This window comes from Melospiza melodia, chromosome 13 (genome assembly GCF_035770615.1).
Source record: "Melospiza melodia melodia isolate bMelMel2 chromosome 13, bMelMel2.pri, whole genome shotgun sequence".
In the NCBI taxonomy this organism is placed as follows: domain Eukaryota; kingdom Metazoa; phylum Chordata; class Aves; order Passeriformes; family Passerellidae; genus Melospiza; species Melospiza melodia.
This window is the reverse complement of record NC_086206.1, coordinates 13320749-13389784: the sequence shown is the minus strand read 5'-3', so window position 1 is coordinate 13389784 and position 69036 is coordinate 13320749. Positions and strand designations below refer to the sequence as shown.

General features: G+C 40.7%; 1 protein-coding gene across 1 annotated transcript; it reads right to left on the bottom strand.

The window, feature by feature from the left end:
• Window positions 1-16811: 16811 nt before the first annotated feature.
• Window positions 16812-45232, bottom strand: MMP2 (matrix metallopeptidase 2). Its single transcript, XM_063167793.1, has 13 exons — window positions 44909-45232; window positions 41228-41454; window positions 39637-39785; window positions 37369-37497; window positions 36470-36643; window positions 32837-33010; window positions 30394-30567; window positions 28710-28865; window positions 26780-26927; window positions 23159-23295; window positions 21258-21417; window positions 18520-18629; window positions 16812-17790 (listed from the first exon to the last, which is right to left on the bottom strand). The coding sequence occupies exons 1-13, from the start codon at window positions 45050-45052 to the stop codon at window positions 17687-17689; spliced, it is 1986 nt and encodes a 661-aa protein (XP_063023863.1). The 5' UTR covers window positions 45053-45232; the 3' UTR covers window positions 16812-17686.
• Window positions 45233-69036: the final 23804 nt, after the last annotated feature.

Sequence of the window (69036 nt, the reverse complement as noted above, 5' to 3'; positions counted from 1 at the left end):
AGAACTCCTAAAAAAGTCTCCAGGGACTCCAAAAAACCCAGGTTTGACTGCATGAGGCAAAAGAATTTTAATTAGCAGCAACTGAATTGAAGTGAACTGATATGAGCAACAAAAAGAGAATTTATCCCACAATGTATTCAGAGAACATAATTGAATGTTCATTAGCTAAGAGTTATATACTGACTGTTAATGAGCAGAAATGAATATGTATTATTTCTTATTAAGCTGGAAATGTATGGAACTAATTGCATTTAAATATAGTAGCTATAAAGCTGTTTATTAACAGTCACTACTAAGAAGAGGAAAGACATAGGTGAATTTATATTCTTTACTGCAGTATCATTTTAAATATTCATTATGCTAAGTGGTATTAATATATAGTTTTTCAGGGAAATGGTTATTATGTTGTGCTAGTAGGGCTTGGTGATGCCTTCATTCGGATAGGATTTATGCTTTATTTACTTTAAATTAGGGAAGGCAGCACAAACAAACAGAAGCTCTCAGATTCCTCTAAGGCAGTATTATTGTTGCTTCTCAGGACGAGGGTCCTCTGTTACTTGTGATCAAATAACACTTGGCTTCTTGATATCATACCTTGATAATAATCTCAGGAGAGAGTTTGGGTGAGGTTTCTTTGTTGCAGATGTGCAGGAGAGAGCCATCTTGTTAGTAGGTGTGGTGCCAAGAGCAGAAGGAATTTGTATAAACACTCAGGATGTGCTGTGCATGCACCCAGGAAGGGCCCAGGGCTGCCCAGGAAGGCTGTGCTTGTGTGGGCACATCCTAGGTGAGCCTGAGAGGGAACCATGGTCACCCATGGTGGGCACCCTGTCTGGTGAGGGACAAAGTTGCAGGGTTGTTTAGGTTGAAGGGTTCCCTTTGGAGCCTTTAGTCAGTGAGGGGTGATGAAGAAGAGAAGGGTAGAAGGAAGGACTGATGTAGCTGCCCATCCTTAGGGCAGGGTGTGAAATAGAAACCCTGGTGTCCAACAGCTCCTCAGCCTTGGAGTTTTGTCTGATGAGGGGTGGTGGCTTTGCCTGAACATTTTATGGCTCCTGCCCTGGTTTCAGTGCTCTCTTGGTAAAGGAGAGGGACAGCAGACAGAGATGGAGAAGGAAAGGAGCAGTGACACCCTGAGTGGGTGCAGAGCAGCAGGGAAGAAAGGAGTGCTACAAAGAGGATGCTCTGTAAAAATAACTCAGTAGAAGTGTGATGGCTTCCCGGTGTTGAGCTAGCCTGTTTCCTCTGGAGTGCTGGACCAAGACCCCCCTGCTCCTGTCTGCAAACTTCACTGGCTCTGCAAACACATTTGGATTTACACCCACAATTAGTGTTTGCAGTTAAAAGGCCACATCTTCTGCATGGCAAAAATAGTTGTTTTCATCCTCCTGCTCCGTTTGACATTGAAGGATGTTTTGGGGCTGCAATCAGGGATTAACACATCTTTGAGCTAGTCTGTGCATTTGACATCAGTGCTTTAGGCAGTGATTTTGTGGAATTTAGATTACTGTCTTCCTGCTTACATAGAAAAATATCTTGCTAGTTCTGATTTGAATTAGAACTATTTTTAATTTTGAAATTTATCATTTTCTTATAAAATTATTATAGGTTAATAAATTAACCAGCAGACACACCTTTTTATTAACCTGAATTTCTGTTTATTAATTGTACAGATGTGTTTTTACTACAGCATTCTTTAGCAGCAGCAACAACTGCACATTCACTTTAGGAAGATGGTAACTTTTCCCTTATTCACAAGAGGGCGATAAATCCCCAGTCATCTTTGTGCAGCCTCTCGTGTGTGTTCAGTACCTCCCTGCAAAACGTCATAAAGAGCAGCTTGCTGTCAGAAAACAGATATGTACTGATAGGATCTGTATGAAATACTGTGATGCCTTTTGTTTTGGTTTATGGGGAGCTTAAGCTATGCTCTGTTTATTTCATCCCACTGCAGATCCTACTATAAGTAGAAACTAGATGTGGAAAAGTTATTTATAATATGCATCCACCACACACTGCAAATGTTTTCTTCCTGGTACACATACAGGTATTAAATTCAGACAAATGTCAAGTACATAACAAAAAAAGTGGTTTTGAGCACAGCATTCAGGAGAATTTCCCATAACCTAAGTGTTTTGTGTATATTTATTTCTTCCTCATATTGAAACTTTCTTTGGTAATGAGAACCTTCTGTTTCTTAATGTTAATATTTTTCTTGAATTAAAGTATATTTTGTTTTGAACCTTCCCTTTAAATATAATTTTATTTCATCTAAAACCAAGCCTTCTGTGGTGACAGTATCAGTATGGACAGCTGTCATGAGAACTGTAATTTCTCTATTTTTGTTGACAGTTTTGTAATCTATTAACATGCTATTATATTTCCAATATTTGTTTTTATTCGCATTCACTATCTCTTTTTAATAGTTTCTATTTCACATTGCATATTAAGAATGATTTAATGAGTCTTACATTGAATAAGGAAAAGAAAAAAAGAACAACTTGTTCAGTGTGCTGAATTTTATGTCTCTGTTGATGTTATCTGAGTTCAATCCAGCTCCTGTGTTTGAAGGAGCTGGTTTTCCTCCAGCTCTAAAGCTCCATGACCCAGCCCATGCAGTTTTTAAGCTGTCAGTATTAGAACAAATTCTTAATAATTTACGGTTAGTATGGCCTCTGAAGAATGTTTTCACTTTGTATCTTAATATGAAAAACAAATAAATGCTGAGAGTCTCTAGCAATGCATTGAAGTATTTGCTCAATGTGTTAGCACAGTGTCCAACTGAGTTTAAGGGCCTCAGCTGATGTGACTGCCTTAAATAATAAGAGAAGTGCATGACTCTTGAGGTCCCTTCTGCAGTCTCAGTGGAGTTCTGGGGCTGTCTCAGATAGCTGACACAAAACCACCTTTATATCGTCTTTCAACAGCTTCAGCTGTGTTTGGTTGCAGAGACTCAGCCTTGCCTGGCCCCTTGCCCAGCTGTTGATTGCCTCAGGCCTGCAGTACGAGGGAGCTCTTAGCAATCAGGGCTACCAACAGCTTATTTATTTTGATATTACCTTGCCTGTAACCTTCACAATTCACCTGCAGCCCTCCTGCAGTGGTGCCTGAGGGGCTGCACCAGTGCAAGGGCAGAGCTGTCCTGGAGTGCAGTGCTGGCTGTGTGCTCTGGCAGCTGGGATGCCAACAGGAGCAGGACTGGGCAGCAGCCACAGCTGGGGAGAGGTGCAGATTGCACCTCTGGGGAGAAAAATTTACCCTGGTGAAGGGAAATTAGAGTCTGCCCTGTGCCTTTCCTAATCACCAGATGAGGTCTGTGGCCTCTTCACTGTTTTTGTCAGCTCTAAAACTGGAGTGCTTTAATGGGGGTTTTACAGTCAGTAGTTCCAGATTGGAAGAACCGCTGTGAACACAAACTCCTCCACAGAGATTCTCTCAGCACAGCCAGGCATTTTGGCTATTTTAGTAAAGACCAAAATTATGTAACAAACCCATGTGACTGTGGCTGTTGGTTTACTATCAGCTTTCCTCTGGACAGCAGCAGAGTCCTGTGTGCTTCATTAATGTCTCCTGACTGCCTTGGCAGATGCAGCCCCAGCTCTGAATGTGTCTGGGGTATGAAAATCTTAATAGGCACATTCAATTGTAAACATGATCTGCCTCACTGTAATGTATAACGCATGTGTTTCCAGCCAAAGAAAACAAACTTTTCTTACCACAAAAATTCACCCTTCAAAACTCCATCCGTATGTCAGAAGGATACTTAAGTGATTTGTTTGTCATATTATTTGGAGTTTTATGTACACCACAGTAGCAGGAGAGTAAGTATGTAGATGGGCCAACTCTTTTTATACCATTTCAAGAAATAAATAGGAGTTGAGAGTGAACAAGCAAGAGTAAATGAGGCATTTCCAACTGACCCACTAAGTGTGACTCAGCTGAGGTGTCTAATGAGACTGAGAACTTGGTAACTAGAGTTAAGGGGAGAGTGGAAGGAATGCAGTAATTCTTTTTTATTTAGCAACTGGAGGAAGATTCTCCTACCTATTCCTTCTGTAGTACCTCTTAACAGATACTACAGGTATTGAGCTTTGCTCAAACCACTTTCTGCTTTTTAAAGTGCTATCACTGAAGCCATTCTAATGCTGTTAATTTGACAGGTGAGGATGCAAGATTGTAAGGACAATAGCAAAATTCAGGTGTGTAAGATCAGTTAATGCTAACATACTCTTCCCTGAGCCACACTGCATCTTCAAATACTGAAGGGGAGGATATTGGGTAATTTAAAGCAATACCAAGTATTCCTGCAGTCGGGACCCTTGAAGATCACAGCAGTGTCTCTTCTGCACAGGTACTCATAGATAAGGTTGATCTGACATAGGGACCAGCCTAGACACTTGCTGTGAAGCCCAAAGCAGTGATCTCTTATAAGCTTTGGAATACAGGTTAAAAAAAAATTCTGGAGGAAAAGGGCAGGAAGGGTGGAAACAATGAGTCTTGCAAAAAAGGGAGTGAATGCTAGGAAACAGGCTTGCTATAACTTGGCAGTTTTCAGAGATGTGCTGCTAGCTGTGCCTGAAGAATAAACATTCTGCTTCTCTGCTGACTGTAGCCAAAGTTTGTGGCCAGCAAAAAGGCAGGGGAAGCTCTGAGGAAGTGTGTGTGTCTAGCAGGACATTTCAGATGCTGATTACAGGTGCTTTTCCCAAGCTTTTCGTTCTTTATTTCAAAGAAGGTTTGAGTCTGGAAATGTGCTGTGGGATTAGAAACACTGTCTAAACTCTACCCAGCTGGCTTGGAGAAGCTTTTGGACACTGATATGTAAGGCAGGTTCAAAAAACTGAGACTGGGCCTTGAACAGTAAAACAACCTCTTTTTCTTCTGTGGAATCAGATCACAGATGTGGATGTTAACAAAGGATTATGAAGCTGTAGCTCAGTTCTCATAAAGAGAAATGGTGATTAGTTACAGAGGCTCTCTGCTTCCTTCCCAGCAGCAGAGGGGCATGGACCCAAAGGGGCTGGGTGTTGGAATTTCCCCCATGCTTCACTGGGCAAATGACAGTAACTCTGTGCTGGTTTTCCAGCCTGTAGTATGAAGTGGTTATCTTACTGGAGGGATTGAAAGGCAGAATCAGTTGTAAAATGTATTGAAACAGAAAGTGCTATCTCAGTGCAAAGTGGTTTTATCTACTGCTGCACACCCACAGGATTTACTTTTGAGGTGGAGACACATTTCTTAATGCCTGTGATGTGTACCGAGACAATTGGAAATAATAAAGCCTGGGGGTAGTGGTGTTGGAACCTTGTTCTTATTGAGGTCACTGGCAATTCCCTCACTGATTTCAGCAGGAAGAGGATCAGGCTGCTTTATCAAGAGGCCTTAGGTAAACACAAGACTTTCCAAGACTAAGGATCTGGGGTTTTTGGGAGGCTAAATTGTGCAGTGCCAGTCCCTGCCTTGGTAGTCCAATGGTATAGTGTAGACACTTTATGTCAATTAATTACTCAGGGATTTATTAACTTGAAATTTTAAGAAAACTGCTTGCTTCATTGTTGTCTGCAAACAAAACATGCAGAGTGAAGAAGGTTCACATACCCTAGGCATTTTGGCAGAAAGTGAACATAAAATGTGTTAATTGAACAGAGGACAGTAATACAAAAGGATGTGTGCCATTCAAATGGGTCATACGATCCATGAAAGAACTTAGAAATAAACACAGTGTTTCCACCACTGTTGTGGAAACTGAAAAATGACAGTAGATTGGGAGACAACAACAGAAAAAGAACCAGGAAAATCTCCACAAACACAAAATAAAAGAGGCCTTGTGGAAATTTACCCGAATGTAAATCAAGTTGAAAATGTATTGATATTTGGGAGATGCCTCTGACAGTTATGAACTTAAACAAGAAGGATGGATATTTCTCTGAAGAATTTCAGAGTGTATAGATCTGCAAACAATTTATATATCAAAGCAGTCACCAAATGGGCTGGAGAGGCAGAGCAACAAATCATTTCCAGAAACTGCCATTATCAGAATTTATAAGTAGTGGTAATCTCAGTGTTGTTACAAAAGTGAATATTAATGTCTGTATTTTAAATAAAATCTGATTTTGATTTTGTTATGGGGCCTTAGAACTCCTTGGAAATGGTCTTGGAAAATTGTGTTTAGCCATGTCAGCTGAAGTCTTTTGACATATAAATGACAGAAATCTGGAAAGTATTCTAAACTACCTGTACTGTCTTGTTAAATCACAGTGCAGTGTTTCATCTGACCATTGAAGACATGTATAGTAAGCAGAGTTAACAGACAGATGCACAGGTGACTTTCTTATTAAAAAACAGACTATTCCTTATTTATTTCTAATGTTCTACTAAAGAATTTGTGCTCCCAGATGATTTTATGCTTTTGAATTCATTTCTTGTTTTGGGAAGGAAGATCTTTTAATAATGTTTAGCATCAACCTCTCCCACCTATGCAATTTGCTGCTCTAGTAAAAGTGCTGTTCCTCTGCAAAAGCTTATAATGTGCTATATGAAATGTCAGAAATGATAAAGCAAACCCAAGAACCTCTGAAAGAAAATGTACTGCCATGAATATCTGAAATTTACCGAACCACTGCTTTTATTATACTTAAATTTTAATAAACACTTTTCTTAAAAGCTTGTGCTTCAGTAGGCAAAGAAATGTGTTTTCTATGTAAATAGCAGTGTTTGACTTTTTAAAAAAACTGTATTCTGCTGCAGTAATAAATCCTACAAGCAATCTAAGGCACAGTTTAGTCCATGAGATATGGAATAAAATCTCTGAAACCTGTCTCTATGCTTGTTGGGTTGCCAGTTGTGGCCGTAGGGCAAGAATGCCTTAGAGAACTGATTTTCTCAATGTTCTCATGTACGTTCAAGTTTTGAAAATAAGAAAGAAGGGAGGAAGCCAAAACCCATGAAAGGGTGCTAATAAGCTCATTTTGCCTCTTTGTTGTTTTATGCCTTGCCCCAGATTCTATAGCTTCACTCTCAAACAAAATGGTATGGCACAGGATTTATTTCTGAGTGCTTATCACTTCTCAGTAGAAAGCATTTACGTTTTCCATAAGAATGCTTTCTATTCATAACTCCCTTTATAGCATTTTTCATCCCCTCACTTCACCCTGAGGTATCACTTAGAACACTGCTCAGAGGTTGGCAGGGTTAGTGTCAATGTTAATGCATTAAAGTTGGCTGCTGGAGGTGGTGATGCTTTGCTGGAGGTTGTGTTTCAGAGCTGCTGTCCCTCGTGTCAAAGGACTTCCTTTCCTAAGTGCCAGGCCAGCACTTCCTTCCATCTCAAGTCTTCCTCAGTAACTCTACCAACTCTCCCAGTTACCACTTTTAGTCTCCCAAGATATCAGGCTTAAAGTCTTACAAGTTTAAATATGTATTTGTGACTGTTTTTACAAATGTGTGCGAATACAACTGATTTTCCTGAGTAGTTCTTTCAGCAGGTCTCCTTTGCATCTCTTCAGGGCTAAGTCAGCAACCAAGCAGGAAGCAAGTGAAAAGGGTAGATTGTAACAGGGCCAGTCTGTGACTCCATCCTATGCAGAAATATCCCTTGAGTATTTTCAGAATGAAAGGCAGTCTCTCCAGTTTTATATTCTGCTTGTGCTTTTTACTGCTCTTCTCCACATATCATTGGAGAGCTTTTGTGTAGTTTTTCAGGCAAGACAACCATTGACTGTCATGCAGAGCTTTCTCTTTCTCTTTTTTCCAAAGATCACAGTAAGGGACTTGTACAACAACAGTAATGCTACCTGTATTACAGTAAGTGATGTGGTGGTTGTTTAGCTTTGCATGGACTAGCAGAAGGCTGGAATTGCAGCATTCTAAAATCTGTTTATGGTTTATTTGGTGAGGTTGCATTGGTTCTCAAGCTGGTTTAGATCTGTTTTTGTGTGGCTAAAACTTATAATGCTTATCCATGAAAGAAAAGTTGCTTGCTTTAACACAGACCTAGGGCACATCTCCCATGGAGATAATGTCATGGAAGAATGGAAACATTGGAGAGTTCTTTGGGGTTTAATGATGGAAGAATGGAAACATTGGAGAGTTTTTTGGGGGTTTTTTTGAGATTTCTTCCTGTTCTCTGTCCCAAAGTAAATGTTCTGCCTTTGCATGAGTAAGCTGAATTGGATGTTAAGACCTCTGAATATCCTTGGATAACTTAAACAGGCTGTCATTACGTGATTGAGCACAAAGTTTGTGGCTGAGTTAAGAAGTATCTGAGAAGAGAATAAATGTGTTTAAGGAGCTTTGAGATAAAAGGCCAGGGATTTTAGCAAGCACATTCATGGCATTGTGGAAATTGAACTACTTAAGAGGACAGGCATTTAATGTGGTAAATTTTCTGTTGTTTATAGCCCTTAAATCAAGGGTAAAAGTGACTGATCAATGTAATAATCAGTGGTTGAATTTGAGGGGACAATTAAGGAGATCAGGTTAAATGATGACAATGTTCCTTCAAACATAAAAGCTACAAAAGCACTACTGAGCATATGCACAATCAGAATTTTATGTACCACATTTATGTTGAAATGAGCATCTGCTGTTCTAAAGTGCTCTGAGTGGGGAGGAGGGGCCTTCACTTTAACCCTTCCTTCCCCAAACTCAGCATGAATGCTGAGCTGTTTTAAAGTGCCTTGCAAATAGGAAGAAAAGACCATTCCTCCTTTATCCACAATGCAGTGCTGTTGTGTTTAACTCCAGGTAAATGTGTTGCTTTTTAAAATAATGGTAATAATATAATCGTCTTGCATTTTGGTAAACTGAAAGTGTTTTTATGAATAGCCACCAGTGATACAGATAAAACCTGTCCACACTCATCCCATCAGGGAAATGGAGAGGTCTTGCCAACATAGATTAGATTGTGATGGATATTAGACAGTAAGTGAGAATGGATTAATCTATATAAATGTGAAGTATTTAGTAGTATTCTTGAACTCCAGGTAATGAAATGCCATCGAGGCACAGTTAAATTTCTGTTTATTGACAGACATCTGCTGCAGTAAAGAGCCTGCCAGGAGCATGGTCTATGTTTTGAATTGATTTTATATCCTGATAACTCTCCATAGTTGTGTGAAACATGCCCAGGTGCTGGAATGGAATTCAGTAGTTCTGTCTCTAGTAATAATTTATCTGTTACCTTCCTTATGATTATTCCTCTTCTGGTGATCCCTCCCCTTCCCCCCTGTAAATAACAGCAGAAGGAAGACCTCTAATGACAAGTTTGTTCATCTCAGAGTTTTGAGCTGCTTGCATATTTATTTTATACTGTCAATACTTTGTTAGCATTTCCATGATGTCTGAAATTTTGCTGTTAGCCTAAGGGCAGTAGCCGCTGTAACAGCTGTCTGGTCAAGAGGAATCATTTTTGTATTCAAAATGTAGCTTTGTGTTGCTGCCCCTCCAACAGTGAGTGCTGAGAGATGTTCAGGTGGGATGGCACAGGGGAGGTGAGGCCAGTGCAGCATCCCAAGGGTGAAACAGAGCCATAATCTCTGTGCAGATGAACCACATGGCGACTTAGCTGCTCATTTGCCACTTCCCTTGCTCTTTTGCTGTGGCCATTCTCACGTTTTGGATTATCCTGTGGAGTTACTGCCTGGTAGCTCTGTATTTGCACTGTCAATGTGAGACTAGGTGGCACTGCCCATCTTCCTTGGTTTCTCTCCCAAAGTTGTGTGTTTAAGGGTATGAGTGTGCAGCAGTCATCTCTCCTAATTAGCAAGGTTTCCCACTCTATCTCCTGTGTTCTCAAGCACACCAAGATATTTCAGGCTATACTTTAGTTTTATCCATAGAGGCAAGATCTGCATAATTTCCCATTCTCTGAGTTGACATACTAGTCACATGCCAAGATCTAAAAAGAATTACTTTTTAAAGAAAATTTTAGAGTTAAATAAACAGTTTCAGGTGTTGAATTATACCAGAGAATTGCACCAAGGTGACTTGTTAAAATTACATTCAGGTGGTATCAGTTTAAAGAACAAAGACATTAACAAGTCTGGAAAAAATATAGATAATGGGTTGGAATACCCATAGTGTGTGGTGGAGATAGTGCTGAGATGTGGCCAGAGGTCTACTGGCAGCACACTGTGCTGCTCTAAAGACAATATTTGCTCTGCAGACTGGCAGGAGTTGCTGTGGGGGACTTACCTCCTACAGAGAGGAAATTCCTTGAACCTGGCCCAGCCATTTCCCAGCCTGTCCTGGCTGAAGGCTGTGCGGCTTTGGATGGCTTTCCTCATTTGGCTTGAAGGGATGGTGGCTAAAATGAAGGGCCTGAGGGACATGAGGAAGGAGAGACAGACTCAGGGAAAACCTTCCCCTAAATGAGTATATGGAGTATATGAGTGTATATGGGAGTTGTGGAACGGGATTCAACAGTTCTCCCTCTCTTTATAGAACTGATTCCCTAAAAGAATTTTCACACTTATTCCTAACTAAATGTGCTTTTCTTTTGATGTTTAAGCACTCGTTATCTTTTTAAATAGCTTGGTACTACCCCAAAATAACTGACCCTTCAAGCCTCCTGCTCGGTAGCGTCTTACAACGAAGACTCTGAGGGATGCAGCTATTCTGTGTGCTGCCTTTGGTGCAGGGGCTGTTGTGGGGCCGTGCTGGAGGAGGAGTGGAGGTCGATGCTCCAGCAGCCCTGCCCCATGCCCTGCTGGAGGAGGAGCAGTATCAGCGCTCCAGCAGCCCTGTCCCGGTGCTGCGCTGGAGGATGAGCAGTGTCGGTGCTATAACAGCCCTGTCCCGGTGCTGTGCTGGAGGATGAGCAGGTATCGATGCCCCAGCAGCCCCGTCCCGGTGCCCTGCCGGAGGATGAGCAGTGTCAGTGCTATAACAGCCCTGTCCCGGTGCCGTGCTGGAGGATGAGCAGGTATTGATGCCCCAGCAGCCCTGTCCCTATGCCCTGCTGGAGGACGAGCAGTATCGATGCCCCAGCAGCCCCGTCCCGGTGCCCTGCTGGAGGATGAGCAGTATCGATGCCCCAGAGGACGAGCAGTATCGATGCCCCAGCAGCTCTGTCCCTGTGCCCTGCTGGAGGATGAGCAGTATCGATGCCCCAGAGGATGAGCAGGTATCGATGCCCCAGCAGCCCCGTCCCGGTGCCCTGCTGGAGGATGAGCAGTGTCAGTGCTATAACAGCCCTGTCCCGGTGCTGTGCTGGAGGACGAGCAGTATCGATGCCCCAGCAGCCCCGTCCCTGTGCCCTGCTGGAGGATGAGCAGTATCGATGCCCCAGAGGATGAGCAGGTATCGATGCCCCAGCAGCCCCGTCCCTGTGCCCTGCTGGAGGATGAGCAGTATCGATGCCCCAGAGGATGAGCAGGTATCGATGCCCCAGCAGCCCCGTCCCTATGCCCTGCCGGAGGATGAGCAGTATCGATGCCCCAGCAGCCCCGTCCCGGTGCCGGCGCTGCGCGGTCCGGGTGCGGTCCGGCCGCGCTCCCGCAGGGGCCGCTCCGAGCCCGGAGAGCCGAACGCGCCCGCAGCGGGAATTTCAACACAGCTCCCCTTCCCACATGTTTGAGACAGCTCCTCTGCTGGCTCTGGAAGGAAAATCAAACTGGAAGCAATGCTGTGTCAACTGCAATAACTCTCCCTCCGTTTGCTTTAAAGCTGTCAATTATTGTAAGCCACTTCTTGGCTCTGCAGAGGCTTTTATCCCCTTGAACTCCAGGAATTGTTCTAGTTTACATCCACATTTCATAAATGTCCTTCTGAATTAGCCCACTTTGGGCTAATGAGGATGCAGCTTATTCCGAACTTAGGAGAAAGTAAGGCTCATGAACTTTGGTTGTATTTTTTTCCACCATAATTTTTGCAGAGCCTCCTTTTGCCTTTTCACAGTGTGCGTGTGGTGTCTACAGCAGCCTAGCTCATGTCACAGTTATTCAGATCATACTCCATTACTTACATTCCTAAGAACTTTAGCATTGGCAAACAATCTTACATAGAAATACAATACTGTGCATGTAAATGGGAGAATGGATGAAAGTCCTACAAATGAGGGGTTTGGAAACCCCTTTGACAACATTAGAAACAACAGAAAAAGGATTTTCAGTGTAGGTCTTCCTACTTCATTTTTTGAGCTGCTGATGAATAGAATTGTGAGTGGCCTTGAAAAGTACATTTACTCAATGGAAAAGCATGAAAATGCTAGAATTTAATGAGCCTTGCCATGTCTTCAGCTAGTGAGAAATGAGTCCCTCTCTTCTGAGGCCTGGGTTCAACAGTCAATGCATTGACCACAGAGAGGAGGCAGAGCCCTTGTCTTCCTTCTGCACGCAGGACTTGCCTCTCTGGTGAAGTCCTGTGCCTTGGTTTGCCTTGTTCCCCCTGCTGAGGCACTGAACTCTGCTGTGGGGGTTCCACTGGGTCAGGCAGCTGGAAAGGAGAGCAGTGGAGAGTGGCCGTGGCCAGAATTGTTTAGGTGCAGCCACAGCAGAAATAATCTCTCCATGGCTGAAGTGACTGTGTGATGTGGCACTGGGTGGGAGACCTGGGCTTGAATTTCCCAATTCCTTGGCTTGTGGTGATTAGGAACTTTATGAAGTGGAGCTGCTGGGTCTGCATCATTGCCTGGCACCCAACTGCAGAGTGTGAAGCTGCTTTCAGGCTTCAGCCCTTTTGGCAGCAGTATGGTGCTGTAAGAAGCATAGGCAAGGAGAATATAGCTGTGAAGCAGTCCAAGGTGGAAACAGTGGTAAGAGACATGGAAAATGAGCCCACTTGGATAGCTTAATATTGTGAATTCCTGCCTTTTAGAAAGTGGAGACCACCTCCACCTAATTCCAGAGACAGACTGCCAAACTCCAGGCTAATCTAAATTAAAACAATTATCCTCTTACAATTTTAGTTTATTTTGGCAATGTTAACAAATTCTTAACAGCAAAGCAAGTCACTCATTTGTGAGTAATTCTGAGAAGTCCCAGAGGAGAGGACTGGGCAGTAAAAGACAGCTGAAAGTTCAACAGATTCTGTTTCACCCTCTGGCTTATTGTGTAGAGAATCTGTGGCAGGGTTTGCAAGGAAAACACAGACCTGTATTGTCATGAGGCCTTTTATTGTATCCCTCTTTCAGGCTGGCTTGTTGGTTGTCTGGAAGATTCTGAGCATGAATATGGTGAATCTGGCTGAAGCTGAACTTTAGAAGCCTCCTGGGAGTTTGGGGGTTTGCAAAATTAGGTGGAAGAATGATCCAGTGATGATATAAGAAGGCAGTGTGGATGCAGCCTTCCCAGTGCTACTTAGGCTGATAAACTTGCCAGTGCTGGTGTGGCCTCTCATGCAGCTATTCCAGAAAGTGTTTGAGCAATAAAACAAATTATTATCTTGGATTTCTTGGCTGTTATCTCCAGTAGTGCTACCAGGGAAGGTCACCTGTGCAGGCTGAACACTTTTACTTTATCTTCCTCTGTTGTTCTTTGCTCAGACTCTGATTTATTTTCTGGAGAAGGGAAAAGCTGGTGTTGTGTGCTGAGCAGGTTTAGGTCAATTAGCCTTCACACAGTTGGACTAGATAATTGTCATTGGTCTCTTCAAACCAAATATTCTATTCTAATACCTATAGGAAATAAAATATTCTAATATAGCCATGAGCTATTTCTTTGTGTGTGCATATGTATTTATGCATGCAGCCATATATTTAATATGTAATTTAGAAAAAGCTATTATAAATACTTCTTAAATTATAGAAATTAATTTAATGGCCTAAGGCAGTTTAAGACTAGAAGAGACTATTTGTTCACTCAATCCATTCCCTTCTTGGTCCAGGCCAGGAATTTGTTTTCCCAAAAACCATGAGAAATAATATGTCTGATGAAGAATATTCTCTGAAAAGGCAAGGAGTCTTGATCTGAAAACATAGCTGTTGGCTTGGTTGTGGTTTTGAGGTTTTTTTCTGATTTTGTTTTTGTTCTTACTACAGTTTCCTACCTGGAAACACCTAATACTTCTGATTGTTTTACATAACCAGTCTGGAACAAGTGTTTCTCTTTGCATGTACCAATCTCTGTGACTCCACAGAGCTCAATGCCTGCTTGTTTGCTGATTTCAGCTCTTCCAAAAGCAGAAGCATGTTCATTCACTTAGTCTTTGCTGCTAAAAACATTCATGTCTGAATTTATGAATAGAAATAATGTGTCCAAAATGGACCTAAAGGGCCTTCTTCCTCCTGATTTTAAGAACAGCACAGTTACAGTCAATTCCCAAAATTTATGGGTAACTGCTGCTTTGTAAAATCAAGACAGAGTAGCAGGAAGAAACTGTATTTTTAGCAAATACAAAGTGTTAGTGAGACACAAAGTGTTAAGCATGATTCAGAGTTCAGGCTGCTCTGTCTGTTGAGTGTTTAAGCTGTGGCATTTCATTATAGCCTTGGCTGCTTTTCATGTATTGTGATGGAGCAGTTGCTAAACCACTGCCCTTTGCCCTGCTGGACTGGAGCTGCCCTGCTGGGGGCCTGCAGCCCATCCTGCTCAGAACTGGGAGAGATTTCCTTCAGCCCAAGGAGCAGGAGTGCCTGAACTCTCCCCGTGTTGCAACAAGCTTTGCTGCAGCGTGTGTGCAACCCTACCCTGACACCAAAAAGTCCTAAGTGAACCCAACTTCAGTTCAACTAAACTCTAGAAGTAGAACAAGTTCAATAAATGTTTGTGCTGGATTTTGTATGGCTTTGAGGTAAACATTTATACTTTTTCCCTTTGCTTATTTTTGAAGAAGGTAGGTAAAAACTCTTGGTTCTGTTCTGGAAATGTCTTGGGAGAATTGTGTTGAGGGCAGGAAAGGCAAGGGCGGTGTCCTCCTTGACAAGGGCACAGTCTCAAAGTGCACAAGAGAGGTGAAAAAAGAGGCTTGAGAAGGATAATCTGGTTCAGCCAAGGGTCTAGGGATTGTCAAGAAAGTCCGTAGTGTTGGGACAGACCTGGAGTTAAAGAGGGAAGCAAATGAGTGGGATGGGTTTGCATGGGACATGTTGGGTACAGGCTGAGCTGCAGTGCTTCTCAGGTAAGGACTTTCCATTTCCTGGTTAACTCATTACCAACAGGAAAGGAGAGGGAGCTTTCAGAAGTGGCTCTCAATAAGTGGAATTAGACCCAAAGACCTTTTCAGGACACGTTTTGAGACTTAGTGTTTCCCAGGTCAGATGTGAAAGGCTAATGAGAAGGTCAGTGTACTCCCCCAGCTTGTCTGGCGTACGTAAGTGATAACCTGGCAAATGTTACAGCTGATGAACAGAAACAGATGTGTTTAGAAATGACCTGTGTTAATCTTAAAGTCATCAGTCTGAAACTGAACCCAAAGAAGTGTGCATTGGGTTAAGGATAGAAAATTTATTTCTGGTTTTCTGCCAGTGATTTAGTCACTGGAGAATGGGTTTACACAGGCAGGAACAAAAGGAGACGCTGAGCAGAACTCCTTACACCCACCAGATGTGCAGAGTTTTGTAGGATTATGGTGCTATTACTACAGAACATAAGATGGTAGATTTGCCAATATTGCAAAACATGCAGGAGTTGTAGACGAAAAGGAAACTATTTCAGTAATCAGTAGAAATGTGATTTAGCAAGTTCAGAGCTGGAAGGCCCATTGCAAATGTTCTACTATATCTGTGTTTGAAACTCCTTCCATATTAAGTACAGATGCTAGGGTAGGCATGTTGGGGCAGTATTGACATAAGAACATAAAAATCTTCAGGGAATGGCTATTGAGGATTCTTAAAACAGCTTAAATTATTGCAGTGCTCAAAAGGAATGCCTGGCAGTCATTAAAGCTAGAGAATATTTTCAGCACTAGTGCAGGAAGATGTTTATGATCAGGACAGATCATACATCCCTGAAATAGATCTGAGAGGGTTGCCAGGTGTTTGTAAAAACTGAAACATTAACATTTTGCAATTAGAGCCACTGTTGTTTTGTGTTTTCTTTTGTTGGCTCCGGTGCAAGACTAATTGTGAAGGTGATTAATGATTTCTAATGAGAATGAGTATTCTGAGGAGGAGATAAGGCATCTTTTCTTTTGGCATAAGTAAAAATAGTGCTGGCTCATCCAGGTGAGGATTGTCTATAGTAATTGACAGCATCCTAAATTGAAGTTATATCTAGATGAGTGCAATTAAAAGATGATTTGGCAAATGCCATTTTTAGAAAAAGTATCTTTTCAGAATATCATAGTAAAAGAAACTCTGCTTAGAGCAGGAAAGCTCCGAGTGTAAACAAACATGAAGTTGTAGAGGACATGAGAAGAAACCAGATTATGGGCTCAGGTATTAGTTACTGGTCAGTTCTGTGGATCATGGATTTAGAGATGTTTTTAGAAGGACCTAGGTTGACCCCTTGCCTGATGCATAGAGGATTATGAAGTGTTTCATGTGCATGGAGCAGGATAAGATCTTTGGCCAGATGGTGTCTGATCTCATGGGCAGGATAAGGGTTTACATCCCTGTTTCTCAAGCTTCCATCCCTATAGGATACATACACCCTCTCTTCCTGCCTGGGCTGTGATGGAGTGTGGAGGACAGACAGGAGCAGAAACTGTTCAGGGAGGGCAGCAGGATGTGCACAGACATGGGGCCGTATCATCTCTTTAATTAAATTGCTGCAGTTGCACCTTGGAACCAACAGAGAAAATAACCTGGGTTTCTAAATAACCCCCCTGTGTGCTTATGTACTGGGGTAATGTTTTTACCTTTGACAGGTAATGCACTGAAACATGCTACTGGATTTATAATTTCAAGTGATACAAGGAAGCCTGGCCATGAGTAGTGTTGACAGTGTAATTTGATTTTATTGGTATTGTTGGCACTTCATGTGTGGGACATTCTTTTCTGGTTTATTTTTTAATGAGAAACATTCTATCAGATTGTGAAAAGAACAAAGCCTAATTGAACAACTCCCCCAATATTATAAAGAACAGAAAAATAAAACACGTTAAACAATACTTGACTTTTATGTATAACTCATTGTCTTCAAAAATCTGAATTGTTTCCATCCATATAAACAAGTTATATAGTAGTAACAAAGTGCATGAAGCAAATTGCTAAATTTAACTAAGGTATTAAAATAAAAAGTACTTTAAAACAATACTTTAACACAGTTTTTTGCCATGATTCTATCATGCATCAACACAAAGCAGATCCTGAGGCAACCTGTGCCTTTCTGTATTATTATGTAAATAAATGGAAGTAATGATCAAACTTGTAAGAGGGTGAAAAACATCAAGACAAACCATCCATTTATAACAGAGCTGTATTTAAAAAAAAATAAAAATCAAAGTGCACTGCTGGTACATCTCATTTGAGCCTATCTGGTATGTGAATAACAGAGGGGCATGATCCAGTCTCCAAAGGTTCCAAGGCTTTGTTTAAGCACCAAGGCAATAAAGAATGATGGCTGTTCTGTTCATAGCACTATGACTCGCATGACAACAGAAAAATTGTACCAGAATATATAGTAAACATCTTTTGTATACTGAGGAAGCAAATACTCTTAAATTATCTGATGTGTACAGTACTGGTACTTAGTGTCTTGGTGCCAGTACCAGACTGGTCCAGTAATTAACATTCAGATCTATTTCTAATTACAGATAAGGCATATAACAAAAAAGTAAATATTTGGTTATTGATATCTCATATGGTTCAGCAACCCAACCAGTCAGAGCTTATCTTGCCAATTTTAACAATCTTCAAACTCTTGTCTTCCATTTGTAGATAGTACTGATCTTTGAAAAAGTAGGTATATCCTGTTAAAATAAATAAATAAACATGCTCAGATTATGGAGCACATAATTCTTGATGAAAGATGTTTTGTCTTTGTGATTTCATGAAGCTTAATGAATTGAATGACTTATTTCCCAAAATATTAATATGTATTTGTATTATTAAAAAGATATATTTTTAAAATACATTGAAATTCCCATCCTGTGTAAGAGAGCTCTTGCTAAATGGAGCCTTATTAAGGTCACTGCTTTGTGAGCCAGAGTTTTCTGGGATGAAATGTTTGCTGGCAAAATAGATGTTGAAAATGTGACTGAGTCAGGACTCATGTGACACCAGCGTTGCTCTCAGACTTTAGTGCATATCTGTGCAAAATTTAAGGCCCCTTAAAACCACGGGCCAGGATCTCAGCTGGAGTGCACAGGAAATTAAGAAAAATTGCAACATAGAACCCATTCATGCCTGTGATTGGGGAGATTATCATCCTTGAGTTCTGGCTGTGCTAGGGCAGGATGGTGCTGAAATGGTGCTGGGAGTGTGTGGAGGAACCTGGGGAGTGTCAAGGAGCTGGGAAATGTCCAAGCCACAAGGACTGGCTCGGTCATGCACCCTGGTGTCAGGACATCCTGTGCATCAGGCCTTGGGTGGCTCCATTTGGCTCCTGATCATGGACCACAAGGAATTAGTCTCCAGTAAGTTTTTCAGCAAAAAAATAAGAGAGTTTGTTAGTGATTTAAATCAGAATTACAGCTTACCACTGTCCCCAAGGCCCAGGACAGCATCGAGGTTATCTGGAACACCATTCCAAGAGTCAGCAATGAATTTAGGGGATGCAAGCTCCATTTTCTTCTTTTCTTCATTGTACCTGAAGGAAATTACATGTCTACATTACAAATCTGCATTTAATGTTAAATTGTAATATAATTTTTCAGGGTGTCTTCAGCAAATGTGACTATACAAAACAAATAGAAGTATAATAACTGAGATTGTAACATGGTTTGTATTTCATTATAATTATTACTGATTCCTTTAAAACCCTGTGAAATTTTACATCTTTCCTTCAAAAATGTAATTCTGAATTGAAATTACACTTCCTAAGGAAAGTTCCTTCCAGAAACATAATTTGGATGGGAATCAGTGCTGAACAGGAGGTGTGGAGGTGTCCTGAGCACAGTGATGTGCAAAATAGTCTGAACCAGGCTTCAAGTACAGCATGTGAGGCCTCAATGACCCCACAGGAGCTCCAGCACCTCTTCAGGAGCAGGAGACTTCAGAGAGGTTGTCTTTGACAGTACTGGAGGGAGAAAGCCATTTATGTTCCCAATTTCTATTTATCCATGTCCATAAGTATCTCAGATTACTTTTCCCTCATTGCTCTGTGGAACTACTTGGAATATATCCAAAGTTACACCAGTACTAATAAGCACTAGCTTGGTCAAAATCAATTTAAACAATTAATTTAAATTCCTTATGATTTTTTTCTGGGCTATTTAAAGGAAAATCTAATACCTTGCTGGGTAGCTTTAAAATTTCAGCTGTGGAATCTGAGCCAGCTCCTTTTCCCCTCCCTCACAAAACTTTGCTCTGCTCAACAGTCTTGTTATAATAACACTAAAATAGCTTGTGGCTGGAATGAAGGAGAGAGAAGGCTTCCAAAAATCCCATTTAAAGTAAGTGTGATAATGACACAGGAAGGACTATGGTATGTAAGTATTTTGATTCCACTGACAGAGTCCTTGTATAAAATGTAACAGCCACATACTTAAGGGTTGTAGAGTCTCTTCAACAGAGATGCATTTTTTGTTCTGAAATGTTTTTCAACTGCTTGCTTTCTTCTTTACACAGATAGAAATCACTTAATCCTATTTTGTTTCCTTAACAATAAATTATGCATTCTGCAGTGACTGCACTTGATAAGGTGCTTTGATAGAAATACTGTCTGTGATTGGAGTGATGAATTACTTGGAGGCCCTGCAGTACAGTTAATCAAAACAATAGTTGGTACAGAGGAAACCAGCAGCTTTTTAACTCATAGTTTGTAGGTTTTAGTAGCAGTCTGAAGTGCTGCAAATGGCTGTATTAGAACTACTTGTGTTTAAATGGTCTCTACAATATGACAATAAAAATTTAATAACATTCTTTAAGTTTTTACTGTTTTTTTTTTAAAGCTAATGGAGAAGAGCACTGTCCTTAAAGTAATGGAAAATTATGATCAAGTGGCAATTGTATGGAAAGAGTATTTTATTTACTTACAGGAATCCACAGCCATTAGGACAAAATAAAGTCATTCAGTTTAATCATAACATGAAGTTATTGTTCACATAAAATGGACTCAATTATAATGAGACGTCCTTTGATATCTTATATAGAACATCTATCAGAATGAACCCTTAAAGACTGCAGAATCTTTTAGATTTCTGGTGGTTATTTCTGATATTTAACTTTCCTCTAAATTGTCAGTTAATGAATGGGTCCACTTTCAGCCTATTGTGTAATGTCTGCATTCCTGAAGTGCAGTCCTGTTCCTGGGACAGGCCTCTGACAGTGACTGCAGGAGTCAGGGCCTCTCTTTTGTTCTGATGCCATCTTGACAGCACAGAGGTAACTCATGAAGATTCTCCTCTGCTTTTTAAGATGGTCTTTTGTGCCAGATCTTCCTGGCAGTTATGGTAATGAAATTCTATTAAATACAATCATACAATTAGTAGGCTCTGAAAAAAATAATTAAAAAAAGTAATTTTTAAGGACATTTTTTATTAATCTAAGATGATAAGAGCATGGTAGCAGGTCACCTGAGTTTCACCGGAAACATGAAAAGGATTGAGAGATTGTCCAAATGAATTGAAGCTAAGATTTTTCTCAAAGTACTTACAGATACACTTGTGGCTTGTTCAGATTTCCTCAGTGCCCACTATATAAGTAGAGCAAAGGTGTAAGTGATGGTGCATCAGCTGCTGAAAGGATTTACAATCATCCCCAGCAGGTTTTGGTAGTCACACTGCTGTTTCCTTTAAATCTGGTGCCTCTAAACCTGATGGCTCAGTGAAAGAATTGCTTAGACAATCTGGTCAGTCTTTGGATTCAAGTGACTGGAGCTCAGTGTATTTTTAAGGAATTACTTGTAGAGTTTTCTCCCAGCATTTGTGAGCTGACAGTACGGACAAAATGCCCCTCTGAAGAGCCAGGGACTGATGTGGGGCAGTTGCTGGTACATGGGGGCACAGGGATGAGTTGTTAGTGGTGGCAGCCTGACAGACACTCCCAGATACCCTCTTCCATTGCTGTTTTTGAGGCTGTTATTTTCTCAAATACCTGCCAGTTCCCTGTTGCTGTACTGAAGCATTTCCTGCTGTCAGCACCGCCCTGGCAGCCCTTGTTCTGCACTCCCACGGGATGTGCCCTGTGTTTGGTCCCCCCTCTGGAAGCTCAGGGTGCATTCAGCCCTGGAGACAGCTCAGCTCACAGCATCCCACCACCACTCAATGCAGCTTACTTCCAGTATCTGTCTCCAGCAAAAATGTATGTCCTCTTGTTCCTGCCCCAGTTAAAGGCTGCATCCACACGCTGCACATCAGGGGGCAGCCCCAGGCTGCTGAGCTTCTTTGGATAGCCCCTGTCCAGGTTGCTGGCTGAATAAACCCAGTACTCATTTCCTAAGAAGGGGAGAAAAAACTATTTATTACTCAGTAACAAAAGGGTATTTCTTCCTTTTTGCTTAGCCATATGACTTTTTATTATGCTAGCTGTACCATTAGACTTTCAAGTATTTTACCATTTATGATTACATTCCAAGTGTACTGTGGTTACCACTGCTTTTGCTACTGAAGTGCTCCTTGCCTCAGAAAAACACATCCCCTCATTTCTCTTGCTTCCCCCCTTCTTAGCTGGTGCACCTTTGAGAGAGACACTGCCTTGGTACGTTGGAGTTATATGCTAAAACAAGTAGTTTATACAGGAAAATTTTTGTATGATGAAAATTGAAACCAGGCAGGGTCACCTGGTGTTCAAATACAGCAGCTCATTGTCACCCTTTATTTGTTTTGTTGGCCAGTTTTACTGAGTGATTAACAGGAAGTTTTTGCTCAGAGTTCATGTTGTCCTTTGTCACAAAACATTATCTCATGTCTCTCCAGATATGTACTAGTGGGCTATGTAGTAGTGTTCCATATTCTTTACATGGAATTATATAATTTCCTTAATAAATAGCCTCACTGGATTGTCTGAAAGCCATGGAAAGATTTATTCATGAAAGGACATTTTTTTTTTTGATCTTGTTGTAGTGGGAAAGTAAGTAAGTAAAGTATTAATGTGAGAAAAATGTAGCATTTGAGATTCTTGGAAGTTATTGATTCACTATTCAGGAGCAAAGGGTGGGACTAACTAGTATTAGAATTAAGGACTATAAGTATTTTAAGACAGTTGGGTTATTTTCAAACCAATCTTTGTTTTTAGATAGTTCTTATTTATTTTTTTAAACAAGCAGGTTAGCTGTGTTTTCCTGGAATTTATAAAGAAAAGGAGAGGTATAGATGTGACAGGATTATATATAATATATTGTAATATTTGAAGTGTTTTGGTTTGCCTGACTAATTTTAGGGTTTTTTCTCCCATCCATGTAAACTGAAGCAAATGGCCTCTGAGCCATGTGGAATAGATTATCATTACTTTTTTCTCTCCTGTACAGAAAATGTACAGCAGCTTTTGCCATATGGTTTTTACATGACTGGAGATGTTTAGTCATGTTTTTAGTAGATACTGGAGCCTAGGTTTTGCTGGCTCAGTTCTTCATGTTGAAAACAGTCTCACAGCTCTGCTCATTTGGCCACTTCAGCTGAACCTTATGGGACAGACAGAGCAGAGCTTCCTGTCCTCCTCCTCTCCCATGGAGGCAGCTTGCCTGGATCCTCTGCCTGATGAGCCACCAAGGAAGATGCTTGGAAGCCAGAGTGGAAGTCAATCCTTGGCAAAAGACAAGGAGAAGCATGAGGAGAAAAAAAAATGTAGTCTTCTCAAGCAACATGAGCTGAGATAATAGCTTAAAATGGAAGGAAACAAGAAAGAGCAGGGACTGAGGAAAGAGAGTTTCCACTGTTGTTGTTGCTTTGCATTTTAAATAATTATTATTTTTGGTTTTGCTTATTGTTGAATGTCTCTTTTTAAGTGCTTATAGTTCTCCTTTTGTTGTACTGGAGGCTGAATGCTCTTTTGAGTCTTTCAGATCCAGCTTTTGTCCTAAAATCCTCCACTTGTGAATAGGGAGATCTGTCACCCTACCTGTCAGCTCTGCTGGCTCTTAGGCTGTTCCCTGTCCCAGGTACATTATGTAAATGAATACTTATATTTTGAAACTTAAACCCCATACCTGTAAAAAAATACAGCCTTTAAAACCAATACCTGAGAAAAACACAGACTTCTCGTCCTGAGGGGCCTCATAGACAGCATCGATTTTCTCTGGCAGATCAGGCCAGAATGTAGCAACAAGAAGAGGACCTGTGGGTTTTCCTCGGGGGTTTATAGTCCTCCACATGAATCTGAGCAGAACAGAAAATTGTACAAGATTTACAATGAACTAATTCAGCAGCACATCTGTTTCTCATCGCTCCTGGCACAGCCACGTGAGCACGCACATACACACACATGCGCACACTCGGAACACTTCTCTCCGCTGACTAAAAAGCAAACTCATTTATTTGGAGTTTATGCTGCTAGAGGAGCTGCACCAAAAGCTGCATGCTGGAGTGCAGGTGAAATTGCTGTGCCGATTGCTCCTGTTGCTTTTTTGCATCGGGGCAAAATTTATCCTATGCTTTGAGTACACAAATGAAGTACTTTGAGCATACAAATAAACTCATTTATGCTGTATTTAAACTGATAGAGCCCTCCTGGTGCTGTGGATGGAGGAGATGGATGAACATTTAACAAAAGCAGAGTTTTGCATTCCATGAACTCTCTTGCAATTACTACTGTAGGGACTAAAAGTTCAAATTTAATAGCAGTATATCATAGTGCTTGGAAGTGAGTTTGGCTGTAAAAGAAACTGCTAGCACTAAAAGCATTCATTAGAGAAATGCAAAGGGTAATTTATTGGCTATTTTATGTATAAGGAGAATGATAATTTGATTTAAGCTTTAAAAAGTTCTAATTATCTTTAAATGGCAAAGCTTTGTGCTGAGGGCTTTTGGTATTTGAAATGGCACTGCTATTTCGTCCTCCATAGAACAAAGAACTTTTTTCCCCAACAGAACAAAAGTTGTGACTTGGTCATAAAATGAAAAATCAGCAGGCTGGTGGAATTGCTCTTGCACCAAGCTGTAGTTGTTAAATTCTGAGGTCAAACTGCTTTTACCATTAATATGTTTCTGAAGCTCAAGGTGCTGCTGGCATTTTAATTTTTTGCAGAGTATAAATGGTTATTACCCATTCCTGCCTAGAATAATTATACCTTTGAGAAGCCCAGGACATTAAACTGCATTTTTTGGTCTAAAATTTGGAGGAGCAGTCCTAAATTAATTTAACAAATTGCTGTATTTTTATCAATAATGAAGATAGTAATATGTCACCCTATCCATGTTTTGTATACATAGATGTATTTTTAACATGTACAAAAACATCTCTGAGCTTGACTCTTGATTTTCATTTACAAAAAAGAGGCAAAGAATAAGCCATCTGTTTAATTACTCCTCTTGAAAGTGTTAAACCACATGTGGCATGCTGTAATAGGTAATAGTGTTCATTTCATGCATCTCTTTTTAGACAGAAAAGAAGATCCAATGTAATATGGAATGGACATTCATATAGAAAATCTTTATAACACAGCATTCATAAAAGTAGTTCCTTTAAAAATCCAAGTTACAGAACTCTCAGTCACTTTGGTTCTGATTTATGGCTGAACCAGCTCCAGTAATTGCTATCTGCATGAAATTCAAACTTTCCAGGGCCAACAGAGACTTAACACCAGGTTTTTAATAAACCACATATTTCAAGGGACTTGTTAAATTGGTGAGGTTTTCTTTTGGAAAGGGAAACTTTGTCAAAGATGAATTTTATTTTGTTTTTGAATTGGGTAGAAGGTATTTCTATTTCTACACATCTTACTGAGGAAATGTTGACATTAATTATTTGGCTTTCTCACTCCAGTTTGAACACAATAATATGTTTTAACTCATCCATAATAAATCTTAATATTTATAGACAGATTTAGTAATTTCGTTACAGCAGGTATTTTACATCATATTTTAACATCACCTATATTTGAAATTATGATGATGATAATTTTTATATGCAGTTATTGAAAGTGGGTCTTTTTTAGTGTCCTGATAAATTTCAAAGTGTGAACTTTTGTTCACTCTCACTCACCATCTTTGGAAATGCTGTTTTTGGGCATTCTGTGCCCAATAGAAAAGCTCAGCTGTTCTCTATGCCTAACAGCCATAATTCCTGTAATTCCCATTTCCTGGATATTTCCTTTCCTTGATTTGAGGTGGGGAGGGAAAATACTTTATTTTTGGAAAGAATTAATCATATTTGACCTCTTTTTTGCTATTTACTCACTTTGCCATATGACAGTTGGATTCTATGGTAATTTTCATGAATCATAAAAGTCACACGACACATGAGACACAGTTGTTTCTTGAATTCCACAAGTGAGTCACAATGCTGTTTGCCTGATACTTGGAAAGCTGCAAGACTGACAGGCAAAGCCATTCCAGAGTAAAACAATTCAACAGTTGTCTGCTTTTGCTGCATGCTGGATGAAGGCTGAGCCAGTCTGAACAGATTGTTTTGGTATTTGCATCGTTCTTAGACCAACTGTATCTAAATGCAAAATACTTCTATTTTGTTGGGATTATATGGAATATTGGATCACACTGCTGGTTTAGGGATAGATTTTACACTGTTCCTGTGTGTGACTGCTGGTTTGTAAGGTGGAGGTCTGGCTGAAAACCCGGGGCCATGAGTGAGCAGAGGAGGAGCAGGAGCTGGGAATGCTGTGGAACTTGGTGGGGTTTTACTGCTGTGAGAATGTTTTTCCTTTGGAGGCTCTGAGCTCAGGTGAATACTTCAGCACTGTGATGACTAAATTAGCAAAAGTGGGCACTGTTTTTGGCCAGCTTTGTATGGGGTGTGGGGCTTTGTGTGAGGCTGATCTGTCAGTACTACGGGGCCATTTGGTGGCCAAGGAAAGAGTGTCCCTTGCCAGTAGGGATCACTGGAGTCATTGCCTGCTGCTGACAGGGCCAGGAGAAAGAATACAAAAGGTATCAGGGTGATACCCACAGACCAGATTGAAGCTCCTTACAAGCAGAAGGTTTAAATTCCATTTCTGTATTGCTAAAACACAAAGCCTGTGATAAAGATTAAGTCCAACTTCAAACCTAAAGCACCATTATGCTGGATATCATATAGATTGGATCTAGAAGGAAATACATGGAATCATGGTATTTACCCATAAAAAATCAACTAAATAACTCTGGTTTTTTTGTTACTAACAGCTGGTGAGTAGACCATGCAGCATAGTAATAAATGCTTCATTTATCTAGCTGAAAAAGGAGCTAAAGAAAGGAGCTTTAGTGTCTCTCACAATGGTGCTGCCAAGTCCCACACTCCTTAGGAGATGCTGTTCATTGCTGAGCAGTTGGGTAACACAGGCCCTGGCAAAGGCAGGGGGAGCTGCAGCTGAGCTGCCACCTCATTTCATGAGGAATGTCCCTGCTTTTGCATTCAAAATGCCTTTGGTGCCTTCTGTCTTGGAGGCTTTGCACACATGTAGCCCATCCCAGTCACCAGTGTCCTTGATGTGTTACAGCAGCCATGAGTCACATAATGCTGTTATTTAATGACTGAATTAAACCATTTCCATTTCCCTTAGGAGCTGATCAGGATACTTTCCCACCTCTGAACACACAAAACAAAGGGTGGATTTTGTGCCTGATAACAAATGTCTAGATTTTGGTGAATAGGTCTCACAGATTCCTTCACTTAAAATTCTCTTGATAAGCAATTTATCTCACTTACCTATCTTTGAAGAAAAATATTTCTCCTCTAATTTGTGCGACTCCATCAAACACAATTTCATGCTTGCAGAGCTCTGGAGTGACAGGTCCCAGGGTTGGCTGTGGGCCTGGTCCTGGTCCTGGTCCTGGCCCCACATCAGGTGACACCTCTGTGATGGTGAACAGAGACATTCTGTCACATGGAAATGAAGGGCTGCACAGGTTACATGGAGAACAAAAGCTGCCATGGTTTCTAAAAGGGTAATCATTTGGAGAGAGTTCTTGAAGGAGGAAAAACTGATAATAAAATCTCTTCAGAAGAAGGGCGGTGGTTGAGCAGAGCTGAGGAAGCCTTGACTTCCACTCCTGCCTTTATCCTCTTTGTGGCCTCATTTGAGATATGGTGCCTGTCTGTGTCTGTCTGGGCTGAGCTGCCTGGTTAACCTGAGAGATGACTACAAGTGATTACACTGGGTTCAGAAGTGAACATTACAATTTTTATTTTGCTGGCTTCTAAAAAGAAGATAAAGATTTCAAAGTCCTTGCACTCAGAATTATGTGCAGCTCTGCTGAGAAAGAGGTCAAAGTGGATTTATCTTTTTTAAAGAAGTGCCAATATTTGGCAAGTTACAAAGCTGCATTTTGAGCCATTTGTATGATCTTTCTGCCCTCATCAAGAATCAAAATGTGCTTTTCAGAGCATGCATTTTGCCATCTGGTTTATTTTATTTGGTATTATTATTTGGCTTGAGGCATTTCCCTCTTCTTCTCAGACATTGCGTTAATTTACTGTATGAGAAAAAAAATTGAGTGTAGTTGATTTGTGATGATAACAAAGCAAGATAAGTTTTTTTGAATACTTTTTTACTGTATACATACTGTATACATAGGAGCCCTGGAGTCATGTTCATGGAAAGCTGTTTGTAAAGGGTTATATGCGTTAAAAAGAAGGATAGTTTCATCTTGGATCTTGAAGCATGCTTTAAGACACCTGGGTTAAGTTCTGAACTCTTATCAAAAGTACACAGTATGGGCTCAGAAAACTCACTTAATCTTGACCATGTCTCAATTCCCATTCTTAATTAAAGCAGCTAAGAACAAAGAATAATGAAGATTCAAATCGGATTTTTATCTCATGTGATAATATTTTTGGCATATTCTTATTAAAATTTCTGAAGTGGGAAATACTGTAGAATATAGTCACAGTTAAAAAGATCTCTCAGTAGAAAAGTGAAAAGCACAGAAAGAGAAATGGAATATGGCAATGACTGATAAATTGACTGTAGTGTACTGGTGCCTCTGCAAGGTAGAAAATGTATCCTTGGAAGGAATCTCAATCATGATACCACTTCTGCATTTTACTGTCTGTGGAGAAAACAACAAATGCTAAAGATGTAGCTACATAAAAATACTTAAATTCACTTTTTCTTTAGGAATCTGCCTAATGCATTTTCACTGAAGTTCCAGCTCCCACACACTTTCTGCAAATGTTATTGTGATGGTATAGCTTGAATTGTGGGAAGGCAATGTGAGCTGTTTCCAAGCTGGGACACAGGAAACAATGTCCTTCCCCTCTTGCAGAGGGTCATAATCTGGGAAGCTCAGAGTGTTTCAGAAAGTGACATCCAAACCCACCCACATCAGGTATTTCAAGCTAGAGACAAACACGGCATTTCAGTGTCCCAGTAAAGGCACTAGAAATTCTCATCTAAAATTTTGTTTATGGGGTGCTTTGATGCTCCTTTCCATTCAGTAAATTTAGTGATCCGTCATCCTTAAGGTTTGAGGTAGGAGGCCTGGTAATGTGAATAAAGCAGAGGGAAAGGAGCAGAGGATATTTCTGGCATTGGTGGGATTGTGCCATTTGTAATTTACTGCAAAGTCTGAGTCCCAGATTTCAGCCTGTGCTGGCTGATTTTCTGATGAGTTCTGCTGATGGGAGAGGACCTTACCATACAGCTCCTGGATCCCTTTGATGTCATCCTGAGAGAGCCTGAAGTTCTTGGTGTAGGTGTAGATGGGGGCCATGAGAGCCCCTGGGTCCTCGGAGTGCTCTAATCCCATTGCATGGCCAAACTCATGGGCAGCAACCAAGAAGAGACTGTACCCTGAATAACACATGAACACAGTGTTAGCTGCTTGCATTTAAATATGATTGCACCACAGAATAAATAATAAAAAAGGTTATTCGCAATAAATAATAATGACTAATATTTACAGCCTCCCATGGGGAGCATCACACCTATGGCAAATAATGACATTTCAGTGGAGAAATTTTAAAACTTTCCTTTGTGGGTGATCTTTGCTGCTCTCTCCCATGCAGGTGACTCTGAGCACAGCCTTAATACTTGTGTGAGAAAAGGAAGTGTAGGAAATAACACTGGACATCCCTTTTAGGTACAGAAGAACTGTACTTGCAATCTAGATATAAAATCTTCCTTTTCACCATGAAGTGCTTTGTAGGTGATAACCAGGTCTGTAAATATGTGCCTCTGAATCAGTACTGGTGTACCAAATATTGTTAGGTTAGGAATAACATTTTATCATAGAATGACATTTTATCAATTATGCCTGAACAGTCTCTAGAATTTGTCAGGTTTATCTCTTCCTAGAATAACCTCCTAAATCTAGCATTTATTTGTAAATATGTAAAAAGTCTTTTGCACTTTTTAAATTATGGCAAATATTAATCAAAGTAATTTTAAGTAGCAATATTCACCAAATAAACTTTATACTGTCTCACTTTTTGAACATGTTTTTCATCCTTCCCAATATCACTCACGAATGTATTAATTTTTTACATTTAGTGTTTGTTCCTAATTTGTACCAGTGTATAATTTACTGCATACTAGTGAAATACTATAGTACTTGTGGCTTTTAGCCTCAGAAGGAAAAACTGGTGGGGAGAAAAACATCTATTTATTTATTAATTTATTTAATATTTTTGCATTTTGGAGGGATCCCCCATCACTATAGCTTTAGGAAATCTGAATATTTCAGATGAGCTCTGGGTGTGACTCTCTAGCTGTCGTCTCACGCTTCAGTACAGGGACTTTGCTGAGATTTCAGCAAAATGCTGGAGTGATGAGTGTGACATCGTGGCAGAGGTGCTGCCGTGGGTGTGGGCACTGCCTGCTGGAAAAGAAATGAAATTTAGCAAAATATTTAATTATAGTGAGTTGTGCGTGAACTGGTTTGTTAAAAAGTAGTTTTGTAGCCGTTGAAAGTGTGTTGGGTTTTGTGTGTAACCTAGCAGGTAGTCTTAGGGATTTAATAAATAATTAAACTAGTGCAAGAAAATAAGAATGCTAACCTGTCTGGAGGCAGCATACAATGCTCTTAGAATAAGATAAGCAGAGGATTAATGATCTTGTTTGTGAACCAAGGAATGTATCACAAGGGGTCTGTGACCAGGCAAGGGGAACGGGGAAACTGTTTCTTGGAGACTTTGTTGTGAATCGCATGTATAAGAGGGAAGCACCCATACGTGAATTCGGGGGCTCGGGTTTTAGGGACGCGAGTCCCCCAAGCTCCCCGGGCCCTTAATAAAGCACCCACAAAACTTATCCGAGTTTTGTGTCATTTATCAATCGGGCCACATGCCCAGCGAGCCCCGTGTGTGACAGGAGGTGTCACCTTGGTCGGGACAGAAGCCCCACTTGCGGTCGTCGTCGTAGCTGCTGGTGGACGCGCACCAGAGCTTGCCGTCGCTGCGCCCCGCGCTCGTGCACGACTCGTACTTGTTCCCGAGGAAGATGAAGGGGAACACACAGGGAGCTCCCTCGGAATTCCCACCAACTGTGGACATGGCTGTGCAAAATGACAGGAGAACGCAGTGAGAAGGGGGTTCCCTTTTGCATCTTCTTAAATGCGCTAAAGCGGGAAGGAAGCAGAAATAGCGCGGTCCTTCTAGGAATGTGAAGAGTAAGGTTAGAAGCATTATTTGAAAGTTGCCTGACAGAATTAAAAAGGAAAAAATCCACACATTGCCATTGTGATGGACTTGCAAATAGTTTTGGTGGGGGTGAGAGGGAGCCCTGGAGTCATGTTCACAGCTCTGGGAAAACAGTAGTTTAACTTATCCATTTTACTAAGACTATCTGTGGAGAAAACAACAAATGCTGAAGATGTAGCTACATAAAAATACTTGAATTCACTTTTTTTTTTAGGAGACTGCCTAATACATTTGCACTGAAGTTTCAGCTCCCACACACTTTCTGCAAATGTTATCGTGATGGTACAGCTTGAATTGTGGGATAACTTTTTATTTTTTTTGTAGATTTGTGAAGTTGGTAGATAATTTTCTGCTTTATCTTTTTTGGAAGGTGATTGCCCAGGAAGTATCTTTTAATGCTCATTCCTGGAGTTATTTTAAAGTGGCTGAAAGTGTTTAGGTGAAAGGTAGGGTTAGTGTCAGAAAGGTTAAAGAGCTGTTGAATATCCATCTGGCTGGTGGGTGTCCCACTGAAGAAAAAGCTTTATATATCCTAATAAATAGAATATTTAATTAGAATATAAGATATTATATTATATTATATTATATTATATTATATTATATTATATTATATTATATTATATTATATTATATTATATTATATTATATTATATTATATTATATTATATTATATTATATTATATTATATATATTAATATATAATTTATATTAACTATAATATAAATATAATGTTTAATATAATATAATAAACAGTAGGATACTGTTGAAAATCATGTGATTTGAAACATTTTTTAAAGAAAAGGATATATTAAATGGGGATAACTTTTTTTAACCATTATGTTTGCAAAAACTTGAGAAATTTTCCTGGGTTCTCATCTATGTACTATATGGTAGTAATATATAAGAAATAATACTTGAATGTGCAGGTACAAGTATTTCTAGAGGGAAGAGGATGTAAATGCATTTAAAATAACAGTTTAAAGTAGGTATCATCAACAGAATATGAAAAGAATATAAAACTAATTTAAATTCATTTCCACTGCTACCTGGAAATTACAGCTCCTTTCCAATTATGGTCTGTCTTCTGGGAAGGTACATGACAGCAATACAGAGGCAAAGCTGGTTGTGTCCCTAATTATTTATTAGTGTTTATTTCTAATTCATTATTATTTATTAATATCCTTTTATGCTGAAATAAAAAAGGTTAAACTAAGTGTATTTCCTACTTCCAGTGATAGCTACTGTGTTACCTAGGACTTTGACTATATTGATTCTAGATATACTGCTTCTTTTGTCTGTTGAATGATCCTTTAGAATTTTCCTAACCTTGTAGCAAGTTATAATTAATTTGATCCTTTCTTTTCTTTTCTTTTTTAACATCTGAAATGTAAAATGGAAGGGTTACAGCTGGTTATCAAAAGTAACAGAAAGACGAATACCAGTAAGGCCATTTTCAAGAGACCTCCAAAAATCAAAAAGCAGGATGCGTGTAGGTTTGAATGTAGCTTCCCATTGGCTCTGTTAAAAAACAGATTTTAGAGCTGCCATGGTTCACTTAATCTCTATACTTATGGCTATAGTGTCACAAAATGAACACTTGCCAAGCTATTCAACACTATAAATTAATTTTTGTTCCTTTATATAGTAAAACTCAAGTTAGGAAGTATGAAAAAGGGTGAAGAAAGCTGAAATTTCTTTTCATGGCTAAAACATTTCACTTGGCTTCTTTGAATTGATGAAAAGATCTATTAACACAAGCTTAACTTACTAAACAGGATTCCTTTTTTACAAATGTACATTGTGAGTATTAAGCAAAAATATTAATCAAACTTTCTTCTGTCTCATGAGACTTCCCTTCCAGCGCCATTAACAAATTGTAATCTGATTGTTATTACCCTGCAGTGGTAGCCAGGCATTTGTAGGTTCATTGCCATTTGTGTTCCTGAAAAACCTGTGCTGTGACACACCAGCAGATTGTTCCTGTTCCAGTTACATCCTTGGCCACCTCTGCTGAAATGGTGTTTAACTCATCAGCTTTTGTGTGCTCTGGGGGAAGAGTGCCCAAGGATACTCGTTAAAACAATGCCCAGTTAGTCTGTGTTATGCAAGCAACGTTCCTCATACCAGTCTCTGGGCAGAATCCGTATTTCTTATCCCTGTCGTAGTCCTCAGTGGTCCCACACCATCGGTACCCGTCTGTCCTGCCCTCTGTCGTGCACTGCTCGTAGGACTGGCCTTGGAACTTGAAGGGAAACTTGCATGGCTGCCCATCACCATTGCCACCCATTGTAAAAAGTGCTGCAGGGAGAAGAGAGAGGAAAATGTCAATGCACAAAGCTCAGTATCAGCAAGGAATCCCAGTGTGCCTGTGGGAATGTGCCCAGACAATGGACACCCATCAGATGTGATGCACTTCACACTCAGAACCTCTGTTTTACACCAGCAATGAAATGCCTTGGCTGGAGACAGCAGGGCTGTTGCAGCCTCACAAGTGTACAGAAGGGAATGGCTGATTGATCTTAGCACAAACTCATAACACAAACTTGATGTTCCTTCTTAAAACAGCATTTAGAAACAGGGTTCTGAGCAAGTAATTCATGTTCCTGAGCTCTGTGCTGATTCACTTGCCTTCTGTCAGAGATGTTAGCTGGAATGGCAGATTTGGGAAGAGTTTCTCAAAATGCTGGTGTACAGTAAAATTGAATATTAACCTGTAGCTTCTATCTCTATATTTGCTTTTCATTTCTGAGAATTTCTGCTCAGCCACTCAATAGTGAAGCAGGAGACGACAAGTATGACTGGTCCAAGAAAGCTGAACACTGGAGGCTTCTCCTGTCCTTTGCTTGGCCAGTGTTCCTGAAGGTTTTGTATTGGTCTTCTGGGGGAGGAGAGGGGATGAAGAGTGTTTATTGTCAGTCCATGTGCACAAACAAGGCCCCATGGCTCAACCCTGAGAAGCAGAAACCTTTCTCATGGATGAGAGATTAAAATGGTTCATATTAAAATGACTTGAGTTCTGGGGTTGGATTTAGGATTTTACTAAACTTTCTGGAATATCTAGAGGAAGACAAATACAATCTCACATGCTGGTATTTAAAAAATGTGTGTTCAATTTGATTTCTATGAAAATGCAGATGGCTTGGAGTATCAGACATCTTGTGAATGTGACTGTGTCTTCTCCTGGCTGCTCTATCAGTGGGAATCCTCTGTGTTAGGACAATGTGCTGTGCCATGTGCTGGTGAGAGGAGACTGTGAAGGCAACAAACTGCTCTAGATCTTGCCCTGAACAGAGATTAAAAGTCCTTCATGCACTCATATGCTAATTCCCCATGAGTTTTAAGCAGAGCACCGCATGATTTGCCCTTTTTGAGGTGTCCAAGGGCATCTTTCCCCCTCTCTCTCATCCAATTTAAAGCTGCAGCTAAAACCCAAACATGTATGGGGGAAGCTTGGCAGGTTAATTTGAACTTTGCTGCTGTTTTTGATGACTCAACAGCCACTGCAGCCTCAGTGTTTCTGTAGAGTCTGAGGGGTTTGCCTTTGCTTAGTCTGATGCATCAGTGGGAAGAGGCGTTGTTTATGTGTGTGCTTCTTTAGAGTAGCACCAAATAACTCCCCCAGACATCTTCTGGCTTAAGGGTGATTGGGAAAGGGCTCTGACAGAGGGGTGGTCCATTTTGCTTTTTACACTTAAACCAGTAATTGGCCACAGCATCAGGGACATGAAGCAGTAGGTTATAGAAGTTCCAGTCCCACTAATGGGAGGACTTGGGGCTTTGCAGGCCTGGCTCACACACTTCTGCTCTGCCTACAGAGTGATTCTGTCCTTCTCCATCCTGGGCATGGATGGGGTCCTGTCTGCAACACACACTGTGCCTCCCCAAAAGAGCAAGCTGCAAATGTTGGTTTTTGTCTCAGATGCTGTACTAATATAGGAAAGGTGCATTTACTAGGACTGTGGCTATTGTGATGGGAGAAGGACTTTATATATTTTTTTAAGTAATGACAGAATTGGAGAGCAAAGTTAAACTGAGTTGTTTAGATGACTCATTTACCATGAACTGCTTCCAGCTCTAGGTCTGGCAAACTCTGCATTTTAATAGCCTTTTTTATATTGGTTTACATGTGGCTAAGTTGCAAAAACCATATGGAAAGCCAGTCTCAGTTTGCATGCAGCCTTTCTGAGTCACAGAATGCAGTTTTTAATTTTGCTTGAGGCTCCATCATGTTATGGTAGCAACAACGGTTTATTAAGTTTTCAGTCCCCCCCTCCTTACTATAAAATTGCTTTAATGTAAATGGAAGTTGGAGACTGGGGCAGTTTCCCCAGAACAAAGGGGCAATTTACTTGTAAGGGGCCTTGTTCTGCATCATGGTAAGCTCAGAATTTAAAAACTGAAGATACACTGACGTGAGAGCAGATTCAGACTGGGCAATACTGATATGTGAACTTCACTTTTAGCTCTTCCTAGAAAAATCAACCAGTTGTGATGTGAGGAAACCTCAGGCTGGAAAGCTGCTAAAACCCAGTGGCACAGATCCAGGGTGGAGGTGGCTGCAGCTCCAGGAGGGCTCTGTAGGAACTGGGGGGAGTGTGAGGCAGCTACAGGCAGTGACCAGATTGTTAGACCTTGGAGGACCAAAGTCAGGAGCCTAAACTGCCTCTAGTGTCAGTGGAAATAATTGATATCGAGATCCCTTGATCCCATGTGGCAAAGGAGAAGATTTGTGTAATAGGTAGATAAATTTCTGCTTTACCTTTTGCTTTGACAATCTATATTTCAATCAGTTTACAAATTGGGGTACAGATCTGGGATTGACTTTAGAACAGCCTGGTGCAGCACCATAGCAGTGAAGATGTTTCCATATATGCACTGTGGCTCTATGATGAGAAGAACTGAAACCAACTTCAGTGAGTTAAGCATGAGAGAAACAAAGGCCAACAACCAGGAATGCTGCCCCCAACACAGAGTGTCTGATGTAAATCCTCCCCTATCTGAATGTATTAGCTGGGGTTTAGCAAATGGTGCCTTGGAATAATGAGTGAACAATGCCACTCTGCATTTAATAGGAAACATCTGTGCATAACTGTTCATGGGTCTTGCAGAACAATTACATCAGAAACAAAAGGCTGAAACCCTTCTGTTCCATTTCAGAAACCTTGACACTGGCATTTCCAGGAACTTCACTTTCAGAACCAGCTCTCTCTGACAGGGCTTCACTGCTTACATTTTCAGCCTTACATAACTTTAGGATGTTACAAAGGTGTATCAGTCAGGGTATGTGGATTTCCATTTCTCCAGCTGCCTATAATCTGGGTTTCCTTCTGACTGTATCTGAGTGCTTGCAGTATTTTAAAGAAATAAGCCAAATTTTTATCTTTTCTGGCTGAAAGAAAAAATAAAAATTTGTGTACTTTAAAAATTTTAAAAGTTATGGCTACATGACAACATTATGCATTTTGTCTAATCTGCAAATTAATGTTTCCAATTATGAAATAAAATTCTTGTGAAAGAGAGTTCTATTCAAATTCCAAAAAAGTAGAAATAAAATACAGTCCATGAAAATTTCTAAAACATTAGAAGTTTTCATGGACTTACAATAATTTTGTACAGATACTGGTATATTATGATTTCTGAAAGACGTGAATTGTTTATCTGAAAGGGAAGGAATTTGGAAAAGCACAAGAAGTGGATGAGCAAAGAAGAAGGGAACAGTCTTCAAGGAAAAAACCAGTAGAATCATTGTCTACTCACACTCATGGGGACAAAATCCATATTTCCCATCTGTATCGAAGTCTTGGGTTGTGGAGCACCAGAGGAATCCATCGCTGCGTCCTGCATCTGTGCAGCTGTTGTACTCCTTGCCATTGAACCAGAAGGGAAACTTGCAATATTCACCATCTGCATTTCCATACTTCACTCTGACCACTGAGAGGAGAACAAATGCAGTGGTGAAATTAGCCACCCACTAATACAAAAAATACAGTTTCTGGGCATCTTCTTTTCCTGGAAGGTACTGATATAGAAATGCAGTCTGAATTTCCACTTTGAAATTCAATATGCTGCTGGTCTCTCTATTGGCAAGATGATCATAGCTGAAATATAAACTGGTAATTTTAAAATAATTCCATGGATATTACTCATGGTGAAGTGTTAGAATCAGCCCAGAAAAACATATATGTTGTTACTATGGCAAGGCAAAGTTAAAAAGGTGCTGTTAATACATTTAGTAATTTAGTTTCTTAAGTAATATGGTCTAAAATGTTCAGTATAGTTTCAAAGGTTCCAGGCAGCAGCTGAACATGAGCTGAACATGCCTTGTGCCTCATAAACCCCTTTGGTATTTCCAATGGGCCTTGCATGACATTTGCTGTAGCAGGGGCGACAGGGTGGAAACACAGACACACCCAGACCCTGGGGTTTATTTCAGTTTGTCACATGGAGACTTATGAATACAGTATTGGTGCTGGAATATATTCTAATGCATAGATAAGTCACTTATCCATAGCATTTTTTAATGGCAGAATTTTAAAATTATGTAAATGAATTTTCACCTTCTCATATTTACTGACCATCAATAAAAGCAGTTTATGCAGCATTAAAACAGAGCAGCCAGCAGGCCATATGTTCTGAAACATGAAAAAGTCTGGTACCTTGTCCCTCCCCAAGAGTCCACAGCTCATCATCATCAAAATGGGAGTCTCCTCCAATTCCTGGTCCTGGTGCAAAGGCATGAGCCAGGAGACCATCCTTGCCATCAAAGGGATAGCCATCACCATGTTCTGCAGGAGTGAGCAGACAAAAAAGAGCAGTTTCTAATGACCTCAGGCAGAGTCTCTACATGAATGATGATTATCATGTGTACTTTCCCATCCAAGACGCAGCAGAATACTTTAGTGAGTGAATTTGCTGGTTTGGGTTGTGCTACCAAGACTGATCCAGAGGAGAAGCAGCCAGTTCTTACAAAGAACATGAAGTGTCAGCACTGCAGTTGTCACAGGATGGTGTTTTATATCTCCTAAGTGTGGTGGAAAGAAATCAAAAATTGTGAAGGACAGTGAAGTATTGTACCTGAGACGTATGACTGCACACACAGTGCTGTTTCTTGTTGGAGGCTGATAGGGAGTTGTAACTTTAATATTGTGTATGAGGGATATTTCCAGGTAGTTCCTGCCACTCTCCAACACAGAGATTGGAAAGAAAAGGCAGGTTTCACTTTTCAGGCTGCTCTTTTCTGCTGCAGCTGGGATTGCTGTGCCCTCTCCTCTGTGCAGGGTACTCAGTGCCCCAGCAGGGAGGCACAGCTGGCTGTCTCAGCAGTGAGCTCTGCACACCAGCTTGCTCCTGCTGCTCTGAGCCCTGAAGGAGCCTGTTCCTCCTTCCCTCCAAGCCCTGCAGGACTCAGCAGCTCACAGGGCAGCAGCAGGTTAAGCAGCTCTGCTGTTATTACACTGTGGGCTTTTCTTGGAAGTTCACCGCTTGTGGGAAAGGAGGCTGGCACGGGCATAGCCCTGGTATTCATAGCTCTCCCACCACACTGACCTGTGCATCAAAGCTGGCTGCCAGCATCTCCACTTGCATCATTTCTGGTCTTTTGGTCTGATGTCTTGGCATTTACAGAAGCCCTCAATACACAGGCCTGATTCTCTCCTCTGTTGCACTGATTTCAGGCTGGTGTCACTCCTAATACAAGCTCAGTTAATTCCCTTCAGGAGACCAGTGTGTCAGTTGTGAAGGACAAGATTTTGACCTATATTAGGTGCCGCCCCTCCCATTTATTTCAAAGTAGATCCTTTACTTAAGAGAAGGGTTAAAAGTGAAGAAACCTCATGGATGTCTCAGCCCCTGTGAATCTGACCTGCAGTACAGTGATAGCAACGACTGAGTGTGGAAGGAGCTCTTTGCCCACAGTTTCTTAGCTGGCTATAGCCAAGTACTAAAACCAGCAGAAACACTTCTGCTTTTGTAGACTTTTTTTATTTTTATTTTTTTTTTGCAAACCAAGCCAGTCTGGATGAGGATCTGAAGTCCTGAGTGTACAGAATCTCTGCAGCTTTTGAGGTCAACTCATCAGTAACTAAAGCAAAGAAAACCAGCTTGAAATGAAACCTTTTACAAAGAGTTCAGTTATTCTTTGAACTAAGTCTACCTCCCAAGAAATTGGCTGCAGAAGTATCTTCATTAGTATTAAAAATTCTGTGACTATCCAGAAGAAGTTAAATGTCTCATGTTTACACTGAAAAGCCATAAAAATTCTTTCAGGGGGAACCAAGATTAATTGAGAAGACATGCACAATGAAAATTAATCAAGTCACCCATCATCAGCTGTACTCAAACCATAGTTCAGCTTATGATATTTTAAATTCTTCAAGATCAAAGAATGCATTGCAAGCTTGCATTCTGCCATGATAAGAGAATGGGAACCAGCTATAGATTCAAAATTTGAAGTCAAAAATCAGTTTTTAAGCTCTAGTATATTAGAACCCTCACCACTATCACTGGAAAACAGATATACAGAGCTATAAATAACAGATATACAGAACTATAAATAAATGGTATGATGGCATTCCATTCTCTTCTGTGGCAGGAAGCCAGCTCACACCATCTGAAGAGCTGTACCAATATGTCTCAGTTCTATTTCTGATTTGTAAATTTAAAAATAAAATGTTGCCCCTAGCAATTCTCTTTTGGAAAGATAAATACAGTGTAAGAATATTGTATAAATACTTCTCTCTCTCTCTCTAATGTATAAGAAAAAGTCTTAGTGGAATGAGATCTTAACTTGTATGAGCCAAGTGTGAACTAGGACAAGGCTTTCCAGAAAGGCTCATGGGTGCTACTTATTGAGGGTGGATCATTCTAAACTGAGGATTAATGACAGGAACAAAACCCAAAACATAAGTAAAAATAGAAAAATGTACCCCATCGACCAAAATTAATCATAATGTCTGCTTCTCCATCGTGTATCCGGTTAAATCTCAGCGGTGTGACATCACTCCAGACTTGAAAGGCTCGGGCAAAGGCATCATCCACTGTCTCAGGGTCCAAATCCGGGGTGTAGCCTATAATCCTTAGAGGTAAAAGCAAAGTTAAGTAACACACAAACATCCTCCCTGGATTAGCTGTTCACTCCCAGCACACTGAGGAGGCTCAGCAGTGAAACCAGCTGAGAGGTAACACTGAGACCTAAACACCTCCCTTTGATTCAGAGATGAGTTTAGATGTGGCACTTACTGGTTATTTTCTTTTGGAATTGACTCAGCATAAAATTATAAACCCAGAGGCTGTAAAGCCTGGATGGCAGTGGGCCTTGCACAAAATATTCTGGGTTTTGCATCAGCACTGAGACCAGAAAGGGAGCTCAGTAACATTCTGAAGGTTTCAAGTGTGAATTGTTTTGCTCTTTAATAAGAAAGAAAAGCAGCCCTTCTCCCTCACCTTTGTTGCTCTCCATATATTGTTTAATCCCTGTGGAATGCTAATCCTTTATCTGTATATGGGGTACATGGAAATAAAATACATGGGGAAATAGGAGGAAAAAGCATGTAAGACAAAGCTGTAGGCCTGACCTGAGAAAGGGACAAACTCTGAAGTGTGTTACTTTCTTCTTCTTCATATGTTTTAATTGGACTTCTATTTTAACTGGACTTCTAATATAAGTGCCTTAGATTACAACCTGTTATATTCCATGTAAAGACAAGTTTCCAATTCTATGCAGCACAGACAATGTGCATAGTGAGAGAAACTACTTTGTGCCTAAGGAGGATGAGGAAGATTCAGAAGAAACACATCAAGTAGGGGCTGTGAGAGCTGCCACAGGTTTTTTCAGTTGTTATTAGGTTAGTTGCAGCCCAAGGGGTGCTTTGAGTCCAACCTCGTGAGGGAACAGCAGACTAAGTCAGGTAACTACAACAAATCTGCTGGTTTTTCCCATTGGTGGTAAATGTTTGTTCATGGGCCACCTAAGGGAATGAGTTTTTTACCACCATGAGGGCTGTATTGGTCCCTAACTCATCAGAAGAAGATGAAATTAGAACATGTCAAACATATTGCAATAGGCTTGTTGAAACTCATGTTTGTATGTGTCTGAAATACAATTGTTTGATTTTTAGATTTATTTAATCATCTCCTTTTTAGGACTGGAAAATGAAGAGAGTTTGGCCTCTGCAATCAATGAGTACTTTGCTCATCCTGGAGCAGATGGGCAGGTGAGATGCTCCTGCTCCAGCCCCCTTGGGATGCTCTCTGCAGAGCAAAGAGTAAACCCAAAATCTCTTCAGTTCCAACCAGAACCAGAAAGTTCATGTTAATATGATTCTTCCTGATATATTACAATTTGAAATGACAGAGGTATTTGTTAGAGCCTTTGGTAATTATCCAAACACCAGGGGGTTCTAACTCAAGGACTCTTGTCTAGCCCTCTAAACAGTTACTGCATTTCTATGTGCCTTCCTTATTTCTTGGAAGTGCTATGGGTATGAGTGATCAGACCCCACCCTTACCAGTCTGTACCTGTATGTTATATGATTCTTTTCCCATTTTGGCTTTCTTGCAAAGAAGTTGTAATTGGCTACATCAGGGTTACCACAGCGGGGTTTCTTCATTGTCTCAATAGTATTTTGATCCAGATCTCCTGTTTCAGGCAGCCCAAAAAATTTCTGCATTTTCTTCAGGGTATCTTTCAGGACAAATAAATTGCAACTGTCTTTTGGGCAGCCATAGTATTTATTCAGGTATTGCTTGGGGAAGAAAAAGCACAGAACAAAGACTTTAAAATTCATAAAATAAATAGCTAATCATTATAAATAAATAAATACTATTATTCCATGTTAGCTTTCCTTTTGTAATTTGCAAGTTTTCTTTTAAAAATTACAATTGCTAGTAAGTGAAGGACCAGCAGAATCTTCTTAGTTGACACAAAGCATCCTTGATCACATGATGTAGTCAATTAAACAATCATTTAAATTCTTAGCTATCACCTTTACTTAATGAATTGCTTTTAGTTGTTAGAGCATAGAGCTGTTATGTAGAACTACAAAGTAAAAATGGGCTTGTCTTTTTTTGTTTCTTTATTATGTATAAATCTGCTTACAGTTTTAGACTTTGTGCAATGTTTTCTTGGAAGATTCTGCATTATTGAGAAACTTCTCAAGAAATCAAAGCAACCCCACAAATGAGACCACACTGATTGCAAAGAAAACCCCATTCTTTATTCAAACCAAAGAGCTGTTTGAATGTTGGATGAGTTTGCTTTTGAGTCAGATGTTGCAAAGGCCTGAGGAAGAAAGTATTTGGTAACATCTCAATTGCTTGGACACTGCTGCCAATCAATATTTGTGTACTTTAAACTCCATTGAATGCTCCAGCACATTATGGCCAGACTGATGTTTCTGATACAGCTGTGGTGGCAGTTCACGAAGTTCTTTCTCATTAGAAAAGAGTGGTCACAAGGGACCCAAAAGATGGCACAAATCACATTATTGTCATCTCCTAAAACAACACCCATGAAAGTCTCCTCCCCTTCTCTTAAGGATGGGTTTGCAGTGTTTTATGCCCCTCTGTGAAAGAGAAGCCATGTGAAATGCAGGTATTCCCAAACTGCGCCCACGTGGGTGCTTGGCACTGCACAGAGCTGGGGGATGCCCTTCCAGTGGTGCTGTGAGTCAGGAAGGTTGCAAGTTCCTGATCTTCCCAGTAAAAACAGTCTGCAGCTGAGGAAAAAACACCCTTCAGGTATTGCATCCCAGATGATATTAACTCTGATTCCAAGGGAGGAAAACACCTGAATAACGTAAAGGTACATTTGCCAAAAAAATATGAGGAATATCAGGGAAACAATTTCAAACTGACAAAATGACTGCATGTTTGAGTTCTTGTGCCACCAAATATTCCCAAGAGAAACCTTGTTTCATGTGTGTAATTAATTGCTTAAGTTCACCCAGGAGACTGGGGATAAAACCACAACACCAGCAAAATAAAGCAGAGGATATTTGCTAACTACAGTTGGTCAAGCCTAGCTTTCACCACCTTCCTCAAAGTCCAGGCCAACCTCATCTGCCCAGTATAGGAAATGGCTCAGGGATTGCTCAGAAAAGGATTTAATCAAGATGTTACACCATTTCTTTCAGAAGGTCCTCCATCCATCATGACTGAGCACAGACTGTGGCTAGTTTTTGTGATTTTTGTAACCTCTGATTTTTGTGATTTTTGGAACTTCTGATGTGCTATTTCTCCATTGGGGACTGGCAAATGAAGGACACACAGTGGCTTCATCTTTGCTTCCACTGAGCTGCTCTCCACACATAGTTAATGGGGTCTGGTGGAAATTATGTGAAATGCATTGAGAACATAATCAAACAAGCCAGTTTGGTTCTTATACTAATTTTCATTTCATGTAGTTTGATGGGTTTTCTTATGCTTCTGCTTGCATCCCCCAATGATGTACCTGGTGTGATACAGACTGCATGTCAGCACTGACTGAGGAACCAGGCTGCTGCTCTTGCCATTTTAGGTTTAGGAGCAAGCTCTACAATCAAAACTATAAACTGAGGCTGGGTGAAGAATTTCACTTGCTAAGATTCTAAATAAAAAGCTAACCAACCCCTTTCAGTTTTTCCTAAAATGGAGATTTTATTGAAGATGAGAAATGACCAAGATCAGCTGTTCTATGAGGAGAGAATCTTGAAGAAAATGTAATGTCTATGCAAACCACATCTTGGCCTAGGCTGTGAAATGCAGTTTCCTCAGAGTCAGCAGGGAGCTGTGGCGATCTGGAATTTTGATCCAGCCCATTAATGAAACAGGGTCCAGCTGCAACATAGCAATTTGTGTTCTGATGCTGAGTGTTGGGGCTGTCCTGATGGAGGGCGTGGGGAAAGGCAGCCAGTTAGCATTGCCCAAGAGTGCCCCAAGAAAGACAAAGAAGGACTGCAGTGTGAAACCAGCTTGTAATTTTCCTCTGAGTACACATAATAAATAGGTTGTTTGAAAGAAACAGAGATGAGGGGAGATGTGGATTGCAGTTATTGAATAAAAGCCTGGCTGTGTCTAAGAAAATAGATTCTCTTAGGGTGGTTAAATTGCTCTTAGACACGTGGGACCCCACTCTCCTCTCCCAAATGCACTGCCCCTGCCCCCAGCTCTTGGCCACTGTGCTGCTAAGGCAAAACCTTGGGTGAATTTGTTTTGTTAACTGCTGAGGAATGCCCTATTTGGGTCAGTTTGTCTGTTTTTCCTAAACTTTCTGACACAGCTCCCAACTGGAAATTCTCTCTGTACCCTCCCCCAGACCTCCTTTAACCTGGCAAGCTTTCCCAAGATGTACACAAACTCCTGAAGAAAAGTGACCAACTTTCAAGTCTCTATGTCCTAAAATAAGAATAATTTATCTCAATCCTCCTTAAAATGGATTTACTGCTGAAGAAGAGAAATAATTAGTCTATAATTTAGTCTATAATTTACATACTAAAATAAGGATAATCCATCTCAATCTCCCTTTAAACGGACTTCCCCATAATGTCACTTTTATGAACATCCACAGGGCTAAAAAAAGGTTAGAAAATAATGCTGTAGAGTTAGAGCTATAATTTGCTAATATACAAAAATACAAACTCCTTTTTTTGTTCCAGATTGGATTTGGGAAAAAAATTCCTTAAACTTCGATGAGATTGTTTTCCAAAGTCAAAACCAGTCACAATGGCTTCTGAAATTCGAGCCAGCTTTCAGTTGTAGTGTCCCTTAAAGTAGTGTTTATGCAACCCACAGTAAACATTCTGGAAAACTCACTTCTGAAACTGTGTATACATTAAGGGAGTCTCAACTGCCCTCACTTCTATTTGATTTAAGTAAAAAAATTAGATGTCTCTTATTTGCCCTTCTCCCCTCTTACCATTGCAATATTTTGATTATAGTCATGATGTTTCATGAAAATATTTTGTATCTTGAGACTTAAGAGGAAAAAAACCCCAAAAAAACTGACTTTCTTTGCTGGCTTAAAAATTTTTAAGAGAGGAAACATTACTTGGCTCCAGTTTAACTTTTGAAAGCTGATACCTTTGCTAGCTAGCTAGCACTTCCAGAGACTCCAGGGAAAGAATGCCACAGTCATTCCTTAGCCTCAGCTGAATCAAGAAAGAAACATCTGCTTATGAAACAACAATAGAAATCCAAAGCAAAGATGAAACCAACACTTACCACTGCTAGCTCTTTGTCTGTTTTGGGAGTGCTGTCTCCAGGAAACTTAATGATTGGTGACGGAGCGGCCAAAGTTCTGTGAAAAAGATAAACTTGGACGAATAGCACTTTAAAAACGAAGCCATGGCCAATGTGAGTCTTCATTCTGCCTAAACTTGTGCTCTCTTCTTTGGAAAAAAGCTTTTCCCGCTGTCTCTCGGTTACTTTAGCCGCAAAGTGCACCAGTTGCTTATCTGCACATCTTGACTCCGAGCACCGCGCTCCCTTTTGCTTGCTCCAGCAGTTCCTTTGTATGTTTAAAACATCCAGATGCGCAGTCTCAAGCTACCACAAGAGGAAGTCTGAAAACTAGTGGAAACATGAGAAAAGGGCAGTTACCAGATGTGATTGCTGTGATTTTAAGGTAGCAACAGGCAGATAGTTGCTGCTGCTGAAAGAGGCCACATTTTCTCCTCATTTGCATATATGAAAGTATTTATTTATGCCAGAGAAGAGGAAAAAACAAAACCTGACTTAATCTTGAAGACAAGGTATCTCACATATATTTTAAATTAAGAAAAAAATAAGAAGAGAAAGAAATTGCTAAACATTGTTTTCCTGTCTAAGAAGTTTTTACTATTTTTTGGCCTAATTTTATGTCACAGATATAATGATATATTTTAGTCATGTGTGATTATACTCCCACACAGTGCTTTACAGCAAATATTTTGATGATGGATTTTGAGACAGACCCTGCACAGGGCACTGCAGCTGAACAAGGCTTCTTGTCCCCCTGCTGCTGAGGCTGCATAGAGTGTGGGTCTGTACTCAGGGCTCACCGTGTTCCCTGTGAGCCTCACTCCCTCCCTGATCTCTGCACAACGTGCAGGGCTCTCGGTAAGATCATTGTGGCTGGCTGGGTCCAGAACCAGCTTCAGGCTTTGCCACCAGCAGGCATCATCTGATCCCTACAGGGTAAAAGATAATTAGGCAGATTCAGCAACAGAAATTAACAGAAATAACGGATGTCATGGAAATTGTACAAAATTCAGTGTTTGCTTGTAATGGGAATTTGAGCGCAACTGCCTTAATCTGAAATTTTGGTGTAAATATGACCATTGTCATGGACAGTAATTTGTTGTGTCATTCATAATACTGCTGGCTTTGAGGTGCTGTTATAAGTGGAATATTATTATGGCTGAATTTCCCTAATCTAGGGATTTGGCTCACGATTTTTCAAGATGGGAGGCTGGCAATTCTGCATGATTGCAAACTCTCTTCTGGCCAGCCAAGGGTCTACTGTTTCTACTGAACACAAGTCCAGCTATGAATGTTCCTCTGACCTGTATGTTGCCATAAAGATTGCCAAGGCTTTCCAATCAGTGCTAAATGAAAATTTTCCAAGTGTGACCCGTAAAAAAATGGGGCAGCTAATGAAAAGAAGGTACTTTGCAGGTGTTTGGTGCTTACTGATATTTGATAATTGGTTGTAAATAGTTAATATTGGCAGTTGTTAGATTCATGCTAATATCAACCTATTTTGCTAACTGCACCCCATCATCCATGATGTGAACAGCCTTTCATAAAGGCAAGGATTTCAAGGACAGGGCTGAGGGGCTTAGGAGAAAAGCATTTGTAGGGGATTTTGCTGCCCATACCCTTCCACCTGGAGCCCAACACAGCAGCTGTATGCAGGGCTGCTGGGTGAATCAGCCATGGGAAAGGACACTTGAGGCTCAGGAGGGAATGAGGAGTTACGGGAACTCGTGTGTGAATGGAGCTGCCTTTGTCAGCAAGTGGCTTTGTATTTATCCCCACTCATCCTTTCAGCAATGAATCTGACCTGACTTGAGTTACAGTGAACAACTTTCCCTAATGGCGCAGCTTTGAAATGGCACATCCTTTTTTAGCTTTTCCCCATCAGCAAAAATCCATGGTCATTTAAACTGTTGCCTTAATAAGCACAACAGCTCTGAAAATGTGATGCAGTTTTTCCAGAGCCTGGTACTTGGTTGTGGGGAATGACTCCTCTGCTTTGTTTGTGATGACAGCTCATATTTGTATGTGGCCATGTGACACTGTAAGAGAACAAAGAGCAAGGAAGCCTTCACTGTATGGGCCAAGGTACTCCTGGGTCTCCTTAATTAAGCAAGTACAAATATTATTATGTATCGTGTTGCAAATTCTGCAGTTATCTCTGTGCTGCATGTCAGGTCAAAGACTGATGTAAATCTTAAGGCATGAGAACCACGTCGTTTTCATAAGAATTTTAATGTAATTTATGACAGCTTAGCAGCTTTCATTTAGAAGGGTACTGTGGTGAAGCTGTTTAAAGCCAAATGTGTCCTGGAACATTCCAGTTGCACTCATAAGCCTCATTGAAAACTAATGAATGCTCTGTTCTCTGTCTGTCCTAATGAATATCGGATCAGAAATGGATGAGGAAACTTTGAATAGAATGGGAGGTCTGTGCAGTTTGAAAATCTCACTGCATTCTGTTTCTTATCCTTGCTGGCAGGGAGGGTATGTTGAGGTCATCTTTTAAACACACTTTGTAAAAGAAATTGGCACCAGAAAGCAACAGAATAGACCTGCAGTGAAGCATTGTTTCTCACCTTTTTTGCATTTTTGCTGGTAAATTGCTTTGCTGGTACCACTTCAGTGTGTGAGCAGTTAAGCAAGTTATGTTCAATTAGGAAACATAATACATAATAGAAGATTTGATTTATGGGTATTGGGTGAACCAACAGATTGAGTTTCTGAGCAGTGAGTGAAAACATTCTCTTTCATTAGCACATGACATCAGAGATACTGGCTGAGCTGCCCTCTTTCAAACTGGCAAAGCAAAATAAATTCTGGTGACACTTTGCTAGAGTAGAAGTCCTATTGTATGGAGACTATATTCAGGGTAAAATGCTTCTTATCTCCTTGTATTTGTCTTTAAGCTCTATGCCATCATCCTGTTCTTAATGTGCTTTAGAAGTGCTGCTTTTACAGGCTGGGAGTGCAGTGATGCTCAGTGCTGGCACTGGGGACATTCTGCTGAGCCTGGCCTCTCTTGGAGCCAGAGGTTGGGGTAGAGACCCCAGAGCTCTGTTACAGCCCAAATTACCCCATCACCCCACCACTCTTGCTGAATTTAAAGAGATGGTCTGATGTGTTTTCTTATCTCAGACTAGATAAGCCCCAAATCAGGGAGACAGGCTCTGAGGGGTCTGAAGGGATGTGTTCTGACAGTGATGGATTGACAGGATAACTGCTGTTGGTGTTTGCTGCACAGACATTCCTCAGCCCTCCATTCTCTGAAGAGATTACCTCTGACAGTAATTAGTGACTGCTGGCTAGACTTCCTAGAAGTTAAACATTAAAGAAAGAATACAAAGAATACATTAAATACACAACACAGGGGAAGAAGAAAAAGGCCTGCTGAGAAGAGAATCTAAGGCCATCCACCAAGTTTTTGGAAGAGATGAAGCAATAGTCTAGTTCTCCTTTCTTTTACCTTAATCCTCTGTAAGATATTTTGGCTATGTAGAGAGATGCTACCTGTGGATTAGCTACAGAAAAAATAGCTGCCTTTATGTATCTGTGTAAAAAATTAATCTATTGCATGTAATTTCTATATTAGGTATTTATCTCAGACACACATTGAGGTATCTCTCCTGAGTCATAAAAGGCTCCTCTATAGTTACTGAGTTTGTTTCAGGCTAGAACCACTCTATATTAAAATTTTAAACCATCTGCTTTGTAAGATGCCAAGTGTACTTTTTAAATGTCTACTTTTGTGCATGAATAGTTACTGTATGGCAGACACAGTCTGAGAAGGCAAATACCTCTTTTGAGGACATACTTCAATAATAACAGTAAAAAGGGAATCATGATGTCTTTTGAGTTGTAAGCTACATATCTAGGTAGATCTGACTGTGGAAAGAGAAACATGAGCATGCATTAACATGCTGTTTTTATCAAAGGATTTTTCTGTTTCAGAAAATGATTTCTGAAATGATTCAGAAGCACTCAGCAGTTTCAAGATTAGACTTCAGATGGTGTCCTAGATAATTTGCTTACAGAGTAGTCACCCCTCCAGAAACACACTGTAGCAATTCCTACTGTCACTAATTCCAAAGTTTTTTCAGAAGCTGATCATTTCCTCATGGTTTCAGAAGAGTATGTTAGGCAGAGTGTCATGAGCACAGGCCATGGGAGGATGGTGAATTTATTCCTGGTGGGGTTTCATGTTTTAAATTGAAACCTGTTGCTAAGCTGAAGAAATAAATAATCATCAGGACAATTAAGGTCTTAAGAAAACAGATGATCCTCTGATTACCAACTCAGCTGGTTCTAACTGGGTGCAGTGGGATGTGTGTCTGCAAGTAAACTATTGCAGTATTTGTATATAACCTCTTCTTGTGTTCTCTAGGTCATGTGCTGTCAGTTTATAGCTAGCAAAACAAGTTACTAATTTAGAGGGACTTGCATTGATTTTAGCAGGATTTGTGGAAAAGAAATAACTCATTAAAGTTGCCAGAGCTGTAGTGTTCTCAGAGTTTTGCAATCAGAACTTCTAAGGAACTGGAAAACCCAAAGCTCAGGTGATGGAAAAGTTTGCCTGAACTTGAGGAAAGGTGCCAAAGAAAATATCCCAAGGTCCAGTTTAGCCAGACCTTTGGCTACTTTTTGGTTTTCCAGGGTTGCCTTGTGACTCATTCTCTTTTCAGAAATCCCATTTTGCAATTTCTCCTGGATCAGCATTCCAGAGCCTTTCTTCTTGTCTGAGGAAGAAAAGCTCATAAGTACCAATAAAGCAAAGAGCTTACAGAAGAAAGCACGGGACTGGACTATGCTGAAAAAGGGATTTTGGTGCCTTTTACCACATGTCTGACTTGTAGGGCACTGTGGGAGAAGCAGCAAGGCCATGAGTGTGATGCCAGACTGAGACTCCCAAAGCCTGAGGCGTGTAGGAATCATGTATCTGCTCACAGCTCTTTCTCAGTGGTACCTGTCCTGAAGGTGGGCCATCTACACAAATAACAGCAGGGACACACCAAGGGTCTGCATTCCTTCTGGGCTTTGACACTGGCAAGTCACTGAGCTCCAGGCAGCTGCTTTCTGTGCCTGTAACAGGAACAGTGGTGCCTGCTGCAGGGGCTGAAGGAGATGTGTAGGAACACAGGAAGATGTGATATCAGCAGTTTATCTGTTTTAGCAAGGTGGTCTCTAGGAAGCAATGGTTAGCCACAGCAGTCCCCACTGAGTTTAAAAGGATTAATAAATTCAGCAAGAACTCATTTATGTTGCAGGCAAGAGAGCTCATCTAAGCCCTGCACGTTGAAGGATTGATCCTAACAGAAGGTAAGATTTAAACATCCCATCATTTATGATCTGGATGCGCTCTCTGTCTGCTCAGCAGCTGGCTCAGGCCTCAGTGATCTGATTCACCATATCTGACCACCACATGAGGGAGTCTTTAACCTGTTGGAAGTCAGTGTGCGTGTGTTTGTGTGCATGGAGGGGTGAGAGTGGAACAATGTACAAAGGGTCAACCACTGGTACCAGATGTGATTTTCACCATTTAAGGCAGCAATTATATTCGCCTTTTGTTTCTTTTATCCTTTCTGTTTTAATAAGTTAGGTCCTAAGGATGTGAAGTTCTGCTGACACATGGACATAATTTGTTAGCTTGCTACTAAATTAGAAATGAATTTTAAAAATTTGATAATGAACTGTGGATACAATGTTCAGAACTATTTTGTCCTCAAACATACAGGTGGCTCCCTACTGGTGCCTCCTCATACTGATGGTTCAGAAGAAGTCCTAATGATGCTGTATTTGGTTAAACTTGGCAAACTCAGCACGACCCTGAGGAGCACTGGAAACAGATCCTGCTGTCCACACTGTTGTTGCCTTGTTGTGAATGGGCCTGTGGAGCTCCATGAGGAATCTTGCAGTGCAAAATGTGAGTAAAGATGATGGGACCAAACCATTTGCTAGCCAGGACTGCACTGGCCTATTGTTACAGCAAGAGCCAAATGGATGTGACTGCATGGTCAGCCACAGTGCAGAGCTGTGGCATTTCTGCTTTCCAGATTCCAGAGGCAGACCCCAAGGAATGCTGCACCGAGTGACACATTTCTGAAATCCTGAGAAGAGGCACTTTGCTCCCAAACAGTGCCACACCAAAGCGTGGCTATTCCCCACTGCTGCTCAGTTTGTATTCATGGGAGATCTCTTTGCTGTAACAATGGGCAAGTGCAGTCCTGGACATGTCAGAATAATGGTTCTGCTTGCTTTGCTGCTGCTGCTGGGCAGCTGCTTGTTGCTACTCACTGTACACCTCACTTGTCATCATAGGGTTGGTATGCAGACACAAAGGGACCTTAATTAATGACTTGGAAGATGTGGTCTTTTATAATTTATGACAGAAATTTAATTAAAATCAAATACATAGTAGTTGAACTAGCAGAGGATTTAAAGTGCACAATCTTTGAAGGAGACAGTGATTCCCTCTGACCACTGGTGGTGGATACTGAATGCAAATTCCATTTCATCACAGCAGATTCAGAACAGAATGGACTTGCTCTTTTTTTTTTTCTTTTTTGTTGCAACAGATCTATGATCTTACCATCAGAAACCAGCAAACACACAAACAAAACCAACCAACAAGAATAACTATCTGCTACATATACAAAAGATAATAAATGAAACAAAATGTACAATTTATTAGAGCTAAGAGAAACTGGTCAATAGTCACGTCAAGCTATTTTAAAACAATTGCCATGAGAGGGAGATGAATAATAGAAAAAATGCATTAGAATAAATTAGTCACTGCAAGCTGGTAAAAAATCAGAAATGTCTTATTTAGTAGCTATATAAGAGGTTTAACAGTAGGATTCAAAAATGTCTTTGCTAAATATTGACCATCAATCAACCATCTACAGTTACCATATTTACCTTTACAGTAGCAATAATTTCTTAGTTATAAACAACAATATGAAAATATCTTATAAAGAGTTAAGAACTTTCCTGGAAAGGATTTCCTCAGTGGTTGCTCTTGCTAATGTTGCAAAAAGTTGATTTGTTTTCTATAACGAACTTTTCATGTAGTACTTCAACCATCTGCTAAAACTACAATTTGTGAACTGTTCAAATGGAATTCCTGGGCACAATCATGGGGAATATTTATTTGAAGTTTTTTTTCTTTTGTTTTTAATGTCAATTTGCTACAGCAAATTACTGCTCATATTGGATTATTTAAGGCTGTTTGTCTGGCAGATATATTTATATGTGAGCCTTAGTAGCACTGGGCTGACCACCATCAGGGCAGCAGAGGCTCAGCTTTCAGAGTGCTAAACCAGAGTGAATGTCACAGAACTGCAGGCTCCTCTCTGGTTGAGCAGTATTTTGTGGCATCTCACTGGAAAAACTGATTTTCCATCAGCAGTGTGCAGAGGATGCCAGGGCCATGCCAAGCGTGCCCAGCCTGTTCCTGGCCGTGCTCACGGGGCAGGAGCTGCTGGAGCAGGGCTGGCCAGGGAATTGGGCTCGTGACCTCCCTGCTGGCATCACTGGGTCTGGGGGCAGACTCTCTTCCTTTAACCAGGTCATCATCTCATCACAGCGATCCCAGGAACAGGATCACAGCCTCAAAGATGCCAGAAAGGAGAGAAATCTAAGGGAATCCCACAGGGGAGCAGTGAGGAAATGCTACAGGCCCACAGAGCCTCTGAGGTGGGGTCGAGTTCAAAGGGGAACTTCCATTAGCTGGGAAGGCAGAGGAGTGGCAGCACCTGCCTGTCCTCCAGCAGGCTGAGTTCCCTGTTAATGGGAATGACTGAATAAAGGCAGCACTTTAATGGGCAGGGAGAATGTTTCTCTCAAGGGATTAAATTCCAACTTTCTGTCTTTCAATGTTTTTATTACTCTTCCTATGCTTTTTATGAGCCATTAATTTCTTTTGTATTTGACCATTATTAATACAGGGCAAATAAATGGCTAAACTACTTCCAGAGGCAGCTTGATGGCCTTTAGAGCAGGTCTACATTTTCCTGTCAGGAAGACTTACTCGAGGACCATTTGCACAAGTTTATACTGGGTTTTACTCCTGATTTCAAGATGATATTATAAAAAAAATGAGTGCTGCTGCACACAAAATCTGGATCATGCATTTTTTTCCCTCTGTTTCAAAAAATAAAGTGCTTAAGGTTTTACTCTGAAATTTAAATGAAGATTTATTTTGGTTTTATCACTGTGCTTCCTAGGCTCCCTCCCTCTCCAGTCTGCTGTGATGTAGGAGACAAAGATTTGAATTGAGAATTATGATCATAAGCAGATCAATACATGTTTTTCTGATGATAGTAAGATAAGCAGGGGGAACTTCCATGTAAAATTCTGGATTAAGAGGCATTACTGAAAACATGGCATCTTCTGTGCAGCTGCAGCACCTGTACAGTTTCCTTATTGTATTTTTTTTTTTTTTGCATTACTATCTGTGGTGGAGTCATCTTCCTATTCCAGGAAGAGAGAGACTTTAAAATGCATCGAGTTGTCTTGCTTTCAGCTCTTCACAGTGAGAGCTTTTGGAACTTTACAGTCTCAACAGTTGTAGCTATCTGTTTCTTCCTGCTTGATCTCCTTAATAGCTTTGGGAATGTCAGTCCACATGTTATCTGAGATGATGTTTTACCCAGAACTGTGGTTTCATTCTGGATGCTGCTTTTAAAGAGGAGCTTTTGTCCACTCCTCTGATGCTTCTACCTGCAGTCTACAAATCTTTCTCATGTAATTCACAGAACAGAAATCTGTAAGCTTAAAACCCCCCGCCCTCTGAGTTCCCAAGGGGGAGGTAGGACATTTAGCCTTCTTTGGGGAATTAAAGATGAGATTTATCATTTATTTAATTCAGAGACCTCATAATTAAGAAACCTTTGCACACTCTTGGTCCAAGATGCAGTTTGACATCTCCAGCACACCTCTCTGAGCATAGTAGCACTCAGCATTTGCTGCTGCCAACTGCAAGTCAATCTGAAGTAAATTCCTACAAGAACAGATCCAATACCTTTCATCTTGGCAGAATTTAATTTTTGCTTACGTTAATAACACCAAAGTTTCAGGGAAGGAGGGCTCTTCAGGTGTCTCAGCTTTATTAGGTTTCGCATTGCATGTCCCCTGGAGATTCTTATTCATTAGCTCTTCCAGTTTTCTGCTCCAGACAGAAAAGCCCTAGATTTGCCTCTCAGAATTCACCATTTCAAGAAATATTTACAAGAATATTGGTCATGAAGTCAGTCTGAATATGTGCCAGGCTGTTTCATAGGTACATCGGCTCCTTTGCATAGAAAATTCCATTTTCATTTGTTTCATTGAAGTTCCTCAGGTCTGTCTTTACAATAAAGCTAGCAACATCTTTCTAGGAACCTCCCTGATACCATACACAGCAGGGAAGATAATCTTCTGCCTTTAAAGTCAGATGAAATCCTAATAATCTGTAACATTGCAGATTACAAACTGCAGCCCTCTCACAATGAGTCTCTGACCTAATGCACCATCTCAGGAAAACCAGCCTAAGTGAGCTCAGTTCATGTTACATTCTGGTTTATTGCAGAGAGCATGAGAACTGATTGATAGCAGTTGTTTGTTATTAAGGTGAACATTCAGGTCAGAACTGGTGAAATATGGATACACTGTGTGTACTCCAGAGGAATTCAGGAGCTGCAGCTCACAGGCTGCACAAACCTCTTTAAATTCCAGATCAGTCTCCTGATTATATAAGAAATACAATTACTACTGATGAGTAAAACAGAAAGGCAGCAGAAATGGTCAGAGACATTGCAGGTGTATTAGATTCCTGTAGATGCAGGAAATGCACCACAACAGATGAAACTGCAGAAGAAAACCTGGTCCCTGTGATGAAGGTGAAGGGAAGACTATTCCTCTTCCCTCAAACTTGGACTTGCATTTAGTGTTACTGTCCCCTCCAAAGTCAGAACAAGGTGTAACAGGCAACACTGAAGTTCTAGAGAAGTACAGAGTATAAGATGGGAAATGAATTTATTTTTTCTTAAATGTTTGAGTTTTTTTAACCTGTGTGTATAGATACCACATCAGTTTTGGTGGTATAACAACGAAAGTTATCCCATAACCATAGTTTCTTCAAGACTTGGAGGAGAACTTTTTTCAAATCACAGAGTTTAACTGCCAATTGCTGCTTATTCTTGCAAAAACTCTTATGGCCTCAATTTGACAGAACACTTGAGCGCTTGTTTTTACTCAATAGTCATGTGAAACAAAAGAGATTAGTCTTATCCTTAAATGCTGAGTTGGAATGTATTTGGTTGAAGAAGATTAAATGCATTTATCATTGCAAAGAATGTAAATTCCATACTGTCTAATTCTAATGGGCTGAAGTTCATTCAAAAGAATTGTGCTACTCATAAACAATGCGAAGAGGAAAGCAGGCATATTAGCAAGGAGAATACTTCCAAAGCACCTTTTACCCAATGAGTTCACATTGCTATGTGCATAAAAATGATCAACACTTTAACACTTCTGTGAACTAAGCTGAATATCTCCTTTCTCAGATGGGAAAGTCAAAGCACAAAGACTTTGAATGATTTATCTGCATGAATTGGTAGCAGAGCTAAGAATCAAATCTTGGCTTGCCTCAATCTGCCATGGTATTATTGCTCATATGAACTATTCAGTCATTTATACTACACAGAAGTGACAAGCTCTGTCATTCAACTGAATAAAAATAATTTAAAAATATGATTTCAGTACAGCTCTTTCTCGCCATTCTCCAAGACCCTTTTATTTGAAGTTTGCCTTTTTGTCTCCCATGACACCAAGCCTTGGATTTAAAGTTTACTGCATTCATTTCTGCTTTTCACTTCCACCAAACAAAAAGTTTGGGCTGGCCAAGTCACCTTGTCCAGTGTTAGAGCACTGCTATAATAAAAGTAAGAACAGGCAGGGCTGTGTGGGAAAGTTGTTTCCCACCTACAGGCAGATCATAGAAGTGAAGTTTGTTATTTGTTTCTCATTGTGAGAGCTGTGCAGCATGAATATTTAGAAGATGTGTAATGTACTCTCCTGAAGCATGGCCAGAGCCTTTTTGTCACACAGCTCAGCCTTTTTCTCTCTCTCCCAGCCCCTGGGGGTCTCCTCTGCCAGTTGTGAATCATGAGAATGAATCATTTACAGTAATTTTGCATAGAATGTAACACTAATGTTCTTCTCAATATGTTGCAAACTGGAATTTCTAGATCCTAAGGAAAATTATGTCAGTATCTTAAAATGATGAGTTCTTTACAATTTATGTGTTTTGACCAAGAACTTTTCAAGTGCAGTAAGCCCCAAATATCTGGTCTTTTACTCCTGCAAGTTGTGAGGGTGGATTCTTCCTCTTGTAGACCTTGGAATGTTGGTCATTCACTTTGCTGGGGAACAAGATAGGGTTCCTTAATTTAAAGACCTTTGATTGCTTTAAGGTTTAATATTTCTATTGTATAGAAGCCAAATGCTTTTCTTAGTCCATCTGTCTCTCACACAATGCCCACATGCAAGCCTTCTAGTTTAGATGCTGCAAATAACTTCTTAAATGCCATTGCAGTGAGGGAAATAACTGTAAAACAATGGCACTTGCCCCCTAGACCTGCTCCCATATATCTGACATATCTGCTTACTTAACAGAATTGAGCTTTTAATATTGCTAGCAATTAAGAGACAGTATAGTTAGTTGTGGGAAAGTGAGCTGGTTTTCTGCTCTGTCTGGGACTTTAACAGCATCACTCTCAGATAAATCTCTGATTTTTATTATTGGTGATGATATTTGAGCCCTGAGCATCAGACTTCTGATTCCAGGTTGCATTTGCACAGAAAAAGAAAGGGTAAAAAAAGGGAGAAAAGAAAATCCCTTGCCTCATAAATTAAGTAGACTTAGCCTGGAAGATATTGAGAGACACTAATGGTTCATTAAAGCACACTTTCCTTATTTTTAACTTCAAACAAAGTTGGTGGGGAGCAAAGAGAGTTGTTAATGGTGTTTGTAGAAAAAAATGCATCAAGGTAGGGAGATATCAAGATGGGTCTTTCTTTTTAAAAGCTGTTACATGATTCCTCTGCTGCCTGTTTCATGATGTGCCTCTTCTCCAGGACTTCAGCTCCACCCCATCATGTGGCTGCACACACCCGCTCTTCTCTGTGCCCCTCCAGCCACATCCCAGGCTTCTAAAGATCTTGTCACTCTTTCATCCAGATGTGACACTTCCAAAGATATCTCTCATCTTTCTCAAATACACACATTCTTCGGAGGCTCCAAGGGGGAAGCAGACACTGCTGCAGGCTTGGAAAAATACCTAAGTCTGAAAATACAAAAGCAAATGAACTTTGAGGGGGCTGAGCCATTCCCATATTCTGACTATGGCAGGAAATATCTGCTGTCTCTTTGCTGATCAGTACAGCTTCCATATACAGAGTTAGAGCTGGAAGATGTGGGGATTTTGTGGATTTTTGGTTCTGTTTGTTTGTTTTTTTGCTTGCTTTTTTGTGTTTGGTAATGCAAAACAGTTGTCCCATTTAGCCATCAAGTTCAGCTGTATGTTTGGCTGAGGATGTCTTTGGGAACAAATGGATCACAGGAGTATGGGATCATTTGTGTCGGAAAAGACCTTTAAGATTGTTGAGTTCAACAGTTATTAATCCAACAATCCCAGAAAAAGTTTGATATACAGCTTTGACTCGAGGTAAAGGAATGTTGGATTGGATAGCATTAGGTTATATTCCAGTATAATAGAGAGCACAGGATAAATACACTTCCTAAAGATGGGGAAAAAAAAAGAAAAGTTGTCATGTAGAGCACTAGGAAGTCCTTGTCCTACTGAGAGGTCTGGAGAATGTAGGCTTGCTCTCATTAAATAGTGTGTTCAGCTCCTTTGCAATGGACAGTGTTACAAACAAAACATGAAGCCTTAGTGCCTTCTCACTAATGCCAATGTTATTGGGGAACTCATTGACATTATCCAGGGAAAATCACAGAACCCCCTGAGTCAGCCCAGGGTCTGTAGCTTTGGCTATAAAGCAGCTGAAGAAAGGTCACTTGATGCAATAACAGATGGTTTCCTGTGGACTTACAACTCTTTGCTAAGTATCAAAATTCTTCCTTTGATGAGACATGAGATTACCGACTGTATGACTTGGTTTGTCAGAATTGGAATACTGTCATGCTTCATTTATGAGTATTTGCATAAATCAACACATCTCCTTCTTTAATAAGATGTACAATGCTAAGATCTTAACTTAGGCAAGAGTTGCTTCTTTCCTCATATTTTATGGAGCACATGGACTTGATTTTTAAATTTTTAATTCCAACACATCTTATTAAACGTGCAGGCATAGAGAAACACCACCAGTCAAAGACATCATTATTATATGCATGGAGGGTTATCTTCTGCCTTTCCACCCTCATCATTCATTAATGATGCACAGAGGCTTGTCATTTGTCTTTTCAATTCTTTGACTTTATTTTATTGCTCATATTTTATGACACATGGAGAGCTCTGTAGCAAGCATTCATGATCAGCTTTGCATGTCCATGGGAATATCATCTCTGCTGGGCCAGGAAAAAGTACCTTTTGCTCTCTTTGTATTTTGCCTATGAACTTGGTCTAACATCACTCTCTTATTGTTGATGTTTCTTGCAGTCTTCAAATTTCTAAGACAATGACTAGCACAGCTGTGCTGTACGCTGAAAAAGCAGCTAACCTGTGCAGTGGAGTGTGTGTGTGTGTGTTTTACTCACCTTTATCTCATTTCATAGCTGCTCCTATGAACCCCACTGGCACCAGGGATAGTCATTGGGACCTCAGGTGTAACTCCAGTTTGCCATTCAGATAACGATCCTAGATAAGATTGAGATGCTGCTTGGTCTTTGTGGAACTGCCAGACAGAAATCTCTCCTGCCAGCTGTGTTGGGTGTGTCTCTGCAAGGCAAGCTCTGGCCCACTGGGACCAGTGAGGAGACTATTAAAGCAGTTCTGACTTCTACATGTCACTTTGGAAAGCCCCCCAAGACACTCTGATCAGAGTCTTTGGAGTGTTTTAAGTTTTTCAAATTCAGTTTAAAGAGCTTAATCAAACTTTCTGACACAACTGGCACACATTAACATTTTTCAGCTGTAAATACACAAACCCAGGCATTTCTAATTGCCAGTAATTAAAGTGTGTGGTTGGTTTTGAAATGCTTTCCTGTTGAGGGAGTCTGAAGTGGTACAGCTCCCTAGTGATGCTCCCAAGGAGATAGAGGCCTGCCTGAGGCCACCTTACTCCCTCTCAAAAGGTAATGGGGAAAAAATTGGGCTGTCTGCTCATCTTGCATAAACATTTGAGCTGGGCCTACTGTTGTGTGTTCATAGAAAAAGTTGGATAACTCCTTTTTATTAAAAAATTAATTAGTTCACTGTGCCAAATATCACTTACTGCCTGATATGACATTTAAAATTGCTCTGGTGTGTATCATTTTTTCCTGAAATGGTTCAAGAGCTCAGAAGCACAAACCCATACCGTCCCAGCAGGATGTGGGTGGCTTCCACTGCTTTATTGAAAACATTTACGAATGAAATGTTCTTTGGACTGGAGCTTACCCTGAATTACTCTGAAAACATCCAGAGACCTGCCAGCTAGGGGCCAAGTTTCATGCATTTCCTCTTTGGAGGAGCTCTGTGGAGCACACAGAGAGGCAGCCCTTCTCTGATGCTCCAGTGCTTTATCCACACACTGTGAGAAACAGGGCTGCCAGGTCTCCTGGGGAATATGGTATACCAGACTTGTCTCAGCTTCCTCTGGAGCATCTGGGGCTAATGACTGCTGAGAGGAATTTGATAGGAGGCACAGCCTAATCTAATATGGTAATTCCTAGATTTTCATGATAGCTTGACAAAATCCACTGCTGCTTTTCTCTTCCTTGTGCTCACAGAAGATTCTTGCATAATCTGTCTTTAAAAATCCAGCAGAGCTGCTGAGCCAGGGCTTGGCAGTCCATCCTCTAGGGACATGCTTGCAAGTATTTTTGTTTCGCAGAGTGGTATTTCTGGTGGCCACATCACAATTCAGTTTTCAAGTGCTTGTCTTTTATTATCTCTCACAGGATTTCTTGATCTTCCTGTCTCTTCTAGTCAGTTCAAAAATACAGTAAGAGCAGCCTTTATTGTGGTATTCTGGCCCTTCTGTTTTCAGTTTCAACTGTAGTGAGGAAGCCCAGAAGGAAAAAATGCCTTTTTTTTTTTTTTTTCCCCTGTAAGAGTTTAACCATTTGGAGCCTGAATTGGTTCAGCAAGTGCAGAATGGGGTGATGTTTCTTACTCTGAAGATTCAACTAAAAAAAGAAATAAAGAAAATCTAAACTCTATGCATTCACACCAACATGAAATTAACAAAAATATTTTATGTTTAGGTCATTAAAATGTGTTCCACTGCAGTGTTAGCAATCCAATAATGCTTTCAAAGGTTGAGCAGTAGTAAGTGCACTCTCCTGTGGATTACTGTCATGCGTGTGTGGAGAATGGGTGAGAACATGAGGAAATGTTAGGCAAGGGGCATTGTGGAACCCTGTGAATTGGATTCCTTATCTGGCATTTTTATCTCTACTTCTGCTCCAAGCCAAAGAGCTGTGGTGGAGCAGAAGCATTACAGTGAATGTGTACCAGGACTATGATTGCTTCCACTGTGTGTGCCTCGTTCCTCTGGATAGAAGTATGTGCCAATGAAATGAGTAAAAGTGCTAAACACTGGTCTGACACCCTGGAAATGGAAGAGAGTAGTTTTCCAAGAAGATTAGGTTTATAACTAAGTACTTAGAGAGGGAAATGTATTGGAGAATTAAAGCTAAGCTGTTAAATTGCAGTCACTTAATTATCCTGAGTCATTCCTTAAGTACCTGTACTCCAGAGTGTCCACCCACTGCAGTCATCTTATCAAGAGGAAAGACAAACTGAGTGCATTTCCAAGAAGGACAAGAATTAGAAGCTTACAAAGCATTTATTGCCTAGTAAGAAGAATTGATGCACAACTTCAATTCATTTTTAAAATTTCTATTTTATTTTACATTCTTTAAGAAGGGAGCATGAGTTTGGAGTTTTTTACAATGCAGGATCAGGTCTGCTCTGGTAGTGGAGGACATGGATTCTGCAGTATGGGTATGGTGATAGAATGACTCAGGTGTTTGCAATTCTCCTGCTCTCTCCAGCAGACTTGCACAGCTGCATAAACATTACCAGAGGAGCTCTTCCTGCTGTGCCTTCATTCAGAGCAGAAGTGGAAAGGATTGTGGTCCCTCTCATTCAGCAGGGCAGAAATCAGGAAAGTGTTTGGAGGGGAAAAGGAAAAAGCCTCAATGAGCAAGAGAGAAAATGTGTGCTGAGGATTTGGGCTTTCAAACCGAACTGGATGGTAGGAGAATGAGAGTAAAATCTCCATTCTCCTGAAGGCAGATACAAATATCAGACAGATTGCAATTATGGGATAGTGATGTTTTCATTAGAACTTCTGCTTCCCTTTCCCACTTGTAGGCAGAATCCACTGAGTGGAAACATCAAATACTCAGCTTGTAGTCAAGCAAATTGCTTTTAGAACAATGAAGTTGTGGCACACCAGAACTTTAAATGTCCTGCTTAGAGCTTTAACATAGGATTTTTCAAATTCCAACTCTGACACTTAGAAGTTCAGACCAGAGTTTCCCCACTAGCCTCCTAGAAATTTATGGAGTAATTTTCCAGGGATTTTCTCAGGAAGTGGCCATGCATCTGCCTCAGCTCTGCATGGACAGGTTGTAGCTTCAGGGCTGGGAGCAAGTCCCTGAAAGTCTGAGCAAATTACTAGAAATACAAGATTACATGGCCTTCATAAGTGTCCTGCAACCAGGATCCAAGCGATGTCTGCCCTGCTTTCTCTTATATCCCAGAGTAATTAAAATTTTCCACTCAAAGTATTTTAATGAGAATAATTACACGCACTTGCTGTGTTTAGTTTGTGATGCTCTGAACTTCCCATCTCATATTTGCAAAGCCACAAATCAGAATGCTATTTTTAGATGGAGACACTGTCTTGGATTCATGCTGAGTATAAATATTTACAAGAATAAGGAACCCAAATAATTCAAGAATGTTAAGTTCATCTAAATACTTTCAACACACGGGTGAAGTTGGCAAGTAGAAAAGGTTATCTCTGTTATCTTACAACAGAATTTGCTGAAGTTATAGTTAATATATATTTTCCAGGCTTGTATTTACTCAGAGATCATCTAAACTAATGGCAGAAGTAGAGACATTCTAAAGATTTGGCATTGTCATCTGATTTGGTCTTCTGTATCAACAACTGCTATGTAGGTGCCCAGTTTGTGATAATTGGGATGGGGCTGGCCCAGCCTCATCCCCAATGGGCTGCAGCTGTGAGCAGCAGGTGAGCAGCACTGACAGCAATGAGCCATGGAGTGCCCAGGGGCACTGAGCAACCACCAAAGGGAGCAGAGGGCACACAGGGGCAGGGCATGGACAGTGAGGGGCACACAAGGGCAGGGCATGGACAGTGAGGGGCACACAGGGGCAGGGCATGGACAGTGAGGGGCACACACAGGGGCAGGGCATTGACAGCGAGGGGCACACAGGGGCAGGGCATTGACAGTGAGGGGCACACAGGGACAGGGCATGGACAGTGAGGGGCACACACAGGGGCAGGGCATGGACAGTGAGGGGCACACACAGGGGCAGGGCATGGACAGTGAGGGGCACACAGGGACAGGGCATTGACAATGAGGGGCACACAGGGGCAGGGCATTGACAGTGAGGGGCACACAGGGGCAGGGCATTGACAGTGAGGGGCACACAGGGGCAGTGTATGAACAGTGAGGGGCACACAGGTGCAGGGCATTAACAGTGAGGGGCACACAGGTGCGGTGCATCAACAGGAGGGGATAAAAGGCTGGGCTAAAGAACAAGAAGGGCAGATGCTTGCAGCCTTCTGAAGTGGTGTTACTGTGCAGCTCGTGGCTGTCTCAGCTGTGACAGTGCCAGGCAGTTTTCTTTCTGGAAGTGCTGATGAAGGCATCCCAAATGTCTGAAGGGATATTAGGATCTATCAAAGTTTGCTATAGCTGCCAGTGACTTTCAGGCATTGCTGCAGAAGACATCACCTGGACAGTGTGTAAGTGAACAGCATTAATGCTTCCACTCTGGAGGTACCTGTGCCAGGCTTTCTTCTGGAAAGTTCCCCTGCTGAAGTGTCAGGAGAAAGGAGCTGTGCTGCATGTTGTCAGACTTGGTGAGTGTGCATGGGATTGTGACGTGGGGAAATAGTGTGAAAGTAGGAAACTGTGATTTGTTCTCTTTGTTCCAAACTTAAAATTAATCCAAGGCAAACATGGCCTTTACTCCCCTTAAACTGACAGCAGAAGTATTCATGGGAATCGATGCAGATGCTGTACAAAGTGAAGGAAACCCATCTGGAGGGCAGTTAGTGCTACCCCTCAGCTTTGCAAGCTCTCTTGTGACCCAAGTGCTGCTTTGGCACTCTGTGCTTCCTCTGAGTGTGCTCAATACCATGTTGTTGAGCCATGAGAAGATCTGAGAGTTGTGGCTTTTTAGAAGTGCCAAGTAGTCTCTGTTTTCTCAGGTGCTTGAGTTGCTGGGTAAGAGCATATTGTGATGAAAACTCTGCTGGTACAGATCTGTGAACTCTTGACCAAGAAAGATTATGGGCAACCTCAAAATAACAATGCCAAGGAGGGCTGTGTAACTAACTATTGTTCACTTGCAATAAGCAGTGAAATACAATTCTGCAGTTGGTGTTTGCAGCCCACAGATTAGGTAGAAAATGTTAATGTCAATTAATATGCATACAGTCATGGTGAATAATGCTAGCCCTGATCCTAGCTTTGAGTTCATACTAAACTTGCTGTGTTGTGAGGTAAATCCATTGCTGTCAAAGTGGCCTAAAGGTGTCTTTCCTCTCTGGTAGTCTCTGAACCACTGACTCTTTGGAGCTTGTAAAGTTTATACATGGAAAAGCCATGATATGGACTTATTGCCTCATGTTCTTGCCTAGACACGCATTCCTGACCTGCCAGGACCGACCCAACAGAGGCATTTCTTTGAACTATTATGACTTTTCTTATGTTCTTAAGCTAAAGGCACCTTCTACACTTAACTTCTGGTGCAAAAAGAAATGACAATACCAGCATTGAGAAACAGGAAATGCCTGGTGGCATAAATTTAGGAACTTTTTAATGTGTGTCCCAGAGAACGCAGTTGGGAGTGACACTGCTCTGGAGAGAGATTCGGTTTCTCAGACTTAGCAGAAGCCCACCACACTAATTTTTTTTTTTAGATTAAGATCATTTACTGTTGTGGGAATCAGTGAATTGGAAGCAGACCTGCAAGAACAGGTATCCCCCACTGTGCTGGTGCAAGAGAAGCATTCTGCACTTGGCAGGCCCCTTCAGGCTTTCAGGGTCAGCCCTTCCAAGGGCACTCTGAGTGTTCCTGTCTGTGTGTTGTACAATATCTGTATCCAGCTCTGCTGCGTTCACTAGCTCAGGTCAGAGGGGCAACACAAGGGATCAACTCCTAATTTTTGGACATGCTAACAGTTGTTAAGAAGGATCTTTTTTTTCTAGGGAAATGTAAAGGACAGTCCTGTATTGTTCTGAGCAGTTGTCCAAAATTGAATGTTTGGATTTTGAGCTCCTCAAAGCATGTGTTTTATGCCTGTATTTATATTCAAAATGCCTTTAAGCACCCTGTTAAAAAATGCAAACATTTATAACCTCTAGCCATTCCATTTGTGCTTGTTTAACCATGAACAAAACATTCCTCCCTCAGACTTTCTCAAATTCTCATTCAGACATTAGGGAGTGATGGTCTTTTCAGGTCTTCTGTGGTAATAAGCTGTAAAAAGACAGCAAAATTAATGGATAACATGGGTAAGAAATGAGTGAAACAAAGGCCTGGCTTGCTGTTTGGGAGAGAAAAGCAAGGTATGAGCTCTAGGTATGCAGCAGAATGATGATCCCACTAGGTATTGTGCTGTCAGGTACTATCTGAGATGCAGCATCAAAGAGAAAAGGACTAGTCACCAAAACCAGATGACTATAAAGTTGTTTCATAACTGCCTAGCTTAGCTTTTAGCAAATTAGTGAGAGGCACTTTTCTTTAATGCTTGGTGACACATGCACAAAACCCCCAGTACGTCTGATTTCTAAGGTTTCAAATGAGGGCATGTGTTTCTCTGCCATCCAGAATATAAATATATATGAAAATATCTCTTCATCTAACACTGATTATGGTCTCAGTTCTGAGCAGTATGTAGGAGATTAAAGCCTGATGCTTCTGTGTACAGCCTAAGGCACTCTCACAGTGGGAGGAACAGCGGTCCCCTTGTTCCATGTACTGTTCCAAATTCCATAAATGTCTCTGTCGCTGCTGTCACCTGCTACCATGTAAAGATCAGTCTAGTTCTGCATGTCAGCTTTGCTAAGTGCTCGTTCTTATTAGCCTGAACAGTGACAATTTGTTGTTGTGGGCTGCTCTGGGACGTTTCCCTCTCCAGCAGTACGTTGTTTGCCAAATCTACATGTTAGAGTATTTGTGCAGTGCAGGCTGCCTGGGAGGATCGAGCTGGGGTTTTAAATGTGAGCACTTTGTAGCTGTAGGCCAGATTCTGTCTTCAGTTACATCTGATCAGATCAAGGCTAACATTCAGTTGTGTCATACAAATACCCCAACTCCTCCACTTACATCAGGATAATTACAGGCAGAATGGATCACTCAGCCTCAGATGTCTTGTTTATTGAAATTTAACAAAGCATCTTTTGTGTTGGTTTGATTTGTAGGGCTTCATCTAAGCATTAAAACCATCTTGGTGTTTTGAGCTTCACTGAAGTCACTTAAGAAAACAAGTTATTTTCAGAGTAAGGGATAGCAGGGCCTTCTGATGGAGCAAACCAAACACTTTTGGAGTCACTTCTATCACAGAAAGCCCAGGGCAGCTGCATTCCTAGCAATGGATTTTGGCAAGGTGCACAAAACCAGACCAGGCAACCTCCCAGAGGCAATACAGCGGCTTTATACCTCCTAGAACATTCTGTTGTGGTGTCTACAATGCATCCTTAGCCTTCATTGTTGGGGGTGAGATGCACTTAAAATTTCCATGCCTTTTTGTGTTATGTAGCTCTCTGGAGAAATGGAACAATTCTTTTACAATGCATTGATTTTAAGCAAGCAAGGCATGTGCAAAGCACACGTGGCCAGGAGCTGAGCAGCACAAATGACTCCTGCTCCTGGCCTTGCCTGTGGGGGCTGAGAGGCTCCTGACTGAGAGCTGTGCAGTCCTCTCAGGCAGGCCCATGTTCCCTAAATAAACTGCTGCATGAGGTCTCCATGCATAAACACAGCTACAAGGAAGTCTTCAGCTGCTGTGATTCAAATGAACCCCCTAAAGTCAATGGGAATGGAAATCACTTGTGCCACCTAGATTTGCAGCAGCTGAAAATGTACGTTATAATCTGTGTTTCAAAGGGATCAAAGGTTTCTTTTCCCTGGCTCCCTGAAGGTTGCCTTCAGTTAGGAGAAGTTAGTCTTTGTGAGTGCTTGAGTGTGTCTGCACCTTTGTTTAAGGCATTATCTGCTCCAAAGTTCTACTCAATACTGGGTATCTTCCTGTGTGTTTCAAAGAACATGTAAGTAATGTAGAATTTTTCAGAGGGGCTTTACTTTCTCTACTTTCTTCCCCTAGAAAACAAAACATTCTTAAAAATCTCTTAATATAAAATTTAATTTTGAATAAAAATATTCTCAGTTTCTGCTTTAAGTATGTAGTTAGGCCTGTTCAGTTGCTTATTGAATAAATGTTTGCTTCTATTTGGGAATAATTTTTGTCAATATCACTTAATGAATACTGTTATGAAAATGAAGCTCCCTAACATATTGTCCCTGAAATCAAAAGCCTTGTATTAGTTTATATTAGATAAAAGTGTTAGGCATGTGTAGGAAGCAGAGAAATTAAGTAACTAGAGATCTTTTATGAAATGGGATGTGATAAGTTTTATGGGTCAAGAATACAGTTAATACTTTCAGGCTATTGAATAACAAACCGTGTTTCAGACTCAAAGGAACTTGATAGCAATTTTGTGTCTCTCAAAAAGCAGCAAGTGTTTTATGGGTCAGGTCTGTGTGTGTGTTTTGTACCATTTCCTTACCTTATATGCCATAGATAAAGCTGAAATATGTGAGAAGAGAGGATTAACTGTGCAATTCTGGGTACTTTTGGGATGTCTTGATGATAAACTGATCTGACCACTTGGTGACCTTAAACAAACTTCAGAAAATAAAGCCAAACTTCTGACATGGCAATTTGAAAATGTGCAGAGCATTTTCATTAGGTTAATTGAGTCTTTTGAGGTGTGTGTGTCTGGGTAAGGATAAATCATGATTGTGGCTTTTTTGTTTTTTAACTGCACTTATAATTGAGCCTGGGTTGATTATTATTCTTGGGTATTGTAGTTCTGCCAGGAGACCCTGGAGGTACTGCAGACAGTGTATCTGGCCTTCCCAACATTTGAAAAGAAAAGAAAACAAATATGTGGGATGGAATGTTTCCCAATAAAATATAATGTCTTGAGTATTTTGTTCCTGTTTAAGAATGGTATCTTGTAATGGAGATTGATGTAAGCTCAATATAAAGAAGTTGAGACTTTAGTCAAAGCAACCCATGTGTTTTGATTTTAATTTCCTCTAAGTGGTTTATTTGGGTTGCTTTTAATTATGAAGAGTATCTGTGATAGGCTGCTTATGTGGAAAATATAAAAAATACTATGATAAAAGGCTTTGAAAATTTATTTTTCTAACTGCTTCAAGCCCTAACATAGGCTCCACTGCCTTCAGCCTGTTGTCCCTTTATGAGCCAGTTTGGCTTTCCAAACTCAGGTTTCTGTTGAGAGAAGGTAAAAAATTACTTCAGGATTTTGGGAAACGTAAATGTACCGTGTGTTTATCCATAACTTTAAGGGACTAACTTCCCCAGACTAACTGGACATTGCTGGGTAAGCAAAACAAAGAGAATTTCCCCCTCTATTTTCAGCTTTTCTGTGTACGCGTAAGGGAAGACATGCTCACTTGTGAAGCCAGCTTTGCCTAAACAGCTGTCAGTAACAGGATATCTATAGCTGTGGAGCTGAAATTAGTATTTTGTGCCAGCTCAGTTGGAAAACCAGAAGGTCTTGAGAGTACTTCTGGCATTATCTTAAAAATAGTATTGAAAATCATTGTGTTACTATTAAATTTGCAATTTCCAGTGAATGAGTATTTATCTCTGCTGAGCTTGCTTAGTCTGGCTGTCAGTGGCTTCAGGGGTGTTCTCTGTGTGGTTTGGTAGTAGATGCAATTCACAATAAGAGGATTAGAATGTGATGTGCTGCTTGTTCATTTAAAATTGTTTTGCCTGAATCCAGATGTTATGAAACTCAGTTGGTGGAGAGGGAGAGAATTCAGGAGTGGGAGTTTTCCAGGGTCTGAACTTTGACAAAGAGCTGGAAACACTTTTCTGAGTCTAAATAAAATTCTTTTATCTCAAGGCAGTAAAAGATCCAGTCTTGTAGCTGTGAGTCAGTCAGTAGATTTGATGGTTTGGTGACTTTTTCCAGTTGTGTGTTATTGTTACCATGTCATCCCTCACCCCACACTACAAGGTCATTCAGGGCTGGAAATGTACCTGGAACTATAAGCAGCTTATGTGATTCACCTCTATTTTATACCTGAGCACACCTGGCATGCCCCAGCACAGAGGGGTTACAGATCTCTTCCTCTGAAACTCAGAAACTGCTGGGGATTTTTTCTGCTGTGTTTAATTTGCAGATTTGTTACATGGACAAATTAATTTTCAGTAACAAATAGTGCAGGTTCTCTGGCACATATTGGTCCTTTTGCCTATAAAAATAGCTTAGAGTACAATTCCTCAAACAAAATTGTTGAGCTTGGAAACATAAATGTACTGTATTCCTGCTTTATTTTTGTGATGCTATTAATCAAAAGTCCACTGAAATCACATGAGTAATAATGTTTTCAATCATTCTTCATTAAAAAAAGGCAAGAAAATCCCCAACCAGCTCT

Coding starts and splice junctions, on each gene's coding strand:
- MMP2 (XM_063167793.1), bottom strand. CDS start 45,052: ATGAAGACTCACATTGGCCATGGCTTCGTTTTTAAAGTGCTATTCGTC. Junction 33,011..36,469: donor TGGATTTTGTCCCCATGAGT/GTGAGTAGACAA, acceptor TTCTCCCTGCAG/CACTTTTTACAATGGGTGGC. Junction 23,296..26,779: donor ATATTTTTCTTCAAAGATAG/GTAAGTGAGATA, acceptor TGTTCTGCTCAG/ATTCATGTGGAGGACTATAA.